Source organism: Gossypium arboreum, chromosome 8, assembly GCF_025698485.1.
Source record: "Gossypium arboreum isolate Shixiya-1 chromosome 8, ASM2569848v2, whole genome shotgun sequence".
NCBI lineage: Eukaryota > Viridiplantae > Streptophyta > Magnoliopsida > Malvales > Malvaceae > Gossypium > Gossypium arboreum.
The window spans coordinates 24,898,669-24,970,757 of record NC_069077.1 but is presented as its reverse complement, the minus strand read 5'-3'; the positions used below and the strand labels follow the sequence as shown (position 1 = coordinate 24,970,757).

The following is a 72,089-nucleotide window of genomic DNA, read 5'->3' as shown; positions in this document are numbered from 1 at the left end:
AAGCACAAGAATGATCTCATGGAATCCTAGGATCACTTTGTCTACTTCACATTTTTATTGAGAAAAATGAGTTGGAAATTGAGATAATAAGGGCATAATATTGTTTTGGGAATTTCATAACTTGGCAAGGGGTGAATTATGGAAGGTAGCACGAGAAGTAAAGAGCAGTTTCCCAGTTTTCTTCATCTTGAATTCAATAGAAACTGCAGTTATATTCCTTCCACTTTTCACTACAGCTCCATCAACAATCAGCTCTGCCTGCATATTGAATAGTGGTTTACGTACATCCCAAGGAAGACTGTAATCAAGCATGCAAAAGAACAAGACTAGATCATACAAAGCTAGTTATTTTCTGAGACGTATTAATTACACTAAAAGTCTCCTCCTCCAAGTATCAATCAGGTAGCCATCAATTCCGATGTTAGACGGAGTATATTCAAAACGCATTAAGCACGTCTATACCTATCTCATAGACTGCTTGGCTCTAACATGTCTCTTTTTAAACATTGTCAAATCCAAGGTTTAAATGTAGTAGATATACACGTGTATAAAATTGGATCAATATGTTTCATGTTATCTAAACTGGTATCTAACGTCCAAACTAGAATTAGAGTTTTGGAAGTTACAAACCAATTTAGAGTCTAACCTATATCAAAGGTAGAATTTACCTAAGGCATAATGTTTAAATGAGAGGACAAGGGAGGATCATGCAAAGCAATTTGACAAAAGCAACCTATATCAATTCCACTTTTGACTCCAAATTTAATTGAAATCCAATAGATACCAGAGGTTCAAAAAAAAATCAACGTTCTCTTAAAGACATTCTAGAACGACTTTGGTCATCACTAGAGAATTAGGAGGAGAATATTAACAATGTTATGAAAATTGAGCAAGGTCACGGTTGCAAGTTGCAATCTCCCTATGATTCCATGCATATAATCCTATCTTTTCCAGCCAAATCTTTCTCAACATAACTAAAAAGGGAAAAAGAAACAGGTTCAAAACTGAGACAAAATCTGAAATTTGAATCAATACTATACTATAATTTGGGATTTAACCAAAAATGAGATATCAAAAATCCAAAAGAGCTCACATCTTTCGGAGCAGCAGAGAGATAAGATATCCCCAAATCAACAAGGAAAATTTCCTTATCCACACCGACCACCGTCCTACTCGTCGCAATCGCCACCCTTTCCGCTATCGCCGCAACGGCCCCTCCATGTAACCCACCAAAATAATTCTGCAACCCAAAACAAACTGAGAGGAATAGTTGTTATAATAATTCAGATAAAAACGATAACAAGTTCAAAACAAAGAATTACGGCGACAGCGGGTGTGACGGTGGCCAAGCAGGTGACGTGGCCACGTCGGACAGTGTGGGTCTTGAGGGTGTTGCATAATAGATTGGAGTAGAAGTCTCTGGAACTGTAGTTTTCTACATTGGGATCGTGCATTCCTACCCTTTTAAAGAAACCCATAACTCGAGGCTCGTAGGGGTTAGCTCCGTCATCGGATTTGGTGGAGGTAGCAGCCCCACCAGGTGAAGATGATGACGTTTGGAGCTTCCGGGGAACAGGAACTGTAGCTTTGGAAGAGGGGTTTGCCATATCTCTCTATCTCGACTTCAGTGTAGAATGACTGTAACCTCACTATTTTTTTCTTATTCTTTTTTTCAGTAAAAAGCCTCAAATTTTTTACCATTTTACTAAGAAAGTCCCATTTCCAACTTTATTTGGAAATGGTGCCTTTATTTATTATTTATCAGACTGGACAAAAATATTAAAAAGCGTCTTTAAAAAAAGTGTTTTTGTCGTATCAACAAAAAATATATTGACATAGACGCATTTATTAATATGGTAAAAGCGTTTCTCTAAGGACGTTTTTTAGCGTATTTTTTACCCTCAACGATCATTTAAATTTTTTATTGTTGAGGGTCTAACGATAAAAAAAAAACACTATAAACCCCCTCGTATTTTTTTCACACAAATATTTCTTTGAAAATTGTCAAAAAAGCTATCAAATTTCTCTCTAAGTTTCTCAAAGCTCTCTTTAATTAACTATTTCCTTTAATTTTTTTTAAATTAGTATTTTTTTATCATTTCTAAGATATTTGATCGTGTTAGCAATGACCGGGAAATTAATCCGTCTTGATCATAAACATATCTCTGTCGAACAAATAAAAATGGTAAGGGTTAATTTCAATTTTTGAATATTATTTAATATTTTTTTTTCATTTATGCAATATTAATTAATTTTTATTTTATAATTTTTTATAACAATCTGTAGATCAGGTGTTACAATGTTACATTCGTAATATGTCTGGTACTTGAAGGAAGCGAGTTTTTGGCACATGGCCAATATAGACTAGGGGTACAAGTTGGACTTGAAACTCATTAGCGCGTTCACAGAGAGGTGGAGACCCAAGATGCACATATTCCATCTTCCATGCAGGGAGTGTACCATCACTTTGGAGGACGTGTAGTTACAATTACGATTGCCGGTGGATGGGTCGTATTCACCGAGTCCACTCAATTTGCTAACTAGGGAGCCATATGCTATAATCTTTTGGGTACGATTCCGGATAATATTTACAGAAGTCAGGTCGAGATGGGCTGGTTATGAGACACATTCCCGAAGCTGGGGGATGATTCGACTGAAGTAGAAAGAATACGATATGCTTGGGCATACATCCTTGAGATCATTGGAGGTTATCTGAAGCTGGACTTGTCACGAAACCTTGTACATCTGAGGTGGCTGCTGAAACTCATTGATTTTAGAGCAGTTGGTGAACTTAGTTGGGGGTCTGCCGTGTTGGAAACATTGTACTGGAAGATGTGCGGGGCGACAAAACCAAATAAAGCCAAAATTAGAGGTTGCCTATCACTACAACAATCATAGGCTCAGTTTCGCTTTTCATTTTTATGCCCTCGAGTGAACCACCCATGTACATTCTCACTCATAATGAGGTAAAATTTATATTAGATTTTACAATGATTACATAAATTTAAAATATAATTTTATGCTAAAAATTTATTTAATTAGGTAGAACCATTCAGCGAGTTATATTGGAATACCTACCACTCTTGAAGATATACGGCTTCTATTAGACCAACGGTCGGAAGCACATGTAAGTATTAAATGAAATATATATACTTAACATAGTCGTTTTGTATTTAATATTTAGTATTTAGTATTTAGTATTTAGTATTATGTATATAACTAATATTTTTATCACGTTCATATAGTTTCAATGGACACCATACGAGGATCTGGCAATTCGGGCAGTAATTCTAGATGAATTCTTTCAAAATCCAAATATTTGGCATGTTAAGGTCTCATTGATCAACTATGCTACTATCAAAATGCACCAGACGGATAGAGTGTTGCGACAATTTGGATTCCAACAACCGATTCCCATGACACCTGAGACACTCGATGATGAGCACAAAATCAACTTACTGCAAACGAATACGCATTGGTCACCATTCTTCTCGGAATATATCGAAATATGGGAAAATCAGTATGATCATATACCTACTCGCGAACCGATCATCGTTCCAGAGTTAACATGTGCGTCGGATTACATGCTATGGTTTAGGATCTATGGCAAGCAATATTTACTCTCGAAAGAGCAGAGGCATCGGTAAATCCGTGTCGAAAGGGAACGATAAGACCTTTTAAATTCAAGGAGAATGGATGACGGGGTGGACCCATCAACAGTGTCTACACAATCACCGGGCCCAACACCTCAAGCGACGACGCCCACACCACAGCCCCTTCAGATTATGCCAAGTGCGTATCCTGGCCCTTATATATATCCTAACTCTTATATGTTTCCTTTTTCCAATCCTATGCTAGGTTGGAATGCATGGCCCAGTGTATCTCCTTTCCCGATGACTCTGACTCAATAGACGATATATAGGCCATCGTTGCAGGAGGGATCGCACGAGGCACCGTCGGGGAACTCATCTTATTTCCAATCTCCATCGCCTTATGGGATTCAAACACCTCCGCCGTGGGTAATGCAAACACCTCCGCATTCTTTGTTCTATCAAGGTGGGTCATCCTCGCAACATCTACAACCAGAACAACCACAACCCCCACCGGAGCAACCACAACCCCCGCCAGAAGCTGAATCAAGAAGGAATCCGGCGTGTAACCATCAACCACCCCCATGTGGCACTAATTTCGACCGGCACATGCATTGATTTTTTAATATATTTGTACAAACTATTTTTATATTATTTTATTTAATAAAATAAAAGTTGTTTTGAATATTTTAATAGTTAATTATTTTATATTTTGTCCTATTTAATAAAATAGAAGCTCTTTTGAATAAAAGAATAGAAATAATGCAACATAGTTTCATTTAAGCAATTATCAACTATTTTGATTTGGACATGTTCGAATTGTATGACCTGGGTTCCTACACTATCTGCACAACTTCTGTTGATTCGTTCTTTCCCGGATATTCATATTATCATGTATTCTACTCGAGCAAGGTCGACCTTTTGGTTTGCGACATAATTCTCTATTCGGTAACAACTTAAACGGAGCAAGCGATACAGACGGCCACTTACGTTCATATCGGACAGGTGGGAATATGTGTCTCCACACGTTACATATATTCTATTTTGTACACTTCGTCGACATAGCTCATAGGATCCAAACGGAGATTCTGACAAGCTACAATTGCATGAGCGCATGGATAACAAAGTGCGTCAAATGTCCCATAGTCACAAGTCCTATTTCTCAGGTGTACACTATAACACCCCTTACCCGTAATCTGACACCGGGACAGGGTACGAGGCATTACCGAGCTTAACATACACAATCATACAAAATCGGGCCATAAAATTTTGTTCAAACTAAAAACATCAAACATATACTTGTTGTCCCTATTACGGGCCTACGAGGCCCAAAACACACTTTGGGAGTGGTTCGGGACTAAACTGAGAACTTTGCAATCTTTTGGAAAACTTAAAAAATTTTCATCATGAAACAGGGCCACACGCCCATGTGGGTAGGTCGTGTGCTTTCACACGCCTGTGTGGCTTGGGACACGCCCTTGTCCCTTGCTTGTGGAGCTCTCTGTTTATAGCGTCATCAACAAATTAGAGGCACACGGCCAAGGCACACGCCCGTGTCCTTAGGCCGTGTGACGAATTAAATTTTTAAAATTAAGTGCAGACTTCACACGGCCAGGGCACACGCTCATGTCCCAAGGAGACACACGGCCATGTCTTAGCCTGTGTGACCAATTCAAAGCTAAAATACAATATGCATGGGACACACGACCGGACTACACGTCTATGGGACTCACAGCCTAGACACACGCCCATGTGTCTACCCGTGTGGACAAATACAAGGCTATTTTTCAAGTCATTTTGCCACCCTCACTTACTCACATTTACACAACATCACATGGCACAGTTTTAGGCTTATAAATGCAATCATATTAAACATATTCAACCCATAACATGTCATGTCTGTATCTTTACTTATCATGCTTAAACATCACACTTAGTTCATTAATAACTTGTTAACTTCACATCCACAAAGCATTAGCATAGGAATAAACTCATGATCAACCTTAGCCAACTCTCATGGCTACAAACCACATCCAAGACAATAGCACATGCATACACATATAATTAAATTTACAACACAATGATCACCATAAGCCACATCTCATGGATATTTACAAGTTGAACTAAAAATCATTATAGGCCAACACATTTGGTCACATTAGCAAAGACTTAAATATCAAAAGACATAGTTCCTATACATGCCATAAACTTAAGTACATGGATACTTATACCCCCAAATGGTAGCTTGATAGTGTGACAGCATTTTCAGTGATCTCCAACCCGAGCTAGCTAAACAAACCTATAAGAGGTGAGAAAAGAAAGGGAGTAAGCTTTAAAGCTTAGTAAGTTTATATGCAAATAATGATTAACTATTAACATTTAATCACTTTAACCATCTATAAGAACATTATGGTTACAATTTATATTGAATCTTGAGATTTTCTCTTAATCATTCTTGATGCTTGCTCTATTAATTTGTAGGCATTATCTACGTATCTTAACATTAGCCTAACATCCATAATTCCCCATTATAACATGTCACATTATTTAAGAAGTTATTTCAACTTTCTTAACAACACATACATCATTACAAGTAGGCATGGTTTCCACACATAGCTTAACAATCTATAGCTCATATCTCTGTATGTTTTCAAAATGACTTTAATCAACAATTATGCTTGCCTTTCCTTTTTCTCATGTCCAATGTATTACAATTTATATAAATGGACCGTGTTGTACCACAACTCAATTAGGCTCTCAAGCCTACACATATTCATTATTAAATCATTCATGCATCATTTATCATAATTGTAGATCATTAATCTCACAATTATCAATATCACATAAACATAACTCTTTCATGTGCATTCTTACCAAGTACTCATCATACATTAAGTTCATAACTCATGAGTTCGTCGTACATACCTGAACCGACTTGCATCATACTTACATTTCATCTCTTCATTGACATACCCGTTGAACCACTCAGAATACTAAAGGATACTCGAAAATCTTGCACATAAGTGCCACATACGTAGCCAAAGCTACCACATATCATGTAATGCTCGCACATCGAGCTACTTACGGGTCTACTCACACAAGCTGTCAGTCAAGGCATAACTACACGGGTTGCTCACACAAGCTGTCAGGTATCCGCAACACATGCTGGACTATCCAGCCACCGGTAGGATGCACAAGACCAACACCCAGATCCACATAATATATATTGCATATATATCACAAATATCCTTAGTGACATGTCACTCATATCCTATTCTATTCCTAAAGTTCAAACGGGATTTCTAGCTTATCTGAACTTTGTCGATTTCAACCATAATATCAATCGATCATTCATACATTATCAAGGCATTTAAAATATTTAAAATACAACATAATAATGCATTATTTACATACAAACTTACCTCAACACTAAAATGGCACAAAGGGACCTAACCGTCGGTTTCTCATTTTTCACCCGTTCTAGGTCCGATCCTCGTTTTCCTTGATCTAAAATATCACATTAGCCTATTTATTAGTCACATTATTCAATGTCATCCTAAAATCATATTATGGAAAAATTACGTTTTTGCCCCTAAACTTTGTCATATTTACACTCTTGCCTCTAGGCTCGTAAAATGATTTTTATTCAATTTATTTACTACCCATGTATAGAAGAACCATTTTCATAACTATAGCAACCCACATTTCTCAGTTAATCACACTTTTAAAACACTTTTATACTTTTTACAAAATGGTCCTTTTAGACATTTTCACCGAAAATCGCTTAGTAAAAGTCGTTTATTTAACACCCAACATTCATTTTCTACCATTAGACATCAAAAAAATGCATATCACTTATGGGAAAATTTTTAAACATGAACCCTAACTCAAAATAATCGTAGAAATAGGTAAATCGAGTTACGGGGACTTCAAAAATGTAAAAAACATTAAAAACGAGGCTAGGACGCACTTACTATGGAGCTTGGAAGCTTGGCCAAACCCTAGCCATGGCTTCTCTTCTAATTTTCGGCTGGAAGAAGAAGATGGGCATGGATTTGGGCTTATTTTCCCTTTTTAATTCTTTTAATTACTAAATAACTAAAATGCCCTTAATGTCTTCCTTTCAAATTTCACCTAACCATGTCCATTTTTGTCCAACAACTTATCGAAAGGTCTAATTACCATATAATGACTTCTAATTTAAAATATAATGACAATTGGACACCTTTAACATGTAGAACTCAACTTTTTCACTTTTTATGATTTAGTCCTTTTGATTAAATTAAGTGTCCAAACTTCGAAATTTTTGAACAAAATTTTCACGAAATCATTTCGTGAAATTATAGACCATAAAAATATATTAAAAATAAATTTTACTTCGTTAGATTTGTGATCCTGAAACCACTATTTTGATTAGGCCCAAAATCGGGATGTTACATACACGATATTTCCCGTCGATAATCCCTTGGTTTGGTTTGTAGAACTCTTTCATATGAAGCCATAGGTTGTCGTAATCGTGACGCATTATGTGCATGATGTTGGGTCGCGCTTTCGCCTTATTAATTTCTTGCAATACCTTTCGGCACCATACATGGCCTCCTTACATTTGGCCTTTATAACTTGCTTCTGGCTTTGGAAATAATGCTGCCAAACAAAAATATGTCTCCCGCACAACCGAGGTTATCGAAAAATGACGTATTCATTTTAGAACAGAATTTATACATTCAAACAAGTTAGAAGTTATATGACCATATCGTAGGTCGCCGTCGTATGCTTGTGTCCACTGATCGAAAGGTATGTTACAGAGGTAGTTTGTGCCTTGATCGTTAACTGACTGCAAAATCACCAAAATCTCATGAAAACGATCATTATTGATCTCATACCCTGTCAATATAAGTTGATAGCGAAAATTACATACCACTCTTCAATTCAGAATAAATTTAATATTGCAAACAAAATTATATTAGTGGAGATTAAATACCTATGTTGATCACTTGTCGTCATTCAATAGTAGATCGATATTGCCCATAGTAGTTGGATGTAATGTGATAACTCGAATTAGGGCCTAATCGGAATAGTGGTTTCAGGACCATGAAATCTGAGATAGAAATAAATATTTTATGATTATTTTGAGGTCTATGATATGATTTCATGATTGTGTGAAAATTTTGTGAAGAAATTCTATGTATAAAGTGCTTAATTTGAAGTTAGGGACTAAATTGAATAAGTTACAAAACTTGCATTCTAGAAGTTTCTAGTATGAAATTGCTTTGAAATATTAATTAGGAGGTCTTAAATAGCAATTTGACCAATTTATAAGTTTATGGACAAAAATTGGACATGGATGGAATTTTTGAAAGTTTAGTAAGGAAGGGCATTTTGGTCATTTGGATATTAAATGAAATAAAATGGGAAAAATAACACAAAAATGATCATCTTCTCCATAAGTTGCTGCTGAATTTTTCTCTCCACCATAGCTAGGGTTTCAACACTTTTAAGCCTTGATTGTAAGTGATTTCTATGCCGTTTTTAATGTTCTTTACATTTTTGAAATCTTCGTAGCTCGGTTTACCTATTTCTACCAATATTTTGAGCTAGGGTTTATATTTAAAATTTTACCCATGGATGATATGTATGAATTTTGATGTTTTATGGTAGAATATGAAGTTTTAGATTGTGTTAAACAACTTTTGCTAAGTGATTTTTCGTAAAAACTAGTAAAATGACATAATCGGTAAAAATACCTAATATTCATAAGTACATGTTAGAGTGTGAATTTGATGTTGCTATAGAATGGAAAAATGATCAGCATGTCATAAAACATAAGAAAATAGGATGAGGTTTAATTTACGAGCCTTGGGGAAAAAGTGTAAATATGTGAAAGTTTAGGGGCAAAATGGTAATTTTGCCAAAGTTCTTACTAGGGGCTGTTTTGATGAATGTGTGTATTAAATAAATTAATTTGGTATTATAGATCAAAAGAAAAGAGGTTCGAGTCGAGATCGGGGGAAAAATAAAGTTTACGATGAATAGGCTCGACTATTCTCATTCTGTATCGAGGTAAGTTCATATGTAAATATTGTAATATAACCGTTATTTTAAATCATTTAATGCTATTTGTACAATATTATGATTGTTATCATACAATTCTATGCTTTGTGGTCATTGTTGGACAATGCAAAAAATTTTTGAATTATGTGAAAAATGTGAAAGACTACCGAAGTATCGTCATTACTATTCCAAAGAGAATGGTAAAGAAGTACGAACGAGGAAAGTCCCGTTGAACCTTAGGAATAGATTAGGATATTTGGGCATCCGAGCTCGTTGAGTCGAGTCTGAGTTCACTTATGGATGCGAATGTCTGAGCTCGTTGAGTTGAGTCCGAGTTCGTGAGATGTAACTAGGCATCCGAGCTCGTTGAGTTGAGTCCGAGTTCACTTATGGATGGGAACGTCCGAGCTCGTTGAGTTGAGTCCAAGTTCCCTTATGGGCGGGTTACATGGTAGCTTGGCTACATATGTGGCACTTATGTGCAAACTTTCCATGTATCCGAGTTATATTCTGATGTGTTCAACGGTTAAAATTCTAGTGAAATGGAAGAATACTCAAGATGCAAGTAACGTATTGGTAAGTGTTTTGGAATGGGCACTTTGGACAGGTATGTACTTAACCCTCGGTTTGAGACTTGATACGACAACAATAATATGGTAAGATGATGAATAGAAATGTGATATATGTTTTGGTGATATTATGCTAATGTTGGTTGGTATAATTGTTTTGTTAAGTTATTTGTTATTTGCATGTGGACTTACTAAGCATCTATGCTTACTCCCTCCTTTTCATTCTTTATAGTTTTGACAAGTCAATTTGGAGATCGGGACGGCCGGAGGCACACTCACAGTATCACTGGACAATCGCGGTATAATGACTTGTAATTTTTGGAAATATGGCATGTATAGCATTCCAATCATTTTGTGTGTATAGTCTTACGATATGGCCCATGGATGGAATGGAAATTTTTGAGAATGATTAGCTCTTGGAATGACTAATCAAGTTTATATATGATAACATGTATGCTTTATGTCTTAACTAAGCCATGAAAATCCTTGGAAAGGTAAAATTTGCCACAAAACAAAATCTGACAGTAGCAGTGACGTGAATTTGAAAAATTACTAAAAATATTAAAAATAAAATTAAATGATAAATAAGTTATTTAATCGAAGCTTGATGAGTATATTTTCATATGGAATAAATTAAATAGGTAAATGAGTTATATTTTATGAGATATTTAAGTTTTAGTGGAACAGGGTCAGAGCGATCTCTGAATCCCCTGTTCTGACTTTAAAAATTCACCATAAATTGTAAAAAAATAATTATGAGTTTTACCTTCCATGTATGAAATCCTTATTGAGTCTAGTTTTATGAAAAACAAATTTCATAGTCATTGAAACTCTGTATAGGGAGATATGTAATTAATAATACACAGGGGTCAGAGTAGCCAAACCCTAAAATAAGGGAGACTTTAACTAATAAACTGTACTAATTGGCTAGAACAAAAATTCTAGGAAAATATTAGTAAGTAGATATATGAGTCTAGTTTTAGGGAAAATTTACGGAATTGGATTTTGAGTTTCATAACTTGAGATATGGATTTTTTAAAGACTGTGACGCAGTTAGCGAGCTTGTCTTGAAATTCTAAAATAAATTGTTTGAGTTGTTTAATTAATGAATTAACTCCGTTAACACCCCGTGCTCGACTCCGGAGAAGGTCTCGGGTACTGGGGCGTTACATGTAACGTGCCTTAGACAATACCGATGGTGTACAAGATCCCATAGGCTTTCCTGTCGCTCAATTGCGGCTAGTATTCTAGTGCCTCAATCTGATATAATGCAGATATCAAGTTGGGGGCAAACATGTCTCCTCAACCTAGAAAGAAAGAAATCTCAGTCGTCACCTGACCCCCCGATGTTATTTCAAATGAAATTGGAGGGATTCTCCCACCACCATCCTGTGCCACAGCTAGCAATAGCCGATGGGTATATTTACCATACATAAAGGTATCGTCAATTTGTACCAATGGCTTACAGTACACAAATGTGTCCCGGCATTGCTTAAAGCTCCAGAATAGACGCTTGAACACTTGGCATCTACGGAGTAAGTAGTCGTTATAGTACGTAGGGCTTGTTTCAAGGTCTGTTACTCAACCTAGGACGTACCTCTCTAGAACCTGACACCACTGCCTCACCTTATTATATGAAGCGTCCTACCCACTATGCATATTTTCTAACGCCTTTTGCTTAGCTATCCAGGCCTTGCGGTAAGAGGCCATGTACCTCAATTGGCTACGAATATTGGCAATTAAGACCGACACAGAAGTCCTGGGATCGGCCTTCACCATCGATAGTATTAAGCCAGTTATCATATCTGAATCCATCTTGGGATGATCTTGTGAAACATCTGTCAACGAAGTACGTTAAATAATGCAACATTAAGTAATAACAATATTATTCAAAAACCCTAAACACCCAGTGATACTGTACCAACAACACACGTATGTGGACCTTTATGCTTCTTTATCTCCCACAACCCTATATTTTTCCTAACCGAAGCCATGATTTTCCATGAACATGTACCGTCTTGCACTGCACACTTGGCCTTGAACTTCTCAGATTTGGATTTAACCATGTGGTAGTTAACCCCGTTCATGATGCTATATTGTTTTAATGCACCAAGAAAACTATCCTTACTGGAAAACTCCTTACCAACTTTCAAGTCACTTGAATCCAACGACGAACTTGTACGGTCACACATTTTGTGTGGTAGATCTAGAAACTCCAACGCATCATCTGCCGATAGATCGATATTATGCATGTGGGCTGGAGGTGAGTACACCGTGAATCGCAGAAATTCTTCTTCTTTATCTGAACCTCATTCACCATCTTCAGGTTCGATTGGAACAGGCTTCGGTTCAAAAAATAATACAACATCTGCACCTTCGAGGCTGGGCTCTCAAGGTGGATCTACATCGGACTCATCATCCAACCCACAATCATTTGTAACGTATGAGGTCCCTTCGCCGATGGACGTCGTAGGGACTACATCATCCCTTCTTGTGGACGTTTCGTAATGTCCACAATCAGATGTGTATTGCCAACCACTAGAAGTTGATGTCATTCCCCAGTACGTATTTCCAACATCGAACATCGACCCACCGTGGTGCATGTTCCATCCACTGATCGAGTGTCATGCAGGAGTTATGTATTCCATACTGCCACCAAACACGGGCACTTCCGTATTTTGCCTCCCACTAACAGAGTGTCGGGCAAGAGTCGTGTATTCCTCTCGAACAGCAGTAGATGTTGAAGTCACAAATGCTTCATTTGGCGATGAAAATTGTACATATAACTTAAGATAGGGTGATCCACTAGCGAGATGAGTCTGCACCATTGCCTCCAAGCTATGACCACCTTTGATATCAAATGAGTCATATGTCACAGGATCAACCGAAGCACAAAATCGATACTTAATAGATGAAACTCTTATTGGTGTCGTTCCGAAGATTTTGCGCCTAATTTTTTTACGAAGTTCTGTCAAATCTATGTTCTGGTTAAAAACCAGTTGCGATGTGTTCTCCTATAAAAAAACAACGTCATTCTTGGTGTCACGGACATCACCATCATAATAAATAGCAGTGATAATACATCCACTCATCTTCAATTTCTATGCTTAGCCTCTCTAATTTTTCTTGCTGTAACTTATGCAACATGAGAATGAAATTTGGCTCATTTATAGCATAAGGCCAAGCAGGAACTACTGTAGAAAAAGAGCATCCACGTGGGAGCTTTTTTCAATAATTTTGCTGACAGTACATCCTGCTTGAAACTTTTTTTACACTATTTTTTCAGAACTGTCTTCTCAAAATTATTTTTTCAAGAACTACTGTAGAAAAAGAGCATCCACATGGGAGTTTTTTTCAGTAATTTTACTGACAGCGCATCCTGCTTGAAGCGATTTTTACACTATTTTTTCAAAACCGTCTTCTCAAAATTATTTTTTTAGGAACTACTGTAAAAAAAAAAGCATCCACGTGGGAGCTTTTTTCAATACTTTTGCTGACAGTGCATACTGCTTGAAGCGTTTTTGACATTATTTTTTCAGAACCGTCTTCTCAAAATTATTTTTTCAGAAACTACTATAGAAAATAAAAACAAAATCCTTCTTATCAATATAATTTTTTCAAGACTCAACCCTTTTATAAAAACCCTAAACCCAAAAACCTAAACACAAAATTATTTTTAAAAATTTTAAACCCTAATTTAATTAATTTTCTTAAAATCCTAAACCCCAGCTTTAATTAATTTACTTCAAACCTTAAAACTAATTTAATTAATTTTTAAAAAATTCTAAACCCTAATTTATTTTTTAAAATCCCTAAATCCTAAACAAATAAATTCCTAAATTATTTTAACAAAACCTTAACCCTAAACCCATAAACCCTAGGCACTAAAAATAGCCCTCACCCTAGAAAAACACGGGCTAAAACGCATCCCTGAGAAAGCGCATTTGCCATGTCAGCAAAGCGCATACACGTCAGCGCGTTTTTTGCTAACATATCAAAAGCGCTCCCTTAGGGACGCATTTTGCTGGAATTTCTCCTTAAAACGCTCCTACGTGGACGTGTTTTAGCATTTTCGGCCCATTCCAATAAATAATAAATAAAGTGGCCCATTTCCGTAAATACAGTAGGAAATGGGCCTTTCTTGGTAAAATGGTCTTTGTTTTTCAAAAAAAAAAATTAAATCCCTACTTTTTATTTTTCAAACAAATTGACTACTTTAATTATTAAAATAAATCAAAAAAGTCTTTTGATTGTTAACTTTAAGAGTTACTATCCTTAATTTTTTTTCAGTTAAAGTCGCTATGTGTCACCACTACTGTATGACATGTGACAAAAAATTATTAAAATAAATTTTAATAAAAATTATTAAATTTTAATAAATAATATTTAAAAGTTATTAAAATAATAAAATTTAAATTTTTTATAAAAATCATAAAAAATTAGAAAATATGGAAAAAATTATTTAAAATTTTATAAAGTAGTAAGAAAATTATAAAAAATGTAACGAAATCTAAAATTCATAAAAATTATAAAATTATCGTGTCCCTTTATCGTGTCTCTCCAATACAATCAAGCCGATCGTAATTAATCCAATGTTTCCTTAGTTGTGCTTACCTTTCTCCTCCTACTTACATTCAATCTTTTCTTGTTGCCTTTGATTATCAAACCAATTTCAAACCAAACTTTAGAAATATTAGAAAAAGTGAATGTCCTTATAGCTATTGTTGCATTTTGTCATGCTATAGCATGCATCATTTGATTCCTTGTGCTGCTTCCTTGTCAATATTTGTAATGATGTGTAGTGTACGTGTGTATCCAAAAATTATCTGATTTCATATGTTTGTAATGATCTTTAGTGTGTGTATGTATGTATGTATGTAAAACTCCCCTTAGAAGCAACTCTCACAACAATCTCGGTGTAAAAAACTTCATCAACTTCTATCAAGTCATTCACTAACATAGTTCTTTCCTCTACTTGATTTTATAATCTTTTATAATATTTTTACAATTTTATAAAAAAATTATATTTTTTTCTATATTACTATATGTTTTATAATTTTTTACTATTTTTATAAAAATTACAAATTTTTATAAATTCTTTACAATTTTTATATTTTTTATAATTTTTCTATTTTTAATAATTTTTATATTTTTCTATATATATTTTTATAAAATTTTAATATTTTTCTATAACTTTTATTGATTTTTATTTTTTATTTTTTTGTCACATGTCACGCCGTGTTAAGCACATGATAGCTTTAATTGGAAAAAAAATTGGTGGCCATTAATTTTAATGGTCAAAGGGCGTTTTTTATGCAATTTGACAATTCAATTACCTAATTGAGTGAAAAAAAAAAGGTTGGTTTTCTTGAAAAAGTTTAAGGGCTTTTTTATACCCTTAAACCTTTTATTTAAGGGCAAGTAGAATACAATTAAAATATAAATATAGGGACAAGTAATCACAAGTATTAAATTATTGTAAACAAACTATTTGAGTAATTACAATGCAAAATCAAATTATTATATCACAAGCAGACTAAAAATTGATACAATCTAAACTAAAGCCAATAAATTGACTGAATTAAAACTCACTTATGAAAAACCGCACATGATTGGACTTAGAGGCCTACCTATATAATTACGTATGATAGGTTTCAAACCTGGATACTCGAGACCCAAGGCTTCCACTTTTGCCAATTGAAATCTAATTCTTTACTCTAAATTCTTTTATGAAATATGCTGGTAAAAGTATCGTGGTGGCTATTTATTAGAAATCTACTTGCAATTTTGTTTTATTTACTTAAAATAGATCAATTAATTTATTTACATTAGATCAAATAGATAAATTAGTATTTTTGTTAAAGTTTCATCTATTTTTATAATTAGCGATGACAGATTGACAAAGCAAGTATATAACAACACTTGATGTGTCACAGTACATTATACTAATGTGACATTTTATCACATCATCAAATATTTAAAAATAAAAATCTTAAAAATAAATAAGTTTTTTTAATAATCTCTATATATACATAAGCATAAGTTTGGAAAAAAACCTTTTAAATCAGCAATAATATTTTTAGTGATCATTTAATTACTAAATTGACATTAAATAAATAAATTTTTTATAAATAATGGAGTTTTATTCATTTGAACTATTTCATTAAGAATAATAGATAAAATATCATATAATTAAAAGATAAAATCATATCATAATTTTTTGTATAATAGAGTTTTTTTAACTACAAGTTGAGTATTTTAACAATATAGATTATTTTAAATCAATTAGCATTTAATTAGTGTTATAGTTATATACTAATTAAATGTAAGATTTATTATTATAAGTAACATTCAACAAATGGAAAATTTTAGCATTGATAAGTTTGAAATGACTCAAAAATAATAGAATATTAAAGTAATTGTGACATCCCTAACCCGTCTCCGTCGCCAGATTAAGATTATGGAGCATTACTATACGATATAAAACCTTTAGCATCAAATACAGTGAACAATATGCAATTTACATCTCAACATTTGATAACATAATTTAACTATGGCAAAAATTACATTTTGAGCCTTAAACTAAGCCTTCGGGGCCCTAAAAATAATTTAGAAACAAACAGGGATTGATTTGAAAAAAAAAACAAAGAATTTAGGAAAAAACATGAAAAATTTGTGAATCAAGGGTCACATGGTCGTGTGACACAACCCAGACAGTGTGAGTATTCAAAGTAAGGACACACGGTCGTGTCTTAGCCCATGTGTTCACCCGTGTGTATAGTCGAAATAGGGCTACACGGTCGTGTCGCAAGCCGTGCTCGAAACTATTTTGGGAGACACGACCGTGTGTTAGACCATGTCTCAGACCGTGTGTTACCTGCACCTATAATGTTTAAGACACACGACCGTGTAGGTTGGCCGTGTGTGGCACACAGCCGTGCGACAGCCCGTGTCTTAGGCCGTGTGCTCCATAATTATCCTTTAAAACAAGTGATCTCAAAGCCAAACCTTGCCCAACAAGCTACTCTATTTGCACATATATTCAATGGAACTAAACGCACATCAAACTTGTAACACCCCTTACCCGTATTCCAAGCCGAAACAGGGTTTGAGGCATTACCGGACTTACGTCATAACATTTAAACACATTCGAATCATACATTTTGCATATAATTTAAAACCTTTATCATTTACAATCATATTGTCCCTTACTAGGCTCATCACAGCCTTAAAACATGCTCGAAAGAGGTTCGGGACTAAACCGATGACATTTGAAACCTTTTGGAAACTTAGAAAATTTTCATCTCTGCAGGGGTCACACGTCCGTGTACCCCGGCCGTGTGCCTTATACGGGCACCAGACACACCCATGTGATCCAGTCGTGCTAAAACAGAGTATACATACTGACTTTCACCCACGGCCAACAGACACGCCCGTGTGCTATGGCCGTGTGATACTTAGCTAGCTACTGACTTAAGCCCACGGCCATATGACACGCGGTCTTAGGAGGTTACTGCTTTGCATACATGGCCACAAGGCATGCCCGTGTGCCCTGGCCATGTGGCACAATGCAGGCTTGGTTTAAGCCAAAATTGCCACCCCTTTTTGGGTCATTCCTACAAGCAACATAAAACAACATTTCTGCTAGAGTTTTCAGCCAATTCCATGCTTAAAACATGCTTTACTATAACTAAATCATCATTATTCAATAACTTAATCAAATCCATACCAAAACTAAGCACAAACATATCATTTGCTAGCCAACTCTCATGGCATAACATATATACATATCAAAACTTAAATACATAAACATTCTAGCTTGTACATGCCATATACCAAGCCCCAAAGTGTAAAAATACCAAAAATCAATAGCAGGATAGTGTGATGCGATCTCCGTTGACTTCCAACCCAGCAAACTTTCGAAACACTACAAAACATAAAAAAATAACACAAAGTAAGCTTTACAGCTTAGTAAGTTTGTAATTCAAAGAAATAAAGCTTATAACTTCAAGTTATAAGCATAAACCATTTAAGTCAATCCAACATGTCTTGGCCTTAGCCTAAAACAACATTAGCTTTTAAATTTTTATTATCACATGAACTAGAAAATTATCATAAAGCATTATGACCTGAGTTTACATTACTTATGTGTATTCACATATCAAGCACATAGCTAAATATCTTTAAATCATCCAAAAACTTATTCTTTTCCATGCTTTCAATAGCAATTCAAATCTAAGAATTTGCCATTCTTTACCCTTTTCTCATAACCATTAAGCCACAATTTAAATGAGTGAAAATGGAGTATATCTCAACTCATTTTGACCCAAAAGCCTAACATGTAATCATCAACCAAATTTATTATTCAATCACTATTCGTTTCACAATGATCATGAACTCACCATTTTTATAGATTCAATAATCAATTGAATCTCCGTACATACATGTACCATATTGTACCAATTTCCGTACATACCTGTACCATATTGTACCAATTTCCGTAGATACCTGTATCATCTCGTACCAATCACATACTCAATCACATCTTTTATTTACCCGTTGAATATTCAATGTATCACACATTAGATGCCATATCCGATACCTTTCACACTAAGTGTCGTTCTGGATGTTTCGCATACTAAGTGCCATCCTCGTTACTTCGCACACTAAGTGCCATTCTGGATGTATCGCACACTAAGTGCCATCCCCGATACTTCGCACGTTAAGTGCCACATATAATTATTCGATGTATTGCTTAACATAGTAATAGTCATGAATATATCATTTGTACAATTTCAACACATTAATTATTCAAATATAATAATACTTAATGCATACGAACTTACCTCAATCGTCAAAACGTTGAAATGGATCGACTAGCCCGAAACTTTATTTTTCCCTCGATATAGACTCGTACGAGGCTTAACTTGATCTAATCAATCAAATTCAGCTATTTCAATTCATATTCTATTCATTTTAACTCAATTTCATATTTTGGTAAAATTACTATTTTACCCCTGAAATTTCACATTTTTACAATTTAGTCATTATCACATAAAATCACAATTTCATGAAATTAAACACAAACCCAAGCTAGCCGAATTTTCCATATATTACTATCAGCCCATATTTTCAATTTATTACACATAGTAACCACTAAATTTCCACATTTCACAATTTAATCTAAAATTGACATTTTTACCAAAATTCACTTTACAACACTTGTACATTTAAGAACAATGATTTATTTTCCAGCATCAACTAACAAAATACTCATGCATTCAACAGTGGAAACATTCAAGTACTTTAGCAGTTTTGAAATCGGAGATACGGGCTAGCTAGAACACAAAGCAACGATTCCAAAAACGTAAAAATTATTAAAAACGGGAATAAAAAACCATACCATGCAATCCAATTTCCATGGCCGAATGTAAAAGCTTCCATGGCTACCATTCTTTCTCAATTTTCGGTTGCCAAAATGATAGTGGAAGATGATACGTAATTTGCTTTATTCATTTTAACATTAATATCTAATTTACTATTTTAACCTTTTAATTTAAAACAAATTTCAAGAATACCAACTCCCATAAATGTCCACTAATACTTAAATGGTATAATTACAACATAAGTGCCTCCAATTTAATAAATCATAGCTATTAGACACCTTAACTAATAGCACACAAGTTTTACACTTTACGCGATTTAGTCCTTTTTGCTTAATTAGCTATCGAAACGATAAAATTTTTCAACAAAACTTTAGTACCATCTTATTGCCACTCCGTAAATATTTATAAAAATATTTATGACTCGGTTTATAGAAACGAGGTCCCCGATAGCTCATTTTCTAAACCCACTTAACCTTATGGTCATACCACTTGAACTTAATAAACCGTTTATAAAATATAAAAAATCACAATATCAAAAAAAAATTAAAACCACAATTAACTCGTAAATATTAAATATAATATTTACAAACCTGCTCGTCAGATTTGGTGGCCCCGAAACGACTGTTTCGATTAACTTTAAAAACGGGCTGTTACAAAACTTTCATAAATATACCAATTCAATCAACCTAAATATTCTAACTAATATTGTGATAGCCCTAAATTGACCCTAGTCGGGAAGTGGTTTCGGGACCACAAAACCGAGTCATAAAAATAATTAACCGTTATTTTCTATGCTTATTGTGCGTGAACATGCATGTGTGAAAGTTCCAATCTTTAATTTATTCATTTGAATGTGAATTTATTTAATAGGACTTATATGAGACATTTTTAAAATGTGATAGGTTAATGTGTAAGGGTCTATTAATGCATGTTATAAAAGTATGGACTTGCATGTCAAATTGTCCATTTTAGTTAGTGGCCGGCCATATTGTTAATTATTATATAACATATATATATATATATTATATTATATTAGCATTATTTCTATTATATGGTTTTATAATATAGAATAAGGTTATTAAAGATAGAAAATGGGTGAAGAAAAAAAAAAGAAGAAGAATTCATCTTTACTTCCTTCTAGCCGAAAATAAGAGAGCAAAAGAGGAAATAGCTTAAGTCTTTCGGTCACCTTTGAGCTGGAAATTGAGGTAAGAAATTCAAGTTAGTTTTCTTTTTAAATCTTAGCATAGTTTAAGCTAGATCCTAAGTTCCTTACTTAGCCCATGCCAAAATTTTGAAGTTGGTGGTGATATGAACATTCGACTATGGAAGATGTTAAAGAGAATGGTTGTAATGTTATATATATTTTGATAGTATATTAGATGGTTTGAGATTTGAGCTAGTTACATGTGCTATTATGAAGATTTATGGATGTTTTAGAATCGGCCTAAGTGTTTTAGTCATTAATATATATATATTGCCGAATGTATGCTTAAGGAATTGGTTAAGTACATTGTTGTTAAATGCTTGTTGTTTTTGTATAATTGTTGCCTAGCTACTAAATGAACTTAGGGTATTATAGATAAGTTTAAGAGTGGCATAATTGAAATGAAGTTTGCTTGTGCGAATGTGATTTTAGTGCATGAATTAGAGTTTAATTTCATTCGGTAACTCATACCAAATTGGGAGATAGTATTAAACATTAGTATTATTTGTTAAATAATTGAAGTGAGCTTTGAATGGTTGTTTTGCTTATAATGGCGAATGTGAACTTAAGCTTTGAATTACAATTGAAGCTTGTTAGTCGATTGATGATGTCCTTTGATAGCCCTTTTGATATTCGCCATTGTTAAGGAATTTTGAATTGGTTATAAATTTCTATGTTTTAATTAGCAAATTGAATTATTGAAGGTTGAGTTAATTATATATGATGATATGCTCTAAACTCAAATGGTAAGTTCTTAAGTGTTTGGACTTGGAAATTTAAGAGCAAATTGTAATAATCTGCTTAGGACAAATGAAGATGGCGTGATTTTTGAAAATCACCATAAATTGTTGGAGTGGAATTAGAGACTGAATAAAATATGTAATCAAAGCTCAATGAGTCTAGTTTCTTATAAAATAAACAGTGCAAGCAAAGGAATTTCCTATAGAGATATTTAAAGTTGTGTGTGACATGGTGTCGAATGAATCCAAAATCCTGCTCGCTTTTTAGAAAATCATTATAAATAGTACAAAAATTTTTGTTAAATATGACTCCTATTTTCAGTCAAATTTGAAAAATAGTCTTTCAGTTAAACTCTGTTTACTTGTTTCAATCAAACATTGATTAGTTTAGATTATTTTACTATTATTTGACTTATGAATTTAGCCTATAAATAGGCTCTTTTACAACTTTAGAAAATACACCCATTAGAGATTAGAACTCATAACACATTTAGAGAATTTTGTGTTTACGTTTTGTGGGTTCTTTGTTTTTCGGGTTTTCGGGGTTTAGTTTTTATCTCCATCTTTTGTACTCTTCGTTCTTTTGTCATTATAGTAAAATTACCTTTGCCCGTGATTTTTTATCCTCTTTGGAGGGGTTTTTCCACGTTAAATTTGTGTGTTCAATTTCTCAATTTATTCTGCTATTTTCTTGTTCGTTGCTTAATCGGGTCAAAATTCTAACAAGTGGTATCAGAGCTAGTTCAATTTTCATAGATCAGCTCGTTCAGAGATGGCAACAACAAGGTTTGAAATTGAGAAGTTCGATGGTGAGACAAATTTCAATCTGTGGCAAGTTCGGATGATGGCAATTTTAGTTCAATCAGGCTTGAAAAAAGTTGTTATCGGGAAAAAGCCTGAGAATCTAAATAAAACAGAATGGGAAGAGCTTGATGAAAAAGCTTTATCTGCAATCCAGTTGTGCCTCACAAATACGGTATTGCAAGAGGTATTGATGGAGAAGACCTCATCTGCCTTGTGGAAAAGATTAGAAACTCTTTATGCGACTAAGTCTCTAGCTAACCGTTTAGTGTTGAAACAACGTCTATTTACGTTTCGCATGAACGAAGGTGAGCTTCTTAGAGATCACATCAGTCAATTCATTACTCTTTTAAATGATTTAAAGAATGTTGAGGTTCATATTGACGATGAAGATCAGGCTATGCTATTATTGTGCTCTTTACCCCCTTCATACAAGTCTTTCAGGGAGACCCTGATTTATGGCAGAGACAAACTCTCGTTCGAAGATGTGAAGGGTCATTTAAGAGACAAACTCGACAATGAGTTTCATTTGGATAGCAAGACAGATAGGCAAGCTTCCGTTTTGGTAGCATCAAAGAAACGAGATAAAAGGTGTCGCTATTGGAAAAAGTTAGGTCACGTCAAAGCAGATTGTTATAAACTGCGAAATAAAAAAGCTGCTGAGAGTAACGAGGAAGATGTAGCTGGTGCTAATTTGGCCGATGAAAATGGGGATAATTTCTTATTAATGTCAATAAGTGATAACACCAAGCTCACATCCGAGTGGATCCTAGATTCAGGATGTTCTTTCCACATGTGTCCCAATAGAGAATGGTTCTCCACATACAGTTCGATTGAAGGTGGAGTTATGCACGTGAGAAACGATTCATCTAGTAAGGTAATTGGTATTGATACTGTTAAAATTAAGATGCACGATGGGACGATTAGGACACTCTCAGATGTCAGATATGTACCTGATTTACGAAAGAATCTCATCTTCTTAAGTATTTTAGACTTGAAAGGATGCAAAATCAACATCGAGTCGAGCGGTATTAAAGTATCTCGTGGAGCTCTCGTTTTGTTAAAAGGTAAAAGAACCGACAGTCTTTATATTCTGGAAGGTTATACAGTGACCAGTGAAATCGGACGTCCCTCATCCGTTATGGAGTTTAAGTCAACTTGTTTGGAGCGGAGGCAACTTGGTCATAGGAGGGAAAAAGGTATGACTGTTTCGTTGAAGAGAGGTTCTTTTTTAGATGCAGGTTTTGAAAAGTTAGGGCACTGTGTTCGTGAAAATCAAACCGGGGTTAGTTTTGATTTGGCAGTGTACAAGTCGAAGGCTAGAAGTCTTCCAGTTTCTAAGCACAAATTCGACTCAGTTAATTCCCTGCATAGTTCAAGATAGGCTCGTGGAGGGCTTTGGCAAAGATGGCGTTGTGGAAATATGAGTCAAGGTGGAGATTTGTTAAATATGACTCCTATTTTCAGTCAAATTTGAAAAATAGTCTTTCAGTTAAACTCTGTTTACTTGTTTCAATCAAACATTGATTAGTTTAGATTATTTTACTATTATTTGACTTATGAATTTAGCCTATAAATAGGCTCTTTTACAACTTTAGAAAATACACCCATTAGAGATTAGAACTCATAACACATTTAGAGAATTTTGTGTTTACGTTTTGTGGGTTCTTTGTTTTTCGGGTTTTCAGGGTTTAGTTTTTATCTCCATCTTTTGTACTCTTCGTTCTTTTTCCAGTATAGTAAAATTATCTTTGCCCGTGGTTTTTTATCCTCTTTGGAGGGGTTTTTCGACGTTAAATTTGTGTGTTCAATTTCTCAATTTATTCTGCTATTTTCTTGTTCATTGCTTAATCGGGTCGAAATTCTAACAATTTTTATAAGATAAAATTTATATTCTTAGACTCCTTAATGAGTCTAGTTTCAAATGAAATAAACAAGAACATATTTTAAAATCTGTACAATGAGAAATTTGATTCGTAGTGAAGAGTGGTCAGTATAGTCAAACAGTGAAATAAAGGAAACTTTAAGAAAATTCTGGTTTTGATTGGCCAAACCAAAAATCCTGAAAATTTTATGGATAAAAGGTAAATGAGTCTATTTTCAAGGAAAATTTACAAAAACTAATTTAGAGTTTCGTAGCTCCAGTTATAAATAATTTAATGACTGTTGCTCAGGAAGTTAGCTTATAGTGAAATTGTGATTATATTGTAAACATTGATAAAAAAATTTTACTAATGAATTGCTTATTGATTTCTTATAAGCTTACTATAATCTGTATGTGTGAAATTCGAATATATATGTATTATATTCAGAAAATAATATTTGAATAGTCGATTAATGATTAGTTTAAAATTTGTTGAATTAAAGCTCAAGAGCATAGGAGGGCAACTTCGAATAAGGGAAAAGAGAAAGTAACCGAGTAACCATTTTGCAACCGTGCAAATATATCCGAGGTAAGTTTTAAGTAGTTTCCTTTAGCATATAATTGACGATACCACTATAAGAGTATAGTAGGTAAATTGTGATCTTTGGCTTGCACTTGAATTAAGATGTATAATAGATAATGCATGTATATAACTTATAGTTTGATGGCCACTTTGAATTTAAGATTAAATGATGAATAGAATGAGCGATATGAGATATAACCATTGAGCTGAAATGTGAATGATGATGTGCGTATCGAGTTTATACTCGAATGTAATATCGACTATTAAGTGATAAGATGGTGACATGTGTTATGATCAAATGAGTATGAGATTGGAAATATCCGGACATGAGATCCGCGGGCTATATGCTAGAAATATATCCGGACATGAGATCCGCAGCTATATGCTAGAAATATATCCGGACTTGAGGTCCGCAGCTACGTCTTTGGGAAAATATCCGGGTTAAAGACCCATGAGCTTGCGCTAGTAATGTATTCGAGCTCTAAGATTTGACTGAACCGATGCCAGTAAGTTAAATAAGATTTCGACTTTGAATATCAGTGGTAAACGTCGTTGTATAAGTATTATATGTTTTACATGTTAAGGTTCATGTTATGTGCTTATATTTGAATTGATTTTTTTTAAGTGATTTAATAGCATCAAAGCACGAAATATATATATATATATATATATATATATGTGTGTGTGTGTGTGTGCGAATGAATTCGGTATTTGAGGATAAGACAATAATATAATTGGTTAATGTAAGTCTTCATATGAAAGAATGTGATTAAAGGTATTAGTATAATCTATGTAAATAGTGAAATATGTACAAGAAGTCTTGTGTATACATACATACATATTCGGCCAAGGGGTTTGTAACTAATGTACTGATGTATATTTGGTCAAGTGAATTACAATTAGAATACAAGTTTTGTGATACTCAATGTTCAATTTTAATGATGAGCATTAATAGTATGAATTGCTTAAAACTTACTAAGCCTCGAAAGCTTACTCTGTTTCTTATTTCTTTGTTTTATAGATTGTTGATTTTGGCTATCGACTCGGGGATCATCAGCAGTTCTTCATACTATCGATCTTTTTGGTACAGTTATATTTTGGACTCGATATGGCATGTATAGGTTGGACTGTTGACACAAAAAACAAAAAAATATGTTTTGAAATTGTAATTATCTTGGCCGTATGAAAATGGCACTTATGACTTATAAATCTGTATGTATTCAGTTCGATTTATACTTGTGTTGGTAGATTATGTGATTGAAATTAAATGTTTAGCTTGGTAATACCTCATAGCCTATACCGGCAATCGGACATGGGCTAAGGGTGTTACAAATATGCCATTCAAAGATACCCCATTTCATACCAAAACAAAATCAATTAAGAACAAATCTATAATTGTCACATATCAATCATAAAACATAAGTAAAATAGTTACCTAATGTCAACAATTATCAACCCATTTCAACATTCGAAACAAGCATACCAAAATGACCACTTTCATATAGCTTTTAACATGTACAAGCCAACTGTACCATATATACATATAACAATTTACAAAAGTAACGAAAACACAACAAAAGTATAAATGACATTAAACCATATACATGCCATTTATAACCATATCCAAAACAACTCAAAATCTACCAAAATGCTTGCTGGATAGTGTGATAGAACTTTGACAAAGTTTCAATCATCGAGCTTCCGACGATCTACAAAATAAAGGAAAACATCTTCATAAGCATTTAATGCTTAGTAAGTTCGTAAAAGGTAAATTTCAACTTACCGAACATCAATTAACAATCCACACAACATTGCATCATTTTACATTAAACTTTCCTAAGCACCATAATTCACATGGTTAGTAAATATCATGAAAACATAACATACGTGCATCATCTCATATACTAGGACATAAATTCCATACCTTTCTTTTTCATCACATAATAACTTTACATTCATCACATTTCATAAGTTCATATACATCTTACCTTTTCAATTGAACATTAGCAATAATAGGTTTTTATACAGGCCTTTCCTTCATCCTTTACTTACCTATAGTGTGCCTTTTCATGTAATCATAACATTTTCTTTTTAATAATGCTCACACGAGTTGTGAAATGGGCCTGCTCACACAAGCTGTGGCTCAGAATGTTAGCTACACAATACTGCTCACACGAGCTATGGACAATCCGCAACAAATGCAGAACCTCAGCCATCGGTAGGACATTCAAGACCAGCACCCGAAACCGTATAACTCTAATGACATGTCATTTGTATCCTAAGAATTCTTAAGGTTCAAACGGGATTATTTAACTGTCAATTATTCAAAACATCATGATACTTTCGAGTCAAATCACATTTAATATAATATAACAGATAATCAAGTCAAACTATCATTAATAAGATTATAATTCAAACGAACTTACCTCAATAACTAAGGTCGCAAAAGTAGAGTTGAAAACTAATCTAAAGCTTTTGCTTTTCCCCAGTTTAAGTTCGGTTATTGCGTATCTTAATCTAAATAAATAATTTCATTCAATTAAATATTTCAGTAACTTCAGTTATTCAATTCAAGTCTATAATCCATATTAATAGAAAATTATAAAATTACCCCTACTATTTTAACTTTTTCACAATTTAGTTCTTAAGCCTATAGCTTGAAAATTCACCATTTTCTACTCAAAAATATGCTAGCAAATTTTTCCCTATACTCATATCAATCCATATTTTTCCTCATTTTACAAAATATATATAAATTTTACCATTTAAACAAATTAATCCCTAAACTTTAAATCCTTTAAAAATCACCTAACAAAACATGTTCATTTAACAATCAAAATTAATAATCTATCAACTAACATCAAAACATATTCAAACTCAACCATAGCAAGTCCCTCAACCTTTATTAATTTTTTCAAGTTAATCCTGGGCTACATAATTTAAGTTAAAACGAGCTCAAAAACGTAAAAATCATTGAAAAATAATAGAAAAACCACTTACATATTGCACTAGCCGAACCTTCAGGTTCAAAAATGGTGCTTTCCTTCACAAATTGGGTGGTGAAACAAAGAAAGAAGAAGATGGCCACCAACAAATTTTGTTTTTGTTAATTAAATTGTTAATTACCATATTGCCCTTAAGTTATATCTTACATAACAACTAAATCATGTCCATCTTTGTCCACCATAAATTCATGTGATATAATTACTACCTAAGTCCACTATCATACATTTCCAATGCTATTTTATCATTTAACAAATAAAATTCCACATTTGTATCTTTTTGCAACTTAATCCTTATCATCTAATTAACTAGCTAAACCTCAATTTTTTTTAATGAAAAATTATCACGACCTTAATGTAACCTTATAGACATTAAATAAATATGAAAATATTTACTCACTTGTCAGAATTGTGGCTCCAAAACTACATTTTCTGACACTACTGAAATCGGGTTGTTATAGTAATGGTTTTTAAAATATAAAATTTCAAGTTATAGTCAAATGACAATGGCACTGAAAAGAGATGAAAGAACATTTTAATCAATGATAAGGTAAAAAAATAATATTCATTCATCATCATCACATATTGATTTAGTTTATTATGTATATTATACTAAATCTATTTTAGAGTCACCCTTATTCACTTTCCTCTATCATCATCTAATATAAAATTTTCACTTTATATTTATATTCTTCAATCTCTCGAATTTTTAGTTCTTTATATCATTTTATTTTTTATTATAAAACCCTATATACTCCTTTTATTTTACCTTTGTACTATAACTAAACTAAAGTACTAATTAGATCTTTTAGTGTTTAAGTAAAAATTAATCTAGCACTCGCCTCCCTTGGGTACGGTTCTAGGAGTACTCACCTACTCCGTTGTAACTATATTACAACTGGACCCATTCGGATACCACCTCATTAATATATATTTTATTGCAGTATTCACACCCTGGACGTTAGTATGTCCAGAGGCAGTCATTAATGCAGATACAGAAGATCCCTTTTCATTTCCTATGTCTTCTCCCCTACTATTGGGGTTCTCAAAATTGGGGGTACACTCATACTTCCACGCAGAGTCATTACTATTGACATTCTCAAGTGCCAAAATTATTTCCCACGTCGTTTTGGTCCAAATGCTTCCCCCATGACATCAAACTATAACCGACTATATTTGTCTAAGCCTATATAGAAATATTAAAGCTATATCGCACTCTCAACCCCATTTCCGATTAATTTCCGTAGTATTCTCTTGAATCTCTCCCAAGTCTTCCCTAGAGTCTGTGTACTCTCCTGCTTAAATTCGAATAACTTTTTATAAGTGGATAGCACTTCATTCATAGGAACATTCCGCTTCAAAAATAAAAGCTCTATTTTAAGCGACGATACTCTTTTTTCAACTACAAATTGAAAATATGATTTTAGCACAATTTATGCGAGCTCCTATGTGAGCTAAGGTTTTCAAAGAATGTTTTAAGAAAGGTTTTTCAAGCTGTATGTCAACAAAGCTCCCCTGTGAGCTAAGGATAAGCTGTGTATCAGCGAAGCTCTCCACGTGAGCTTAAATAATGAAGTTGTGTATCAACGAAGCTCTCCATGCGAGCTTAAGTACTAATTTGCTTGAGAATAAGCTAATTAAGTATACCAAGAAAGCCTAATTTGTCATATCAAATTATGGCAAATCAATGACATCAAACATCTAAATGTTGAACCTTATTGCTACCATCTCTGAACGGGTTGAATGTAAAAAACGAACCAATCTCTGATACCGATTTGTTAGAGATAAACCTGTGTAAGCAACAAATAAGAAAAAAAACGAAGAAATTGAAAAGATCAAACACCCAAATTTTACGTGGAAAAACCCATTCGAAAAGAATAAAAAACCACAGGTAAAGATAATTTCACTAAATCGACAAAAACAAAGAGGACAAAGATGGAGATAAAAGTAAACCTTGAAACCCCATAATAAAAACCCTCAAAACTTAAACAGAAAATTCCCTGAAAGCTTGTAGAAACTAATACTTAAATGTGTTATGGGTTAATCTTTCTAGGGTAGAAAATGACCTATTTATAGGCTAAATTCGTAGGTAAAATAATCTTAAAATAACCTGCACTAATCAGAGTTCGATTGGGACAAATAATCATAATTTGACTGGAAAAGGAAAAATAAGAAAATTGCATGACACGTTGCCACGTCCCCTATCGTGACGCCGCAACGTCGTTTGTGCTTCTACCCTGTTTCGTCGTTGCGTTGTCGTGATGTTACATAGCTCCTTGTCACGATATCGCTCTCTATTTATGTCTTAATTTGACCGAAATGTGAAGCATACTCCGCAATTTTTAAAATTTAATATTTAAGATATAGATTTACATTAAATTTCAAGATAAAGTTATGTTTTTACTTTTATTCAAACTCATAATAAGCATTTCGGTAATAAAATATAAATATGTATATTCATATGCAATGCATGTGATCTAAAAATTAATTATTAGAAAAACCACGTTGGATATGAATTAGATAATCATTTATCATATGTTGGGTTTAATTTACACGTTAACTTAATAATATCAAATAAATAAATGACATGTATTATGGTATAATTAATTATAGATTTTGTTTAAAGTTTATTTATTGCTTAAAAATAAAAAGAAAAGAAAAATATCAAATAGTTTAATTAACTTGTAAAAATCATATTTAAAATCTCACATCAATATATTGATCGGTTGTAGCTTAAGTTAACGTGTAAATCAAGCAATATTAAAAGTTTGTGGTACGTTAAGACATGGCAAAAATAGTACAAATACCCAAGTCAACATTTTATTTTTTGTATAGGCACATTGAATGAAATTTGAGGGGCAACCGTGACATTAACCCTACTAAGAGCAGCCCACTAAAATCAGAACCACTTTAAATAGCTCTGTAAATCTTCAAGCAATGGGCTTCAGTGGGCTCTTATGATAATAACAAGACGATAAATTCCTTCATAAACCACCAACGATGCTTTAAATCCATTCCATCACTGTCACCTCAGCTGATCCTTGTTCTTGACCTGCCATTACTCAAAGGTAATCCAATCACCAAATAATCCTTCTCTTTTTTTCTCTCTTAATCCTCCAAACAAGTTATTTCATAAAGCTCTGTTGTTTCTTCTTCTTCTTCTTCTTCTTCTTCTTCTTTCATTTTGATGCATTTTTTTTATTATCTATTTTGTGTACAGATTTCTTAGTGATTCAATCCGTCGATCAAATTAGGGGGAAAAATGGGAGGGGGAGAGCATGGGCATGGAGTTCAGGATTTCAGGGCGAAGGTGTGGAGCATGTCGGGGGGTCCGTACTGCCGGCCCAAGCACTGGCGTCGCAACACTGCCATTGCCATGTTCGGCGTTTTCCTCATTTGCATCCCCATTGCCATGAAATCAGCCGAGCTCGAGGTTCATAAATCCCCCTCTTTTCTCTTTTTTTTTTAATTTTTTTATTACCGTTTCTGATTTCTGTTTAGAAATAGAACCTATATTAGCCCTAACTAATTGAATTGTTGACTCTAGGGGGTTTTTACCATTTTGAAAATTGAAAGGATTCAATTCTTTATGAAGTATTCATGCTAAGATGTTGGTTATGGATTTGGTCAAATCATGTAGCTATTTTTCCTGCGCTTCTCATTTTTGTTGAAATTTGGATACATTTCTGGGCATGGGTATGGTGGGGTATGACTTTCCTGTATAGAGAAACATAGAAAAAAATCCAGCATAGGATATGTTATACATAGAAGAGGTAATGGTGGCTCAGAACGGTTCACCCTGCTTGGTGGGGAGCCGTACGGTGGCCGGAGATAGGTAGAAGGAGCTAGAAGAATGGTGGAGGTCCAGTTAGGTGGGAAATTCAGGTGTTTTATGGGTACTTAGGCTCTATCGTTGAGGTCCCTGTTTATATATACAAGTCTTCGCTTGTCCCGAGGTGCCACATCTCATTTTCTCGTTGAGGCATTGGCAGACAAGTGGTCTAGGTAGGATGAACAGTGAGTGGGGCTTGCTTGATGTGGACAGATTGCAGGGATATGTTGGGCGAGGTGTCTGCTCGTCGATCAAAGGGTTTACCCTGCGAGGCCACTAAGAAGTTCTAATGATAGGCGTTTAGGTGAGGTATCTACGAGGTGTTTGGTGACGAGGTGTAACAGGCTACATACCCATATCCGATGTGCGTTCTCAAATCTGAGTAACATAGGCTAGTAGAAATGTTGCTTGAAGCCTGAAAATTTAGATACAAACAAAGATAGAAGTGGATACGAAGGTCAATTATGATAATCCCTTTCGAATAGGCTACCAGCTATCTGCTTGATCATTCAAACATTTAGTTGACTGTTTTTGTTTAAATTTTATTAATCAAACATAGTTCTAGTGTTCATTAAACTTTCTCTCAGTTTCATTTCAACGTCTAAATGGTGCAGAAAAGTCGAGTTTTTCTTGTAGTTGCTTGATCAGCATATATTCCTAATTGAACACTGATAGATCTAACACTTCCCACTTTCCTTAATGAAATCAATATGTGAAGAAGGTAAGTTAAAAAAGTCACCCTCATCATGCATAAAGTCTATCTTATTGATGGTTTCCAAGCCCATCACTAATGTAAATTCCAGCTTCTCATTTTCTCATCTGGTAACTGACATTTAGCTTCCTCAATGGCATTTTTACTCTTTATACTTGTATGTTAGGATTTCAATCGTCTATGTGCCTTCCAAGCTCAATTTGTCACTCACAGATTGTCATACTGTGTCTTCATCAAATTATCGAAGTAAATGTCCGTATTTGTATTGCTTTATGCACGTCTTTATCTCCTTAAGTGGTTCTGGGTCTCAGCTGATCAAACTGATAATGCCAGACACAAATTGCTCAACTTTTAATTTGAGAACTTTGGTGACTAAAATCTACTAATTTTCAGATGATATTGATTCAAAACTTATAAACCATCCTTTTTGTTGCAGCAACGACCTCATCAGCCTGTCCGTCCGATTCCTTCACAGCTTTGGTGCAAGAACTTCGGAAACAAAGATTATTGAAGTCTGCCTGGGGCTGTTGATGGAGTACCGATGGCATATCAGAGCAGCCTATGATCTGTATTTGAGACCCTTTCACCGATTTAGCTTTCTTCGTGATCAATAAGTTGTGCTTGTTTTGCCTTCACTGTGTTATTGACAAATTTTGAAGTTGATTTGTTTTTCAAACTGAATCAACTTAATATCTGTTTATTCCATCGGTTAAGTGGATTAAATCGTTTTTTTTCCTCTTTTTCTTTCTAAGTGTTAGAAATGAGAATGAGTAGAATATTTTTATATATGGGTTAATACACCATTTAAGGCTTGATTTTTATTTTATTCAATTTAGTATTTGAGGGTTTTTTTTTTTTTTTTTTTGGTCTCATTTGGTATGGCGCACAAATTCTAGTAAATAATAAGTACTTGGAAAAAAAAAGTATTGAATATTGAAATTAAAGTCAGTATTTAAATAGGACAAAAAAAGTAGTTATTAAATTGAAAAATATACTTAAGTGCTAAAAGTAGATCCCAAATTGTATGTTAACCTTTTATGAATATATTTAAAAAACTTGAAAGTGAAATGCATTAGAATTTAGAAGTCAGGTTTTACCAAAGATTCAAACTTAATTTCACTTTTCCAAAGGTAAAAATAAATTTATCTAAATAAGAATTGTACGGTTCCTTAGCTGTAAATTTTGAGAAATTTCCTGAGACGAAAGAAAGGTTATATTTAATTTTTGTATTCTAATAATCTTTTCAAAATGTAAAATTTCAATCTTATTTCAAATGGTAACACCTAAATTGATTATGTTAAAATTTTGCTATTAGTTCCGTCCCATGTATAAGTTGTTGGTTTGATGCATATTCTTCGATCTAATTATTTTTAGTCTTTATATTTTATAAATTTTGAAATTTTAATTCTAAGTCAAATGATAACCACTAATCCATTAACTAAAAGGATGTATTTTTTCAATATTACGTAGAAATGATAAGTTGACATAGCATTATTGTAACGACCTGACTTTTTTGTTGTCAAAAAAATTTGAATCTTAAGGTCAAATTTATTTAAACTGGGACAACTTATTATTAAATCAAGAATGTCCTTGAGCAAATTATGGATTTGGCAATTAGAAATATAAAGTGGTTTTTGTGAATTATTAAAGAAAATAGTGCAGAAGCTTTCCCTATTTAATGCCACTTAACAGGTTAAAATGAAGGCTTTTTTTTTTTTTTATAAAAATAACCCAAAAAATAATTAATTACTTAAATGATTTATTTTTTATAAAATATAAAAATAACCCAAAATTTACAGTAAAAATTGGTGGAGCCAAAGTGTTTGGCGCCACCAACATGTCATATCAACAATCTGCATTAAAAAATTAATTTTTCAGTATAGCCATGTGAATGGGGGCCACTTATATAAACACTAGAAAAATACTGCGATTTTTGAAAGTACGGGAGGTTTAAGTAATTTTACTTGTTTCAATAGACAAATAGGCAGATAGGCTACTTTCTTGGAATCTGGTGGTGCCAATTTATTTGGCTCCACCAGAAAAAGGTAAAATTACTTAAACCTCCCATACTTTCAAAAATCACAGTATTTTTCTAATGTTTATACAAGTGGCGCTATTCTACATGACTATACCAAAAAATTAATTTTTTAATGTAGATTACTGACGTGACATATTGATGGTACCAAACACTTTGCTCTTCCAACTTTTGCGGTAGATTTTAAGTTATTTTCATATTTTATAAAAAAAATAGGTCATTTAAGTAATTAATTATTATTTTTTGGTTATTTTTATAAAAAAAATCTAAAATAAACCACCTAAATTCAATCAACTTCTAATTACTTTAGGTTTTCTCTTGTGAATGACGATTTCTAATGGTTCTCCTAACGAAGACGACAAGGGTGGGGCTTGTCAGAATGAGAAAGTAGATTCGAATGTGACGAAGGCAGTGGAACTGGATCCTGATCCACCGCTTTCATAGAAGGAGAGGCTAATAGGGAAAAGTTCTTGGGAATTAGGAAGGAAGAATAGTGGATCGGGTATTGATGAAGATGGTGACTTTGCCTTTGTGGAGGGAGACGTTATGAGATCTTTTGTTAATGGCATTCATTCTATTAAGTTTTCAGAGAGAATTAACCAGTTGTTGATCAAAGATATGTCTTTTACTGTGGTGATCAAGCTTTTAGGAAGGAGCATAAGGTATGCTGCACTCCAAAACAAAATTTATGCTCTGTGGAAATCTTGATGGATATTGCTAATGGCTATTTTTTGGCCAAATTCCAGAATAAAAAAGGTTACGAATGGGTACTCTCTCAAGGACCTTGGATCATCTTTGGCCAATATTTAACTGTTCAGCCATAGTCCATTGACTTTGATCTAACACAACCCTTTCCTAGTGTGGTCATGTCCTGGATTAGAATTCCCAGGCTACCGGGTTATATGTACAAAAAGAAGATATTATGAGAGATTGGGGGCATGGTTGGTAAGGTTGGCAAGCTAGACTTCAACACAGATAGCAGAGCAAGGGGAAGATTTGCGCGTATGGTGGTTAATGTCAGTCTGGACAAACTTTTAGTCTCACAAGTTCTGATAAACGGGCCCCTCCAAAGAATAGAGTATGAATATTTACCTACTGTTTGCTTTTCATGTGGTTGTTATGGACACATGAAGGAGTTATGCTCGTCGAAGGTGATTATTCCAGGGGCAGATTTTGAAGGGAAATCGTCCGGTAAGGGAGATCAAACGATTATTTCAGCTCCGGTGGGGAAGGAATCAACGGATGCTAATGACGCCTATGGTCCGTGGATGCTTGTCGAGAGGAGGAGTAGGTGTAATTCAAGGGATGCTAGAAAGATTAGTGCCGAAAATCTTAGAAATTTGGCAGGTAAATCAAGATTTAATGTGTTGGATTCCCTAAATGAAACAGAAAATTTTCAGGGGGAGACTCGTGAAGGGGATTTGAACAATAGCACTAATCAAGCTGGGAATTTTATCTCTCTGAATCTTGTCGGTGCAAATAAGGCTCCATTTCGTTGATTGAAAAGTCTGGACAGGATAGTTCTATGGGCCATAGGAAATCAGTGGGCCACAAATTGATTGTTGGGGCTAAGGAGCCTAATGGAAAAGGGAAGAGTGGACATGGCTTTGTTTCCGCTGGAGTGTTCCAAGTCCAACGGGTCAAGGGAGCCATCCTTTGCAAGCCAATGGTCTGGGCTTTATTAATTTAGCTAATAGACCTGATTTCGCCAAATGTCGAATTAGGTTAAAGGGTTTTCAAGGTCCAGCATTTTCAGACCATATTAAGGACGTCCAGATGCCTTTAATTTTGGAGGATTTTCCTACTGTTCAAAACAGCGAAACCGTGAATGGGAAAAATTGGTGATCGATCTAGGGTAAGTTCTTCTTGCGCCATGAATAATTATGCCTTATTCTTTCACTTTAATCCTATTTATAAAAGGAATTCGGAGGTGCTATTTTCTTTAGAGAAAAGTATTTTAGATTCGAATAAACATTCTACAGTTGTTTTCAAGGAGAATGTTCAACCAAATTCTTTGGGAGACATGGGTGAGGGTCAAGTTACAGAGGTGGGTGGTGGCTTTGCGGATACTGGTGTGAGAATTATTGGCGGAAAATTTAATGGAAGACGGAGAGGCAAGAAGCTCAACCGGACCATTCGTGATAGAGGAAATATTTTTAAAAATTCTAGTACTCAGGTTCCTCTTCACGAGTCGATGAGAAATTTGGTTGAGTCTCTGCAGGATGCTCCAGATGATGGCCGTAAGGAGTCAGGGAAGTAACTTGTCTTTAAATTTGCCCCTTGTTTGTAAGTTAGTTTTTTTTTTGTGTTGATTTAATATTTAACGGATTTGAATCTTTCCCTTCTTTCATGGAATTGTCAAGGGTGTGCGAACACAAAGTTTTAAACCAGATATTTTTAGCTTGTTGAAGCCAAGGGTATGTGGGAGAAAAACTGATGAAGTCATTGACAAGTTGGGTTTTCAGTACTCTCACCGAGTTGAAGCAGTAGAATTTTCAGGAGGCATTTGGATTAGTTGGAAAAATACTGTTAATCTTGAGGTTATACGTAATCATCCTCAATTCATTTTGGTCCGTATTTGCAGTAGTGTTTCTTCTCAGTATGTCTTTATAGCTTTTGTCTATGGTAGTCCTAATTGGAGGAAACGAAGATTGCTTTGGGAGCAACTGAAGACTACTATCCCTTCTGCTTCGATCCCGTAGTTAACTATTGGTGATTTTAATGCTATTTTGTCCTCTGATGAGAAAAAAGGAGGGAGGTCTAGTGGGACAACGTGCTCTTAATTTGGAGATTTTGTCGATTTAATGGGCTTCATGACTTTGGTTTCAGTGGTCCTTTGTTTACTTGGCAAAGAGCGAGGACTTTTGAGCGTCTTGATCGTGCTTTAGGGAATGAAGCGTGGGTTCAAGCCTTTTTGGATTGTTGATTACTCACCTTACTAGGTTTAAATCGGATCACCAACCACTTATTCTTAATTTTAATCCAGCTCACTCCTTACCCAAGGGGCGTCCTTTCAAATTTCTTGCGGGTTGGGCAGAACATCCATCCTTATTCAATTTTGTCAATGAGAATTGGAAGTATAACGGTTAAATATTTGAATCCTTTTCTAATTTAACTGCTAGCCTCAAGGTCTGGAATAAATCTATATACGGTCATATTGGTGATCGTAAAAAAAAGTTTCACTCCTTATTGAATGTTCAGAAGGCATTGAAACTTTGGATTCAGAATTTTTGGTCCATAAAGAGATGAAGATTAGAGAGACAATAGAATCGGTTCTTTTGCATGAAGAATTGTTATGGAAACAGAAATTCAGTTGCGACTAACTTGGGGCACCTAAATACTAGATTTTTCTATCGTCGTACAATCTAAAAGAGGAAGGCTAATCGCATTACTTCTTTGCGTAGTCAGGATAGGGATTGGATTTATGATCCTGATGTTATTCAGCAAAAGAGGGTTAATTTCTTTCAGAAATTATATAGGGAACATCCGACTTAGGGGGTCTCTACCTCATAACTCTTTTCCTCCAATTGAATAGTGTGATAAGGATTTTTTGGAGAGTGCTATTTCGAATTAGGAAATTAAGAAAGTTCTGTTCGGCATGACCCCTCTAAAAGCTCAAGTAGTGATGGTTTCCATGCCAGTTTCTTTTAGAATCAATGGGATAACATAGGAGAAGCGATCTGTAACTAGGTTAAAAGTATTTTCAATGGTTGTTCTATTGATCAAGGACTTAACAGTACTCTTCTTATTCTCGTCCCTAAGTTGCTAATCCTGAGGAATTCTCACAATTTCATCCTATTAGTCTCTACTCCGTCCTTTATAAGCTGGTAATCAAGGTAATTGCAAGTAGATTTAGGGTGGTATTCCCTAAAATCATTTTCTTGTGAGCAGGCTGGTTTTATTGCGGGAAGAAACATCTGATAATATCCTTATAACCTAGGAGGTCATACACTCTATGAAGGCTAAGAATAAAAGATGAATGGCTGTCAAAATCACCCTTGAAAAGGCCTATGACAGATTACAATGGGATTTCATTGATAGTTTGTTGCAAGCAGCAAGTATTCCATGTTTTCTTAGGAGAGGAATCATGTCAGCTATCTCAAACTCCACCATGAAGATTTTGTAAAATGGGGTGCCAACTCCTAAGTTTAAGCCTCTTAAAGGCGTTCAATAGGGATGCACATTATCTCCATACTTTTTTGTGCTTTGTATGGAATGGTTAGGACATAGGATTCAGTCAGCTATTTCTAGTGGTAAGTGAAAACCTATCAGATTATCATGTTCTTTGCAGATGACTTAGTTATCTCTCTAAGGTAGACTTGAAGCATGCTGAGGTCCTTAAGGAAATTCTTGATAAATTTTGCAATATTTCAGGTCATCAGGTTAATGTTCAGAAAACCATTATGTTTTTCTTTGGAGGAGTAGAAGATAATCTTAAAGATAATTTGAGTAGCTTACTTGGATATCAGAAGGTGCACAATTTGGGTATCTATTTGGGAGTGCCATTATTTCATGGCAGAGTTACTTGCTCTACTTTGAGGTTCATTGTGGATAAGGTACGTAGCGAATTGAATAATTGGGGTGCTAAGCAACTTTCGATGGCTGATAGAATCACCTTTGTCCAATCTGTCCTTTCTATCCCAAATTATTTTATGCAATCTATGAGTATTCCCTAAGGTGTTTGTGACGAAATCGAAGGTTTGGCTAGGCAATTCATTTGGGGTTCTACCAATGGGATAAGAAATATATCCTTGGTTGATTGGGGTTCTATTTGTCAACCTCTCTCTCGTGGAGGTCTCGGTTTCTGTCATTTAGAATATCAAAATTTTGCCTTCTTACTGAAGTTAGGATTTAATCTTGTTTCTAAAAATGATGCCTTATTGGTTTGAGTTCTGCGAGCAAAATACAGGATGGAGGATAAAATTCCTGAAAGCATAATACGAGGGAATTGCTCAACTGTTTCGAGAGCCCTTGCTAAGGTCTGGCCTCTTTTGCGCGAAAACTTATGTTAGTATATGGGAATAGGAAATTCCATCCGTTGTTGGAAGGATCCTTGGATTCCTAATGTTGGTCCTTTGATGAATTATATTCTTTCTCAAAGCAATCTTGTGTCAGAATGTTTTCTGTGTGACATGATTTCCAATGATGGGGCATAGAATTTGGACTTGTTTAGAGTCTAGTTGTCAGAAGATATTATTAAAAGAATTGTTAGCATCCTTCCTCCATATCCTTCTACAGGTAATGACAAAATTAATTGGATTGGCACATCTACTGGATCATTTTCTATGAAAAGTGCTTGTAGGTCTCTTCATGAAAGTTTTTGGTATTCTAAAGATAAATGGTGGAAGGTTACTTGGAAGTTTCTGGGACCTCAACAAGTTCAGTTATTCTTGTGGCTTGTTTTCAAGCAACGCCTTCTAACGAATATGGAATGGATCAAACGGGATATTGGACAAAATGGTTTGTGTTCGCTTTGTGGACATGGCGAAGAGGATTTAATTCATGTCCTTAAGAATTATTCGGCAGCTAGAGAGGTTTGGTTTCGTGTTATTCTCTTGGAACTTCAAAGCAGTTTTTTCTCTGGTGATTTGCTCGAGTGGATAGGGATAAATCTTTGCTCTTCTATATAGATGCCCAATGTGGGAAGTCTTTGGTCAAGTCTCTTTGGTTTAATTGTTTGGCGTTTATGGAAGAACATGAACCTTTTTATTTCCAAGGAATATCTTAGAGCTTTACTGAAACTATTAAGTCTTTTGTGTGTTGGGCAAAATAATATTTTCCTGCTCGTAAGTGGGTCCTGCCTAATCAAATTTAAGCAGATCATGATTCTTCGATGACAGGTAATTGGATCCATTTGTTCACTGATGGAGCTGTTATGTTGGATGCATGTTTTGCGGCTTCAGGAGGGATGGCGTGTAAGCAAGAAGAGGAGTGGATCGTTGGGTTCAATTGTTATTTGGGATTATGCACAGTCTTCGATGCTGAACTATGGGGTGTTCTAGATGGCATAACACTCGTCCATGAAAGGGGATATCAAAAAGTTGTGATTCATACGAAAAATTTGGAAGTAGTCAAAGTTATTCAAGATGCCAATTTGACAGATTCATGCTTAGCTTTATTACGTAGAATCCACGTGAGTCTACAAGCTATACAACATTGGAAGATAAAACATGTTCAAAGAGAGAGCAATCAAGTCGCTGGCCGTCTTGCAAAGTTAGCTACAATAAGGAGTACTAATATGAAGATCTTTGAATACATTCCTGAAGAGCTAGTACCTGTTTTTGAGATTGATGGAATAGAAAATTCTCGACTATGCTAATTTCTTTTAGATAGTTGTTTAATTCACCCAAAAAAAAAAAAAAACAGTGCAGAGACTAAATTGAGAAAGCTAACAAATGATAAAGTAAATGAGAGGGACTTATGTAGCAATTGATCATGGTCGTGCATGGTAATTAAACCGTGGCCAAATTAAGCTTAATAAATACACTTGATCCAAGCCATCCAATTCCATTAAGCTTTGTCACGCAAGTTATTAGCGATTAGATCGGCATTAAATGAAATTAAAAAATAATGATAATAAAACTAATTGCACGTATAAAATTGATGGTGGGAGAGATAAAAAAGCAAATTCTCTTTTTTTTTTCCTCTTTATTAGTCGAACCATTAAGGAGGAGAAAGGAAAATTTTCTTAGCTTTTCTTCCTTCTTGTCGTGGCCAATTCATGAGGTAAGGGTGGTTTTTCATTTGATTTTTGATGGATTCTTAATCATTTGAGCTTAATCTAACTAACCTATGAATTAGATTTTCTTATTATTATTTTTATTAAATTGCTATTAATAAGTTTAAGTGAGGTTGAAGCTTAACTGTGATTGAAATTATGGATGATATGTTTAGATTATGTATGGATCATGTTAGAATGTAGTAGAAAGTGTTGGATTAGGTTAGAAATTTAGTTAGATTTTATAATTGATTTTGTGATACTAGGATCCAAATTAAATAGAATGAAAGCTGATGGAAACTTTTGTTATAATTGAAAGTATGCTGTTCCTAGAGTGTGAATATGAAGTCGTATTCTGATTTGATATGGAATATCAAAAGATACAAGATTTTTTGATATTATGGTTTTCAAGGACTAAAATGAATAAATTACATTTCATGTTTAATTGATGTATTTCTATACGTTATATGTGGAACTAATTTCGACTTCATAATCGAACTTATCGTACATAGTTAATGGCAAAGTCGGAACGTTGAGAGTTAAGGCGTAGGTGAACAAAATCGGTTTGTGCTATTATAATTCGCTTTCAATTACTTATTTTATTGGTTAGCTAGTGAAATAGTCAAATGCGAAATAAATGTCAATGTAATCGATTCTAAACTTGAAACCCTAGATGTGTGATACGATATTATACTTATATAAGACTATGCATGAATGATGATAATATGATGAAAATTGATAATATATGTCTCATATGATTTATATGAATTGATTATGAAAATGTGGTGATAAAATTTCGATGCCATGATAATATGTTATACATAATTTAATTATAGTATTTAATACACTAATGGTATTACGATGATAGATATTGACATTTGCATTGATAGTAAATAATGATGATTGTGCTATTAAATGATGTTAGACGTAGTTTGGGTATAGTTGGTATGTCATAGTGTCATTATAGGTGATATTATTTAGTTCCAATTTTCAGAAGGTCGTGGGCAGTCCCAAATTTTAGAGGATCGTGGACATATATTGATATACAGATTGAGTAGTTCCAATTTCCTAAGGGTTGTGGAGTTGTTTTGATATATATAAAGATTTGAGTATCCGTTATAATGTCTATTATTGATTAATAAGGGCCAAATTGAATAAGAAATATATGTGATATTGCTTTGGTATATTTTGTATTGAAAATGCAATGACACGAATATATAATATGTTGAAATGAATACCGATTATCGAAATATAATAATTGTGGACTTGTGAATTCAATGAAAGATTGAAATACATTTGTATATGGTTGCATACATTGATGGTAGACTAAATGAAGCTACAGTTATCAATGCTACATATGTATATACTTGTTATTTATTTAAATCTCTTGTATTGAGTTTGAATTATATTAGCATCACTAGGTATGTAATATTCAGTGTATTACTTTGTTTATTTTCATGCACAGGTTTAGAGTAGGTTCTTTAGTAGATCGAAGGTAGTTTAACTCAACTCGGTCAAATTTAATATCTATGTCTATAAATTTATTTAATGACATATTCCTAGATCGAGTCTTGTGTTTTAAGTATCAGTTTTAGATGATTTGGTATGTTTTGTTTTCTAATGTGCCTTTTAATTATTTTGAAGTTAAGTTTGGCTAGTTATTTCTGTATTAATATGCATAGTTTTGCTTATTTGATAGCTTGTTTAATTATGCATAGAGTTGATGCATGAAATGCTGTAAATACGTATGTGATTAATTTGGTGAATGATGGATTGATGTTTTTGTTGGCATAGGTTAAACTTGATTTGGAAGTCATTTGATAGACATCTGTTGTACAATCTAGGTAAATTGATCATTTGGTCTCGAGACATCAAGATGTAAACATGATAATTTCATGCAATAATGTTCTTAGGTCCCAATACATGTTGAGCGCGTCTCGAAATATATAATGACATGCTTCGAAAAGTAAACATTGAACTTATATTAGTTTTGCATTGTTTTAGGTCTTCAGACAATTACTTTTGTCTCGAAACATCCGAACATCGAAAATAAATTAAGAAAACAAAGGTGTCTCAAGACCAATTTTGAGACACAAAAGGCCCAATCTCAAGACATGAACCCCAATTTCTCAAGACATAACTACATCAAGGCAAAAATAGTAAGTAGTCTCGAGATAAGATCTCATTGCCTTGAGACATATTGTTGAATTTTGATATTAGATTTTGGATTTGAAACCCAACTTCGTATTTGAACCCATGTAACCCCAAGGCATGTTAATTAAGAGTCTTTGACATTAATAATGTATGTATATGGATATAAATAATGTTTGAATATTTGATATGAACGATATTTATAAGTTAAATTTATGGAAATGTAACGTAACGCGACATCATTCTTCTGAATCTGTGATTCGGTTGATGTGGGGGTGTTACAATTATATATGTGATAATATGCTTGTTGCAAAAGATTTTGAAAATAGAAGAATTTAACGATACAATTTTATGATTGTTGAAATTTTAAAATTTGAAAAGTACAAGAATTAAAAATACCAATAATATAGATCAACTAGTGTTGGGTATAGTGGTAAGGCCAATGTTTTTAAAACAAGGCTAGTGGTCGAACTGGTAAGGTCATTGGTTTATCGATTCGATCAATTCGATTAAAAACTCATTAAAAAGTTTTAAAAAAATAAAAATATATATTTAAAATTTAATAAAAACTTAGTTCAATCAGTTTATACCGGTTCATAATCATTTTCTAAATCAGTACGTAGTTGATTTTCTGTCCAATTCAAACATCATTGGATAAAGATGACATAAATTCAATCTAGAAGAAGTCTTAAGAGAAGACATAAATTCAAACCTTAAGATGACATTATTAAGAGAAGTAGCTTGAATCTAGAAGAAGTAGAATGTAAAATGGATATAAATAATAAAAGAAATCAATAATATAGGAGAAATAGCAGAATTAGGCCTAGAGAAAAACAGATGTGAGATAAGCAAATCAGTTAAAGCTCCAGGCCAAGTTTTGTTGGTTAGGCTCATTGGCCCATTATCTTTCAACCATTTACAAAACTTGTCCATTTCTACTTGGAATATGCCATTAAGCATTATCCTTTACTGGTCGAGTTTTTCTCACCCTTTGATTTTCATGAAAGCTTTACGTTCATAACACGAGTATGAATGACAACTGAAGCATCACTTAGATGGGCTACTACCCCGTTGCCATGCATTCTCTTACCTAAGCAACTCCCAGATCTAAAGCAGCTCTCTATCTCAACCAAAACCTTCTCAGCAAATTGTTTAATCCCTGGCAATTCCTCCCTTGTTCCGCCATTAAAGATCTATACTTTAAATCCCCTAAGCTTTTGTTTCACCTTTTTTAACTCTTTTTTTCTCTCTCGAAATCCCATCAAAACTCAAGGTTAAAAATTCTCAGTTAATCCCCATCTCTTCTCTGGCTCTAAATTTCCACTTCTTATCATAATAATGCATTTTTTTGAATTTTAATTTTAATTTTAGTTTGCAGTTTTACTTGAAGCTTTTGTAATTTTTATGGCAGAAGAAGGAAAAACAGATAAACTTCAATGGCTATCAGAAAACCTGGTTTGATTGCTTTATTTGATGTTGATGGCACTCTTACAGCTCCAAGAAAGGTATTCAATCTCTTTTTTAATCCTATAAATTTTAGTGATATGATTTTGGGTTTTTGAATTTAAGTGGGATTTTGACCTTTATTTTCTTCATTTCTTCTTTTTTTGTTGAATGTATCATTCATTTAAAATGGTATATAGGTGGCTACACCCAAGATGTTGGAGTTCATGAAGGAACTGAAAAAGGTAAATCTTTTTTGGAACATAAAAATGACTTCTTCTTTTCTTATTTTTTTTTGGGAGTTTATCCAGTTTTATTTTCAATTGTAGGTTGTTACTGTTGGAGTGGTGGGTGGATCTGATCTCAGTAAGATATCTGAGCAACTTGGGAAATCAGGTTAGCTTCAGCTCTTGACATTATACTTCTAATTATGAAATGTTGTTCTTTTCATTGTTTCTCTATAACTATTAATGAAGAATTTGTGGCCAATTATATCTCTTTCTATAATTATAGATTAAAATTTTTATGAAATATTAATGCCTGTGTTTATTAACCATAGCTTACATTTTTCAATGCAGTTGTCAATGACTATGATTATGTATTTTCTGAAAATGGGCTTGTTGCTCATAAAGATGGAAAACTCATTGGCACCCAGGTATACTCATAGCCTGCATTTTCTAGGTGTTTAAATGCTAATTTTAAGACACTTTCTCCAGATACTTGCAAGGATAGTATTTGCTTGAGCTAATGATATGTTCTTTAATCTTTTTTTTCCTCGGTTTGTTTAAGCTTATTTGCTTTTCTTTAACGGGTCTCTTTTTTCCGTTTTTCAGAGCTTGAAGTCATTTCTGGGAGAAAAAAAGGTCAAGGTAAGATTTTTTCTCCTTAAATGTGATCCTATTCTATTAAAAATCTAGAAGGTATTGCATAACAAAAAGGGTTCATATGTGGTGTTGTTATGACTCCATTGGCATTCATTAGCAATTTCTGATTTGCGCTAGAGATGTCTACCAACATGTCTGGTTATCGATGATTTCGAGAATCTCTACAATCTTTATACTCTTCTATTTCAAAAAATAAATGTGGGATGGCTAGAGTATCCAACTTGCACAGAGTTAAGTGGTGATTGAATGATATGTAGAAATACTGCATTGCATGTTCTCAACTCTTTTTGTTCATAGACTGCAAATGATTGTGCAGGAATTTATAAACTTCACACTGCATTATATTGCTGACTTGGATATCCCGATAAAAAGGTAAGATCATTGGAAGAGTTCATTTTTTAAAGTCTAGTTCAACCCTGTGCATATTCCTTTATCATTCGAGCTGAATAAGACCAATCCTTTATCAACATTCTGTTTAGGGGTACATTCATAGAATTCCGAAGTGGGATGCTCAATGTATCTCCAATTGGGCGAAACTGCAGCCAAGAAGAAAGGGATGAATTTGAAAAGTATGACAAGGTAAATATATACCTTATAGAATTTGTACTTTTATAGTGTAGAGTTTATAGATGTATGCTTTACATACATATAAAACACTTGGGGTTCCAGGTTCACAACATACGCCCAAAAATGGTTTCGGTGCTTCGAGAAAAGTTCGCTCACCTTCACTTGACATTCTCAATTGGAGGACAAATAAGCTTTGATGTGAGTGACACATATAATTTGCGGTTTAACCGTTTTAAGTACAAGGAGTATAGAGATTCATTGAATTAATCATTGCTTCATGTTGGTTGTAATAGGTTTTTCCTCAGGGTTGGGACAAAACATACTGCTTGAGATACCTTGAAGAATTTCAAGAGATTCATTTCTTTGGTGACAAAACTTACAAGGTTGGATTCTTATTTGATTCAAATCTTATGGCCAAACTACATTATAGATTTTTTGTCACTACCCTTTGCTTTTTGGCTTTCTTTCAATTTATACCTTATGTTTGTTTAATTTTCCGCACTTTCATGTGGCTAGTGATCTTGGCTGGGTGTTCTGTGATCAGGGAGGGAATGATCATGAAATTTATGAATCAGAGAGAACAGAGGGACACACAGGTCAGTTGTGCATTTCAAGTTAACATTATTCCCAATCACAATATCTAATTTCCATTGACAGAAAATTTTGTGCCTATGAAAGCTTCAGGCTTACTATAACTGTTATCGTTATTGCAGTTACCAGCCCTGAGGATACAGTAAAGCAGTGCAAAGCTCTTTTCATGAGCAATTGAAACTTCCCTCTTGGTATACCATTTCAATTTGTATCTCTTAGTTTATGGAAGAATAAGTGCTAAAGCCAATGCTTGGCCCTAGCACATATATATATATATATATATATATATATATATTGTAATTTTATACGAGTCATTGTTAAAATTTGCCTATTAAGAGAATCTGTATGTACCAGGAATTATTACTTTATCGCCACTCTTTTACTATAATAAAATATTTTTGGGTTACAGCCATTTATTTACAGAAACCAGAAACATTTTTTAGGAGATGAAATTATTTTGGGAAAAATAAAAATGAATGTATATTTACATGTGTTTTCTCTATACAAATGTATTTTATGAAAAACACATTTTTAAATGCAATCAAAGGAATCAATCACTTTGAAAAGTTGTAGTCAGTCTAAAAAGTTTTGTAATTTCCTTGCCTTCTCCCCTTTTTACACCTTACAACAATGGGGGCAAGTGATCTTCTATACGTTTTTTTCCCCCTTTTTACTCTTGAGAATCTTTCACATTGCCAAGGGTGACATTGTTATCATCCGAAGAATCTGATTGCTGAGCTTTGGATTTACTCATGACTCCAAATCCATAGTTAAGAGGAATTCCATCATCTTGGTACAGCTTTGGATAAGAACGCACACATATATCGGGTTTGATGTTCGAATGCAAAGTTTAATATCGCTGGAATTGAAAAGAGGGCAGTTGAGAATACCTCTGTTAGCTCCCTAAGATGGCGGGATCTAAATTCGTTGATTGTTGCCGCAATCTCCGATGAGGGAATTTTAGCCTGCATAAAGAAATGGCAAAAAGTAAGAAGGCTTAGATAACATGTTGCGGATGCATAGGTTGCATATCCAGATCCATCTATTGTTAAGGAACAATCATCCATCATACCTGTGAAAGAACAGCGGCTGCCAACTGCAGACTTGGTTCCACGGTCTCCGGTACAACCTGTGGTTAGCCCACGAAGCAAGAAGAGAATTAGAGGGAAGCAAACAGGACGATGGGAGGAAATTTTGGTATGAAGGTATCAGAATATTACAGCCGTTGCACCAGCCTTTTCTAAATTAAGGCCATGATCAACATCGTGAGCACGGACGAAAGTCTTCACATTAGGGAAATGCTTGCTCAGAGCCCAAACAGTTCTATAATTGCCACCAGGAGAATCCAAGGTTATTGCTGCAGCACATGCTCTTTCAGCACCAACATTATGAAGCACCTAGCACCCGGTATAAAAAATGTTCAACATTGATCTACAAGTTTTGCTTAGTTCAAACTAGTTTTGCTTTACCTCTGGACTACCAGAATCTCCGAAATAAACAGGAAGGTCCAGTGCACGCCCCATAGCCACCCGATCACTGAAAGAGAAAAGCTTTTATTGAGGAGCTTGAGATATCTGGCTACATATTATTTCTACCACAGGTATAGATGTTGAAAGTACAACAAAATTTATGATCATTGCAGAATGCCTTAGCCTTATCTACGTGTATGTTTTTTAGCTTCTTCAACAAAAATGTTAATTGCTTTGCATTGAAGAAAAAACGTGCCATGAAATAGGTCTACCCCTAAGCTTAAGATGGAGATAGATGTTTGCAAAATCATAACAATTACAATTGACAATCATAAAAATATGCAAATAATTCCTTCAAAAAAAGAATTTGAGGATACCTCCTTACGTCAAGAGCAACAAATGGAATTAGGCGTTCTGAAAGAAGCTGAGCTATGATCTGAGCATGGTCAAAAGAAAAAGAGAATAATTGCCATTGTTATATACATGTTCAAATTACAATTTTGAGAGCAGGTTCATCAGATTAACATTTTTAGACTAATTTCGCAATTAAAGGGTTTAAATATTAAATACCTGCCCAACACGTCCAAAGCCACAAATGATAATATGATCATGCAAATCATCAGTCTGGAAATAAAACCAAGTCATAAAAGCAGATTTGTAACCATCAGCGACCTCATAACTCAGGTCTTTAATGTATTGAAAATAGCTGTACTACATACAGATACTTTATATTCCCTCAAACTTTAATAATGTACATACATTAATTGAACTTTAATATTCAGTACTTTTATTGCAAAACCAATGAAGCTTTCTTCCTACAGGGGATTGATAATCACTCGGATGCCTTGGACTTTCCGAATCTAATTATTACTACCTCATGCAACAAAACATGGATTTCAAAGAACCATAGCAAGGTTGCTTTAGTTATCCAGAAACTGCTGAGAGGGAAAACGTAATCACAACTCAATGGAGCTGTAAGTTGGAAACATTACCTCACTCTCAACAGGCAATAAACTTCGAACATCAACAAGCTCGAAACGAGAAGCAATTAACTGGCCTCCAGCAGCAAGCCATGGTGTGAGGGCCATTGAGATCCCCACAACAAGGAACAACAATGAGGATAGCTGAGAAGACATTATACCCTGCCAACAACACCATTTATACTTGAATAAGCAATATACTTGAATAAGCAACAAACATTTCGTTATTAACAGTTAGAAGTTGGATTAGCAATCATATTTAAAAGAACAATGATCCCAGGCGATTAGGTAAAAAAAAGTGGTCATTTACCTAAAAAGAGTGACACGACTATAATTAATGTCACAAGTATGTTATCAAAATTATTTTTTCTCAAATCACCCTAAGCCGGAAGAAAATCAAAAGTAGAATCTAAAGAGCAAGAGATTAACTAAAAGTTTGGCAAATGCAGGATTAACGTTACATGTGAATGAAATAACCTCATGACTAAACTATGCTAGTTAATAGGGACAGAAACCTGATTAACAGCTTCACCAAAAGCCACAAATGCAAATTCTCCACCTGGTGCAAGAAGAAGACCAACCCTTATGGCAGATATGATTGAAATACCACAAAGTTTACCAACAAGTGCCACCAATATAGTCTTGCCACCAATTAAGAGTCCCAATGCCCCCGCAATGGCAGGAAAATTTGAAAGAAGAAGTTTTGGGTCAATGGACATGCCAACCTGAAAACTCAGTCAGCAAACGTCATCAGTTGCACATACTTGATAATCAATCTATGGCAGTACCAATAACCTAAAAGCAATACAAGCCTAAGCAAGAGCCAAGATTCTCCAAACTCAGTGGTGTATATAAATGATACGAAGACTTTATCCAACTACATCCCCCAACCTTTTCCCCCCTCCGGACTGTGGGATAAAATAATGCTCTACTGTTGTTGCTTTTTTATAAAATCCTCTACTGTTGAAATAATGAAATTGGGTGATATGACAATTTTATAATATTACACTAGTGGCATAAAAATCTATTTCATCCTACCAAACATGACCTTATGGCCCCATAAAATGATCACCAGGCATGTTTTACAACTGAAGCAAGAATGCTATTCAACGAAACAAACATCTACTCATATGCAGATTGTCGAGATGCCAAAAATACCAACCGTCATGAAAAAGAGACCCAATAAGAGCCCTCGATATGGAGCAATATCTGATTCAACCTGCAAAGCGAATTCAGTCTCTGCAAGAAGCAACCCAGCTAGAAATGCTCCCAATGCCATGGAAAGTCCAGCCTGTTCAACAAGAAGAGAAAGAAAAGGGGAGGCTCTAAGGTAGTATAACTTCTACAGCAGGGGAAAAAAACAAGTCAAGAACAAGAATGTAAAGTTTTCATACCCTTGCAGTTAGGACACTTGTCCCTAAAATAACAAGGAGGGTATTGGCAGAGAATATTTCTGCATTTTTATTTTCTGCTATTTGCTTATAAATTGGCCGAAGCAGCTGCAGGAAATAAGAAAAGGTTATAAGAATCAGCAGATGCTGTGTGTCTGAAGCACTAGAGTGGTTTTCCAGAATTGGGCGCAGGTATGGACAATATTAAGTAGAAGTTCAGAAGACTGGACTAAATGCTACTGAATCAAGTCTGGGAAAAAAAAAAAAAAATGCTACTGAGTCGGTAGTATCAATCTATTAAATACATTATTATGTGCATTAAATAAATGATCAATCATCTCCACTTGAATAATATCACATACACCAACGTGGTTATATTTGAACACTCTTAATATATATAGTCTTTGAAGTTTTTCATCAGTCAACATTACAGGACAAATTAAGATAAAAACGGTAGTAACAGAATAGAAAATTATTGGGCAAACCTGAGGTCATAATTTATGAATGTCTTAGATATAAAACTTACCAATCTTCCACCAGCAATAATTGCAGTGATGGCAACTGCAGCCTTAACAGCAGCTAGTCCAAGAGCTTCTGCAATGGCTCCAAAACCAACCTGGAAACCAGAAAAAATACATCACCCAAATTGCCAATATCAGTTGGTGAAGCAATAACAGCAAAGATAACAGTAATAAGGCAGTCATATAAACCAGACTGAGGGGAAATTTTCGCTTTTTCTTAACTTGCCTTGACCATCAAAATTCTTCAAGTTTCTTCCCTTAAATTTACACTAGCAAATATTTATTCAGACTACTTTCTTGGGAGTTCATTAGAAGCATTTTATGGAAGCAAAATCAACTAACACAAAAGGCATGATGTTGGGGAAAGCACATGCTCCCTTTAAGCAAATTAATGGAGTAAGTTTCCAAGAGCGTAAATAGCTACTAAGATATCTCAAGGAGATGAAGGAACAAGCAGTCTTTTATTAATAAAAGTTTAGGAAAACCATTCATCAAAGCCTGAGCGTTTTTATGCAAGCATTAGAACAAAAAAAAAACCGGATGTAAGTAAATGACATACCATCATAGCAAGACAAATTCTGAACCTTCAATGTCAAATGCAGAACAAATAGGAAAAGCAAAGACGGATCATTAGAATTTAGAAACCTTACCCCTCCTTTTGATGAATTTGGCGAGATAAGAGGTATGAGTATAAGCAAAACAACAACAGCCAAGTCCTGAAAAGAATAGATAACAAGCAATAAAATGGCTTGCAACCATGACATCTAAATTAACTAAATGTCCAAGCAGAACTCGAAAGACTAACGAGGAATCCAAGCATATCATATGTAGGAATTGTATTTTCCATAATTGCTAGTTTAGTCTAATCATTCATAAAGTATCTTAAGCAATACTGAAGCTAGATGGCTCAAGTACATAGCCAATTACCATATCATGTTGAGTAGATATCTAGTTTTGTCTTTTGCACATTTGAAGGGTAAAGATGACAGTTCAAAACATGAAGAACAGGAAAGATGATTAAAAAAACAAAAGGACAAAAACAGAAGATGCAGGGATAAATGTATAAGTTATCAAGATGTTCATTTTGGATAAAAACACTGAACTATCTTCCCTGACCGCTAAACTCAATTTATAACAAATTGCATCCTGGAGCCAGTCACTTTTTTCGAGATCATAGGATAACCTGGAAGAGTAAGACAGAAAATGTTGCGCGTCCATGGCGTGAAGTACTCTCACCTCGCTCCTGTAATACCTGCAAATGAAGACAACATCAATTATATGTCCATCAAATCGAACCTTTAGGTTTCATTTTCTCTGGTAGGTAGCTATTGTGACAGAACAATATATATACACACAAATAAAAAGGAAAATGATAAAGTCTGATGCAATCAGATTATAGTCATATGATAAATATATCAAAACTATTAGGTGGATTTGTAAAGACATGGGAAGATCCTAAGTTATATTCTAATTTTCAAAGATTTCACGATGCTGCAGAAGAGTATAACAGGAAACATAATCAACAAGAACATTAAAATATTTTGCTCTAGGAAGCTTGTCTAATTACCTTTTTTTGCCTTTCTTCATATAGCACAAGAATAATGATAATATCATGTTACAATAAATGAAATCTGAAGCAAAATCAGTCTGTGTTAATTACCTGCAGGACAACAGCAGTTGAAGACAATGCCAGGCCATTGCCAATCACTATCGCAGCTGGACTGGGATGCCCAGCAACAAAATGAGCAACTAGACCAACTGCAACTGCTGTCACCAAGACCTGTATCACATAAAATTAAGTAAAAAGAACTTAGTAAAATACAAGTGAAAGTGATAGAAAGTTTATTTTCTCAATCACCTGGGCAGTGCCTAGTCCAAAAACATATTTCTTCATGGAACTTAGCCTTTCAACAGATAGCTGCAAAAAGCAAAATGAGGGTACAAGTTTATTATCTTCTCATAATGATGGAGTTCAAATGTAAAGCTGGAACCGTGGATATGATAATATACTCCACCTCAAGGCCAATATTGAATAGCAAGAAAACAACTCCAAATTCAGCAATTGCTTTGGTTCCATGTACATGACGGATTATCGATAGACCATAAGGTCCAATCAAGATGCCAGCAGCCAAATATCCAAGAACGGGGCTGCCTAAAATTTGGGGCAGATAGGATAGAAACATCAACTAATACACTATTCCAGGAAGAGAAAAGGAAAAATAGAGCAATGAATGATAATGATAAGGAGAAGAAAAGCTCCAAACAGAAATTAGTGTAGTTAGGACTATAGGAAACATCATAAAAAGAAAACAAAAAAATAATCAAGCATGAACTCCAAATGCTATCCCAAAAATTCATGAATGAAAAGAATACTCATGTGTTTTTCTAAGAACGTCACCTCCATGCAACATGCTCAAATTTGAAATAAATAATACAGTACTTTAGTCACCTCCAGGAAGTTTCTGAAAGACAGGCACAAAAATTACACTTGCAAGCAGTAACCACAAAACATCAAGGAGGGAGGCCTCCTCCTCGTTCATCTGTGAAATTTAAACACTGAAATGAGATGATGACAAGCTGCATTTGTCGGATCAGAGGCTTAAAAATAAAAAATAGATAATTAATAAAGAATCACATACCTCTTGATGAGGAAACGTAGCAACTAGTTTCTTGAGTCTTTTGGGAATTTTCTGTATTTGTCGGATCAGAGGCTTTGCATTTGCGGAAACTTCTTCTATACTAGTGGCAATGACATCTGGCTGCTGCAGCAGCTGAGAATTCCTCTCTGCCCGATTAGCATAGAAGGCAGCCCTGTAATTGAAGGTGGGAATCATTTCTCCAAGCAGGAAATCTTATAAGTAGCAATAAACTGATAAAACACGGACTCGATTGAATAGACCCTCTCAGAAGATTTGACTCAGTGTTGCTCTATAATCAAGCAGTGTTTTTCTAGATCTAAACTTTTAATTAAACAAGAAATGGCATAGCATTGCAAAGGAAACACATCTTGTTTCTACAGCTTCTATAAAAAACTAAAGATAATTTAATACGACTATTTGAGTCATAAAGCAAGAAATCAACAATGTTCAGTAAAGACATATACAGGAATTTCCGGAAGAGTGATATATTTAAATTAGTTAATGAAACAAGGTAGTAAAATTCAAAACATACCCGGCTCCAAAGAGAAGTATTCCTACAACCAGCTTAGGGATTTGTTTCCTTGCAGACTCCACAAGATCCTGGGCAGCTGATGCTGGTGTGAATTCTGTCCCATCAACGCTGAAGGAAAAGAATGACGCAGAGAAGAAACGGGAAGATTTATTCAACAATGACTTTGGGGTACTGGTAGGTGAACTCTCCCTTGTCAGATCCTTTGGAGTTTCAGGCTTCTTTGGTTGAACATTTTTTGACTTCTCTGCTTCAATTTCAGCTTCTTTAAGAGACTCTAAACCCAGCATTCCATTCTCACGATCACTCTCCTCATCAACTAGTTCGTGATCTTCGGAACTTTTTCTCGCTTTCTCTGATAAGATGTCTTCCTTAGGTTCAAGTTCAACAACTACCGTATCATCCTTTTCTCTTTCAACAGTAACAGCATCAGAGGCCCCTTGAGTGATCTCCCCCTCCTCGACAACAGCCTCCTCACCCAAAACCTTCCCATGGACAGCTTCACCAGTTGAAGTAGAAAGAGATTTTTCGGCTTTTTGTAGGGCCATCTCAGCATCATGCATACACTGTGTAGCCTCCAACTCAAAAGCAACAGCTTGCTCTGCTAAAAGCATGATATGGGCCACATCTTCCTCAGCTTTAAAGGCATCCATCTCTGCTTTCTCTGCAACCTCATTCAATCGATGTGCTTCATTGTGCAACTCATATTTTTTACTCCGCAAGTGCGATAACTCTGCTTCACAATTCTCGAGCGTCTCCTTGCATTTTATAACCTCATCTTGTGCAGCCAATAGTGGTCCATTATCTTCCCTAACATCAATTTCCACATCACTTTCCCCAGATCTTTCTGGGAAATCATTTCCCTCTTTCTGAGACTCTATGGCCACCTGATGCCTTGCCTTGGCTAAAGATAGTTCCATTGTTGCTTCTAGAACAGCCTCTTTAGCAACACGCTCTTCATTCAAAATATCTGGAATCATATCAAGCCTTCTATTAACATCAATCCGAGCATGAGCTGCTTTGTCCTTCAAGGCTATCGCAGCTTCTGATATTCTCTGAGCCTTTTCCTCAAACATTCTACTATTAAGACGTGCCACTTCCAATTTCCTCATTGCCTTCTGCAACAATTCCCTCAACTCATCCACAGTTGGTGTTTCCACTTCATTACTTTCATTTCTTTCTTCTTCTCCCAAACCATTTGAGACAGTACCACTCGAGTTCTCGTCATTATTCTCCACAAACTCCACATACTCACCATTCCCAACGGCATATGCCAAAGAATTATTACCTTGACGACGCGACCTAACTCCTCTTACTTTCAAGACATCACGTAAACCATAAAACGATGTACTTGAGTACGCACAGCACAAATGACTATCAAATTTCCCTCTGAAAACCAAATTTGAACTTAAACAGCCACTATACACCAGACTTTTCCTCGTTTTATTCAAGGATCGAGTTTTCAATCCAATCTTGGAATCAAAAACATTGTAACCGAAATTTTTACATCTAAACCTATGGCATAAGGGATCCAGTATCCTATAACTAGTACCTTCACTAGCGCGAAAGCTAGTAGAACGCTTAAAACTACAAGCAAAATCCATCTTTATTCTTGACAAGCGTTTCAAGAACTCTCATTGACTTTCTAATCAAACACCTGGCAAGATTAAATTATTAATGAATACGCACTAGCAGTCCTAGAACAGCAAATCCAAATATAATTTATACTCATGCAAGAACGCCTACGTCTACGTATATGTAAACAAAGAAGTTAAGCACGTATTCTGCAAAAGAAACAACAAATAAAAGCGAAGAGAGAGTAAACTTACTGATCAAAGAAGAGAAGAAATGCTTGAGAAAGGCGCAGTTTCTTCAGAGAAAGTAAAAACTAAAGCAGAAATGACACTAGTGATGAAAAATCAGCGTCCTTATATTCTTTCAATTGTAAAGTTGAAAGATTTTGTATATTCGTTCTCTTTCGGTTCTTTCCCTCAAACTTTGCGAGATTAGAAATGGTAGAAATTAAAGAATTCCTCACTATTTTTCATTTCTTCTTCTTTTTCCCCTCTGTTTGGGAACTGAGAAAAAAAAGAAGGGAAAACTTGCAGGGGGAAATTAGGTGATTGGTGGATAACTTGTTTTGTTTTTCCGCGAAGTACTTGAATTTACTAAAACGGCCTTTTATTTGTGTGGAGAATGAGATTTTATAGGGTTTTACTGACTAATATACCCTCGGAAAGACTACAGTATCGTAAGCGCTAAGCAGTTGTGTTTGGGGCGCGTGGGAGCTAACTGATTCTGTTTCTTTTTAGTTTCTTAAACTGATTCTGTTTCATGTGGCGGGTAAAACGATATAAAATTTTTAAACTTCAATTTGGATAAAAAGAATTATTATTTATAAAATGTGCCGAATCTTGAATTTTTAAACTTAAGATCCAAGTCCCCCAAGTTCTTATTACTATTATTTTTTTTTTGTCAAATTTTGCTATTAGCTACTATACTATGCATAAGTTACATATTTAGTTCTTATAATTTAATTTCATCAATCTTTTTTTAAATTTTTAAATTTTAACGCTTACCCAAATAGTAACAGTAAAATTTGTTAGGTTAAATTTTGGTATCGATATAGTACTGTCGTAAGTTGTAGATTTAATGTTTATTCTCCGATTTGATTATTTTTAGTCTCTATACTTTTTAATTTTGAAATTATGATAATGACTCAAATGATAGTCATTAAATACATTAACTAAAGGCATAATGACTTATTTGATATTCCACCTTTACAAAAATTATTTTGAAGTGGTATACATTAACAAAAAAAATTATTTGATATATTTTTTATTTTTAAATTTTAAATTTTTTAAAATTAATTAATTGTTAATGTGGTATATACCTAGATGTCACATCAACAAAGTTAACAAACGTTAATTTTTCAATTCATTTTGAAGTAACATGACTAACATAACAAACAATACAAGTTCAATGGATAAAGAGGCGAAAAATAAAATAGAAGGCTAAAATGACTTTTTGTGTAAAATTAAAGGACCAAATAAGTCATTGTGCCTTAACTAAACTAACATAACTTTTTTTGTCTTATTATGTAGAAATAACAAATTGACATACATTAGACATGGAATAATATGTTTACTTCATAAATTTTAAAAATAGCAAAATTTAACAGTTATCGTTTAGGTAACGACTTAAATTTTAAATTTAGAAAGTAAATAGACTAAGAATGACCAAATTAGAGTATACGGACTAAATTCCCAACTTATATACAATATAAGAATCAAATTCACAACCATAAACCATGCTTTAAATTTTAATTAATATATCGATTAAAATTATAAAAATAGAAAAATAATATTTTTAAATGTAGGGATTATTTAGGCTTAATTCTAAATTTAAGCTTCTGAACAATGCTTGTTTTCCCACTTTGGTACCTATACTTTTTTTTTGTCCAAATTGATACTTGTATTATCATTCTATAACCCGGTTCAACCCTTTTTTGTAACAGTGCTAAAAACTGGTTGCCACGTGGCGCCAATCAAAATGTGTCACATGGTACTTAGGTTTATTTAAAATAAAAATGTTGACTCGCCATTTGTAACACCCTTCACGCGACCCGATCACTGGGTGTGAGCTACAGGATTCCACATCCATTGTCGGAGCAACTACTGTCAAATATACCACAAATAAATCATTTAAACATTCAATCATATCATAGATACATTCACATTACAATACACAATTAAATTTGAGCCTAAATCGAGCTTATGAAAGCTCTTTTATTGACTCGAACATGAAATGGGACCAAATTGTAAAGTTTTAAATTTTCAGGACTGACATCATGACATCATTTCCTCCGCTTCATGATGTCGCCAAACGATTTTTCACGTCACAACGTTAGACCACTCGATGTCGAGACGTCAGTTACTGTCAACCGATGTTGCGACGAAGAAGATTGCTTGTCAGGACGTGGACTCGGTTTTTGGTAAAATATAGGCCATTTGGTACCTATTTCATAACTCCCAAACAAATTCATCAAACCAACATCATTTACCATTTCATCTACACTAACACATTCCTATCACATGCCAAAACAATTTATTTAACCATTTCAATCCAATTAATTTAATATAACGTCCATTTAGCATCAAAGCCGACTTTTGTATGTTGTATATTGTATATTCTAGATACTTCTGTGAAAGATCGTATAAATTGTAATCTGAAACTAAAAGGGACAGTATGATGAATATGTTGATATATGAATGTTAGAAAAGACTTACATGTATAGTTGGTATGAACTTGACAAGTATACGGTATATAATGGGAAATTTGGAGTTGAAAGTATAACTATAAGAGAATGTCTAAGATGTATGTTAAGTTTAGGCAAATGCATGAAAGGTCTATTTGTGAGTCAGTGTCTATTCACTGTGGTGAAGTCTAGAAAGGGTCCGTCGAGACTTTAATCACGATCTTTGAAAGGAAAGCCAGTGCTCATAGCACCATTTTGTGTAAGACCATAGCTGGGCTATGGCATCATATGGAAAGACTATATCGTGTAAGACCATAGCTTGTTAGCTCTAGCATCATATGGGAAGAACCAAAAAAAGTTTATTACCTAATGGGGTTCTTTGTGTGACCCGAAATGATGAGGGGCAAACCTTACCAAATATGAGCCTAGACGAATCACTGTTGTAAACACACTAGAGAAATGGAAGCCTTTGTGGCGATTTAAGAGATGGAAGCCTTTATAGCAAATCTTGTAAAGAACGCCTTTGTGGCACACTTTAAAGAATGACTCTTATGGAAACCTTCTAAAGAAAATGCCTTTTTGGCGGACCTTGAAAGAAAGAAATGACTTCTTTAACATATCCTGAAGAGATGGAATTCTTGTCAAATAAGGAAGGAACAATATGAAAGATAGATTCTAGACTTAAAGCCTTCGCGGTAAAGAATAAATAATATGCTTTTGCGGTAGGTTACGAAGGAATATCCTCTATGGTGGATCCTATTGGGAAAGTTCTCACGATGCACACAGGATGGGCTACTCCTATTGCATATTCTAGGAAGACTCCTAATAACAAACCATGAAGAACGCTCATTGTGGCGGACTCTATACTGAGTGATAGGTGTATTTCTTATTATTCCTAATGCAAACAGTGAGATTAGTAAGTACGAAATGTATCTGTGTGTACTACGGTAAGGTACTCGATATGATTAAGATTCGTACATAGATGAAAATTTTAAGAGATATAGCTTGGTAAATGAGAATGTATTTTGAAAATGAAAATAAACATGATACGCTCGAAAGGAAACATCAAACACCCGTGTATGAGTCTCTTTCTGAAGTTTGAGGAAGTTATTGTTTGGTAAACGGAGAATGTAGGTAAGGTCTCAAGGGCACTGAAGAGAAGGAAATGGTCTCAAGGTAAGGTATGGTAATGATCGTGAATAAAGAAATGGAAATAGAGGTAATTTTTGTTAGAGACTCGAGGAAGAACAAGAGTAGCAAGATGGTTTTGAAACATTAAATATGGCATGCAAATATGATTTAGGTAAATAGTATTTGCCTCATTAGGTTCCGTTGAACTTATCTTTGTATGTTATGTTTTAGGTGGGTTTTAAGGGTCTTCGCCTGGAGGGACGACTCCTATGCTACGCTAAAGAAGTGGCGTATTGGGCTATTATGCATGCAAAGCAAGGTTATTGGCCTGTTCGAGTCTAAGTTGTCTTATAGAAGTTTTTTACACAAAATGGTTATGATAGACCATGACATTAATTCAATCAAAGTTGTAAATAAACTCTCTAGGTATACCAATTGAATTCTAGTATTTTTCATACTTATGTATTTCTTAAAGGAATTAATAATTAAACAGTAGTAATCAAATGTAAAATTTGTGGAATTGAGTGAGCTACATATGTACTTGAACAGTAACACCCTAGATTCTGATTTGGTTCATCGGATTGGGTTTGGAGCATTACAAGCCCAAAAAGCCCTCATGGATATAAAGGTGGCGACAACCCTAGTAGGAATATTAGGATGTGCCTTCCACCTTAGTTCTATTCTAAGTAAGATGTTGTTTTTCTATTTGAAATAAATCATTACAATTCAGCAAGGGTTCTACCTTTTCTTTTTATAAATAGATGGCATCGATAGAGCTATTAACACAACTTTGAAAGATTGTTATTCTACCAAAAAATAGAGAGAATTTATTTTCAACTATTACATACATTTTTCCAAAATAACAATTCTACTGGTTTCTATTGAGAATAGAAAATTTTCATTTTCACCCAAAAAGGAGAGAAAACTTTTTCTAGTTCTATGTTTCGATTCAATTAGTTCGAGCCCACACTCGAAGTAGTTCGTTGTACGAGAATAGTAAAGAAGATCATTTGGTTGAAAGTCGAGAACAACCAATGTCCACTAAGTCGAAAACACAAGTACAAATTCGGTTAAAGTTTTTACTATAAATATCACAAACCGGGTCAATTTTCAAAATTTTAATTTTTTGCTGTGCAAGAAAACCGTTTTCAAACCGGGATTTTTTCAACAGTATTTTTGTGTACTACGTATACCTCATTGTTTAAGCCTCTTTTTCTTTCCACCCTAACTGGGGATCGAGACATTTCCCAAGCCCCATTCATCTATGTCTTTGGTGAATTCTCTAACTATCCCGGTGGTCTATGTTTTTCAAACCTATCAAGCTCATTCATTTTGGTGACTTATCACCCCAATCATAACGCTAACTCTACTTAAATCCCTTGGAATTCCTTCCGGTAATAGATTTTCCAATTGTGGCCCCATGTTTGACGTCTAGGCGGTCTTCCCGAGTTTACCGTCTCAGCAAACTACCCTGTGTTTATTGTCCTAGAAGACTACCTCGTGTTTACTGTCCCAGCGGACTAGTCCGTGTTTACTGTTCTGACGGATTACCCTATGTTTACTATCCCAGCAGACTACATCGGTTGTCATAGCCTAACTATGGTTTTACACATTAGACCTCTGTTGAGGTATCGCCCCATAAAACCTACTGACCGTCATTGCAGTGTTGCTCTATGGAACCTAATAACCTTCATCACAATGTCATCTAGAAGAACCTGTTTTACATTTTGTCTTGATGCGTGAATACCGAAGTGTCCCCTCGGGGCAAGGCCCAAAACTTCGTACATCGTGGTTTCCTCCCAGCAATCCCAGATGGTGAAATCTTAACGAAATTCTAATTTCTCGATTTCTTTGCTCATTCATCCATTTTGTCTTTTTTAACATTGATGCTCAAACACTGCAATGTCCCCTTTGCAAAGCCCAAAGCTTCTTATATCATAGTTTGCACACAGTAATACCGTATGACGCTATCTAACAAAAATTCTCGTTCCCAATTCCTAAGTTCATCTATCGCATCAATAATTTCCCTTCCACACCCTGCATACAATAAGTAAGTATATCATAACATTTATCGTTATACATTCACCACGCTAGATAACCCATCAACAACTATTCATTATCAACATTCAGTAAACAACTGGCAAGGTACAAAAACTCACATCGTTTCCTTATCCTTGTTAACTTAGTTGTTCAAACATTAGAGCCTCATTTGTTTAAGCAACCAAATGTGACAACCATTTATTGGTTAAAAATAAAGGTGTTCAACCCTTAAAACCCAGAATCCATGATTATGCAAAAACTCTTAAGAGTTCTTACCTTACCTCATTCTTCAATTCAAACATGCAAAATGATGAGGAAGCTTACCAGTTCCTCAATTTCTCTACTACCAGACTTCAATTCACGCGTCTTCAATTCACGCGTCTGCTGTGACATGAAGAGCTTCCTTCAGTTGCATCCCCTTTTTTCTTTAGAACGACTGATAGGCGTTGAATCCACCAAAAATAATTCCTACAAAATAGCTCTAATTAATAGTAGAGCGGTAGTAGGGTTGAGTCCATAGGGATTGGATGCGATAATCAACTTTTGAGTCTGACTTATGAATAGGATGTCGTGTTAAGGGTCGTGGCTAGAGTCGTGCCCACGACTCAAAACGTACCAGCTGAAAAAGAAGCAAATAAATAAATAAAGTAGGGGATTGTAAAATTGATTAGAAATTAAACAATTAAAACTGCTAAGATAAATAATTAAATAAATCAGAAATTAAATTGGGATTTGCAGTCAAATGTAATGAGCCTTAGCCTTAGACTCGGTCAATTCCGTGTTGAGAATCGATCCTCAAAAATTAATCTTCTCCTCCGATCAATAAGCTGGTTATAGTAGTTAAGAACATCCTAACCACCAATTCTTCCTCTAGTAGCTGATTCCAGTACGACCTGCAAACTAACCCTTACCGATTATCTAACTAAGATACACGTGTTAGCGATTCAAGATTCCGATAGCCTTGCATTCTGAAGAACCCAACTCGAATCAACGACCTCAACTGCGTGGGTCGTTTAAACCCGATCACCTCTTCCTCGATTTGTTCTCAGAAATCCTAATACAGCACTACCGACTCAAATTTCCAACTGTAAGCAAACACGACTCCAACCCAACGTGCACTTTGACTTGAAATCGAATTCAACTTTAAGGGATGATTGGTCTATCCCGATACTTAGGAAAAAGGTGAATACCGATTGGAAGGATTTTAGGAGCGAGTACGAATCTCGACCAAAAAGAACACCGGCCTAAAGCTAAGATGGAATTTAGTGGAGCATGAATTTATTCATGCTTGAGAGTGATGATGATGGATTTATGTGAAAGGTGATGGAAATTGGAAAAGAAAAGCAATTGGAAGGTAATTAACCCAATTTGACAAAAGAAACAAAACCAAATGAAAATTGACAGAATGCTAAACTCTAATTTGAAAAGGGAAAATGAGAGTATTTTCTAAGAACTAAAAGCCCCTATTTATATAGATAGGGTTTACTAAAAATAGCTTAATCCTAAAATAATAAAATAAAAATAAAAATAAATAATAAAACTAAATAAAATAAAATAATATCTTCTATTTTTATATTTTTACAAAGTCAAACTTTGATGTTAAGTCCTTGGCCTCCCCATCTTTATGATTTGGCCCCAACTCAATGATTTATTTTTTAATTTGGCCCCTTTTTGCTCGTTTTTGACCTATTGCATCCCTGACAAGATTAAATCATAAAAACACCAATTAAGCAGGGATTAATTCAGAAATAAGTCAAATTAAACACAAGAAATATGCAAATTAACATGTTTATCAAATCCCCCCTACTTAGCTCATGCTTGCCCTTAAGCATGTTTGTTCTTTCAAACATTAAATTTGTTCTACAATTTATTAAAAATCGAGCCTCTTTTTCGCATACATAATCAATGTAAACAACTTAGGCAAAAAATAAATAAATGCTCAAGATATAAAGTTTGATCAACAAATGACGTAAAATTGAAATATGCGAACTAAACAATTTCATTAAATTGAGTTTGAATCCAATAACTTGCAAGCCATTTTTAATTAATTACGCATTAGAAAAATAAAATTATTGACGTGGTCAAACTTTTTACGCGAACTAGGATGACAACCCAAGCACCCTAGCCCGGTTACTCAGTTCAAATAGTCTTAAAATTTTATTTATTTATTATATATTATTTCTCCCTCTTTTTTTTTTTTTGAAAGCTCAGTTAGCGGAATGTTTATAAGTTATCGACTCGTCACTCGAACCTTTTTACGCGAGATAAGATGACAACCCAAGCACCTTACCCCGGTTACTCAATCCGGTCACATTTTCGAAACTTCACTCATAACTTGAACTTTTATTAATTTACTTATTTATTCATGCACAAGCAAATATATTTTCCAAACAATCAATTTATACGAAAAATCTAGCTACATATAGCAACTTTAAGACACAAATATCGATTAATCTATATACTTGAACATTATGATTCAAAATTTTCCCAATTTTTCCAAATTAACTAAATATGAGATTAAAGGCTCAATGTTTAAATAAACTATCGAATGAATTTAACATAAGATTGAACATATGCAAAAGAGAGACATGCAGCAAAAATCATGCATATTTACCATTCATCCCCCCTACTTAATCAATGCTTTTCCTCAAGCATATATTATATGAAAGAAAATTTAGCAGCCCAAATTAAATAAAAAATAAAAAGTAAAGGATACTCCCCATATATGTTAAGGACGTTGTTGGTGTTGGGAGTAACGATTCTGTAGGATGTCGAGGATTGTGGAGACTTGGGTTTCCATTGTTCCAAGACGAGCTTCGATTCGGCTTAAACGGTCCTTTACGATTGGAGGTTGTTCCTCTTGTTTTCGAGTAGCGAAATGTAGGCGTTGGCGAAAAACCATATTCCCATGAGCAGTCCGTGTACCTGGAGGAACAAAATAACATGCAGTAGGGGTGCCGGCAAGCAAACCCATATGATATGCACATGTCAAGGACGAGAAATCAATTTCAGAAAAAAGTGTAGAGTTTAAGTTCGTGATATACGACCCAAGTATTAGAGGACGATTACAACGCAAAATAGCATGAAAATTCTTTGCAAACCAATATCCTAAATTAACTTTATAACCGGAATGCATACACCACAAGAAAAATAATTCAGTTCTCGTTAAAACAGCGGATGAATCGTTTCGTCCCGAAAAACTAAATGCCAAAAATCGGTGAATATATTTTAAAGCAGGTTCATGCACCAATAAGTCTTTTGTGGTTTTCGGATTATAAAGTTGATTAGAATTGGTTAAAACAAGATAGACATCTTGAGCATTAAAGTCGCTCGGAATGTCTAATAGAGCAGTATAATAGGAATCGAATTGAATATTATCAAGGTCAACAAAACCCATGGCAACATTAAAATCAGATATTGACATTCGAAAGTCCTTTTCAAGTAAACGAAAGCAGACAATGCTTTGTGTTTCAACTGTCTGTAATGCATTAACATTGAAGCTAAATGTGGTGTAAAACTCATAGATAAACTCATAATATGCATGACAAGAAATATTTGCAAATGAGCTCCAACCAATAGCATCAAAATAATTAACTACAGTATCATGAATATCTAACAAATCAAGAGTGGTGGAATCGATTTGCTTACAGACCGGGCTTGGACGTTGTCGAATTTCGTCATAACGTATGCGATGCTCTGGGGTTAAAAAATTTAAAAACCTTTGTAATCGTCCTTCGGTGGGAATTATGTTGCCACGACATTGTGTTTTAACCATATAAAGTTGATGGCGGTGGTCGGCGATGGGGGTGTGACAGCGGTGGCGACGTGGCTTGCTTGGGTTAGGGTTTCTTTTTGGAGTTTGAAAAAGATGAAGATGAAGGAATAATGGGTTTTGGGTGTTTAAAATTTTATTTTTGTTTATTTTTTTATTTGGGTTATTTTAGGTTGGGTGAGGTAATTGGGTTAGGTGTTGGTTATTGGGCCAATCTTAGGTATTGGGTTTATGTGGGTATTGGGTATAGGTAGTTTGATTGGTTTGGGTTGATGATTTAATTGGGTTAGATTGATGGATGTGGGTGTTGGTAGGTGATTTGGTAATTGGGTTTAAAGGAAATGGGTAATTGGGCTTGGTTTTTGGGTATTTTGGTATGTGGGTAAATGGGTTTGGGTAGGAATTTTAGTGAATGTTGGTTTTCTTTTTTCACTATCACCAAATTAGCAAGTCGTGCCCACGCCACCTTCATTACTCATCTTTTTGAAAATTAATAACCCCCATAGTGTTCCTGAAAACATCAAATTGACTAAGTTAAATAAGAATTAATTTATTTATTTACATCCTAATTTACTTAAACTAAAAATTAAATAAAAGAGAATTAATGAAAATAAATTTGGGTTGCCTCCCAAAAAACATTTTTTTAACGTCGTTAGCTCGACGACCTGGAAATTTATTTAGCCGGCTCTTCGAGGACTAATTCCTCAACCAAGTGAACTTGAAATTTTTCATAAAAATGCTTTAAGCGCTACTCGTTGACTTTGAAAATTTTTTCGGATTCCTCACTTTTGACCTCGACTGCACCGTGTGAAAATACGTGAGTAACAATAAAAGGCCCTAACCACTTAGTCCGAAGCTTACCTGCAAAAATTCTCAATGTAGGGTCATAAAGTAATACTTTCTGGCCTACCATAAATTGTTTGCGGTTTATCTTTTGGTCATGGTACGCTTTGACCTTATCTTTGTAAATTTGGGCACTCTTATACGCTTCTCGTCGAATTTCCTCAAGTTCCTGGATATTTAATTTACGATGCTTACCTGCAGCTTCCAATTCCATGTTGCATAGTTTGACCTCCCAGAACGCCTTATGTTCTAGCTCAACAGGGAGATGGCATGGTTTACCGAAAATTAGTCGATAAGGAGACATACCTATAGGTCGTTTATAAGCTGTTCGGTATGCCCACAATGCATCGTTAAGTCGTAAACTCCAGTCTTTCCTATCTAGTTTAACGGTCTTCTCCAAAATTAACTTGATTTCCCGATTCGACACCTCCGCCTGACCATTCGATTGTGGGTGATAAGCTGTAGCGACTCAATGCACTACTCCGTACTTTTTCAAGAGCGTATCAATTACTTTATTGCAAAAATGCGTCCCTCAATCGCTGATCAAAGCTCGCGGAGTGCCAAACCTGGAAAAAATACAACTTTTCAAAAAATCGATTACTGTTTTGGCATCAGCACGACGAGTAGCTTTTGCATCTACCCATTTTGAGACATAGTCAATAGCAAGTATAATACAAACATTACCGAACAATGAGACAAAAGGGCCCATAAAATCAATGCCCCATATATCGAAAATTTCATAGACATGTACAGGGTTTACAAGCATTTCATTTTTTCGGCTCAAATTCCCTACCTTTTGACATTTTCGCAAGTCTTACAAAATAGATATGCGTCACGAAAAATATTTGACCAATATATTCCACATTCGAGGACTTTATGCGTAGTTCGTTTAGGGCCAAAATGTCCACCACATGCATAAGAATGACAAAAGGATAGAATTAATTTTACCTCAGTTTCAGGAATGCATTGACGAATTACCTGGTCAGAACAGTACTTCCAAAGATAGGGGTCATCCCAAATATAGTATCGAGACTCACGTTTTATCTTGTCTTTTTCAGATCGTGAAAGGTTAGGAGAGACCATACCTGTAGCAAGATAATTCACCATGTCTGCATACCAAGGAAAAATCGTCTGAGCAGCAAGCAAATTTTCGTCTAGAAAATCATCTTTAAGTGGTGTTACGTCCTTTGATGGAGGAATTCGACTCCGATGGTCAGCCACCAAATTTTCACGTCCCTTTTTATCTTTTATTTCGAGATCGAATTCTTGCAGAAGTAGTACCCACCTTATAAGTCTCAGTTTTACTTCCTTCTTTTCGATCAGATATTTAAGGGCTGCATGATCAGAAAAAACCACAATCTTAGTTCCTAACAAATATGAACGAAATTTTTCTAAGGCAAAGACTATAGCTAGAAACGCTTTTTCAGTGGTTGAATAATTGATTTGGGCAGCGTCTAAAGTTTTAGAGGCATAGGAGATGACGTGTGGTTCCTTCTCGATCCTTTGTCTAAGGACTGCTCCCACGCTATGGTCACTAGCATCACACATTATCTCAAAAGATAACTCCAATTTGGTGGTTGAACAATTGGTGTCGAAACGAGCTTATGTTTGAGCGTGTCAAATGCTTCTCTGCACGATTGGTCAAACTCGAACTCTTTGTCTTTCTGTAATAGGTGACAGAGAGGTTGCGCAATCTTCGAAAAATCCCTAATGAACCGTCTGTAGAAACCTGCATGACCAAGGAAAGATCGAATCTCCCTCACAGTTGTGGGGTATGGTAGTGAGTTAATGATGTCGATTTTTACTTTATCGACAGAAATTCCCTCAGTAGAAATAATCTGACCTAGAACTAATCCCTTGTCTACCATAAAATGGCATTTCTTATAATTTAGAACAAGATTAAATTCTAAGCATCTTTTCAGAATTTTTGCAATATTAGTCAAGCATACCTCGAAGGACTCACCATATACAGTGAAGTCGTCCATAAACACCTCGATTATTTTCTCAACATAGTCTGAAAATATGCTTACCATGCACCTCTGAAAAGTAGCTGGTGCGTTACAGAATCCGAACGGCATCCGTCTGCAAGCGAATGTGCCAAATAGGTACGTAAATGTCGTCTTCTCCTGATCCTCCGGTGCCACTAGAATCTGAAAAAAACCTGAGTAACCATCAAGACAACAATAGTGAGACTTTCCAGCTAATCGTTCTAACATCTGGTCAATAAAAGGAAGTGGAAAGTGATCTTTCCGAGTTAAAGAATTCAACTTTCTGTAATCGATGCAGACTCTCCACCCTATTTGGACCCGAGTGGGAACCATCTCACCTGTCGAATTCTCAATTACGGTCACTCCAGTCTTTTTTAGGACTACGTGGACTGGGCTAACCCAATTGCTATCAGAAATGGGATAGATCATCCCACCGTCAAGTAGCTTTTTGACCTTTTTTCTCACCACTTCCATCATAGGCGGATTGAGACACCTTTGAGCCTCTCTTTTAGGAACATCATTATCGACAACCTGAATTTTGTGCATGCAAGTCGATGGACTCAATCCCTTGATGTCGGCTATTGTCCACCTAATTACCTTTTTATAATCCCTAAGGACTCGTACCAAGTTTTCTTCTTCTATCTTCGAGAGTTTACTCGAGATTATCACTGGCAGTGTATTTCCTTCACCGAGAAAAGCATACTTCAAGTGACTTGGGGGTGGTTTGAGTTCTAACTCCGAAGCCTGCAAAACAGATGGTACGAGCTTACTCTGTGAAGGATTTAATTCAATAAATTTACCTGGGTTTCTCCATTGTTGTTGTGCCTCCATATGAGCTACCGTTTCGTGAACCGAATCTTCAAAGTTTATCCATTCTTCCAGTTCCTTAATGACGTCTAAGTCCAGACTCCTGCATAGAACGGTTCGTAATTCATCCTCATCATGATATTCTAAGCATAATTCAGTAAAGGGATCAATTATATCAATGTTAGAAATGTTAGAAATCACGCCGGGACAGTTCATGGCCTCATAGACATTAAATTTCACCATCTCTCCATCGAACTCCATAGTGAGTATTCCACTTCGTACATCAATCTTTGTTTGAGCGGTGCTAAAAAATGGTCTCTCGAGGAGTATGTCAGATGAATTTGCCGAATTGTCATCCTCCATGTCGATAATATAGAAGTCTACAGGAAATATTAGTTCGCTTACCTTGACAAGAACGTCCTTTAACACTCCCTCCAGATGTACCACAGATCTATCTGTAAGCTGGATTATCACACCTGTTTCCTTTAAAGGACCCGCATTAAGTAGTTTATAAATTGACAAAGGCATAACATTAATTGATGCGCCTAAGTCACACATTGGTTTTTTAATACCAACACTACTTATTTTACAGGATATGAAAAATATACCTTGGTCCTTATACTTTGGTGGTATTTTCTGTTGCAGAATGGCGGAGACATTCTCTTCGATGCTTACCTTTTCATTTCCCAAAAGTTTCCTTTTACTTGTGCATAATTCTTTCAAGAATTTGGCGTATCGTGGGATCTGCTTGATCGCGTCGATGAGAGGTATGTTGATTTCTACCTTTCGAAAAGTGTCGAGAATCTCCTTCTTGTCTCACTCCTTCTTACATTGGACAAGCCGTCCAGGAAACGGAGGTGGTACTGTAAATGACTTTGTGGTGCTGACTCTACTGGAGCCTCTGTGTCAAGTTTCTCCTTATTTTGACTTGCGTCGTGGGCACGACTAGTGTCGTGGCCGCGACTTGTGTCAAGTACGGGCTCCAAAACCTTCCCACTCCTTAGCGTCATAGCGCTTGCATTGTGTCGTGGATTTGGCTCAGTTTGGGATTGCAGCTTACCCTGGGACTCCAAACGGCTAACTGTGAGCGCAAGTTTGCTCACTTGCTTGTCCAACTCCTACAAATGAATGTCAATTTTTTGTTGGAATTTCTCAGTACTGTTGGCTAACCTTTCCACTATGGCTTCCAAGGATGACTTCGGGGGTGGCATCTGTTGATTCTGCGGTGGCCTCTGTTGAAACGGTTGATTGAACCGCGGATTCGTCCCATAACTAAGATTCGGGTGATCTTTCCACCCCACATTATACGAGTTCAAGTAGGGGTCATTTCGTCCTTGGGGCGGTCCTGGAAAGTTCCCGACAGCATTTGCTTGTTCCGCTGAATCCTCCTGTAAAATCGGACATGAGTCTGTCGGGTGGTCTGGCTTGGGGCAAATTCCGCATAATCGTGCTGGGGCTGTTTTATCTAAAAGCAAAGTTTGAACAACATTAGTCAGCTTATCAATCTTATCTTTCAGAGACAAAGAACTTAATCTATGAACCCGTCTCGTGGGTTCTATAACCGGTCGGAATTGTTGAGAGTTGGCAGCCATGGTTGAAATCAACCCTCTCACTCTCTGAGGCGTCATGTTAATAAGCGCCCCCCACTTGCAGCATCTATCATTTTCATTTCCATCGAGAGTAAACCCTCATAAAAATATTGCAATAGTAACTGTTCAGTCAGCCCATGTTGTGGGCAGCTTGCACACAACTTTTTTATACCGCTCCCAGTAATCGTAGAGCGACTCAGTGTCTTTCTGACGGATTCCTACGATGTCCCTCCGTAGTTTGGCTGCTCGGGCTACAGGGAAGAACCTGTCAAGAAACAAACGAGACATGTCAGACCATGTGTTGACAGATCCCGGAGGTAAATAAAATAGCCACTCTCTAGCAGAGTCGACTAATGAAAATGGAAAAGCACGAAGTTTGATTTGGTCTTCTGTTACTCCCTGGGGCTTCATACTTGTGCACACCATATGGAACTCCTTAAGGTGAGTGTGTGGATTTTCGTATTGTAGTCCACGAAAAGCGGGCAGTAGGTGGATCAAACCTGAATTTAACTCGAACGGCGTCCCTCCTGCTGGATAAGTTATACATAAGGGTTGTTGTTCATCTGGTGCGGCTGCGAGCTGGCGTATCGTCTGTTCGGCCATCTTGTCTGGTTCATCAAAAATTTCTTCGGTGTAAAATATAGCTTCAAATTTGGAATTTAGCCGTTTACCACGTCGTATAGCCTCTCTTCGTAGTTGTCAGGCCAATTTCTCAATTTCTGGCTCAAACTCTAAATTTCTCGGTTCTGATCTGGTCATAAGGTAGACAAACAAAAGTTAGAAAATATCTTCAATCCCCGGCAACGGCGCCAAAATTTGATGGGCATCGAATCTACCAAAAATAATTCCTACAAAATAGCTCTAATTAGTAGTAGAGCGGTAGTAGGTTCGAGTCAATAGGGATTGGATGCAATAATCAACTTTCGAGTCTAACTTATGAATAGAATGTCGTGTCAAGGGTCGTGGCTAGAGTCGCGCCCACGACTCAAAACGTACCAGCTGAAAAAGAAGCAAATAAATAAGTAAAATGGGGGATTTTGAAATTGATTAGAAATTAAATAATTAAAACTACTAAGGTAAATAATTAAATTGGGATTTGCAGTCAAATGTAATGAGCCTTAGCCTTAGACTCGGTCAATTTCGTGTTGAGAATCGATCTTCGAAAATTAATCTTCTCCTCCAATCGATAAGCTGGTTATAGCAGTTAAGAACGTCCTAACCACCAATTCTTCCTCTACTAGCTGGTTTCGGTACGACCTGCAAACCAACCCTTACCGATTATCTAACTGAGATATATGTGTTATCGATTCAAGATTCTGATAGCCTTGCGTTCTAAAGAACCCAACTCAAATCAACAGCCTCAACCGCGTGGGTCGTTTAAACCCGATCACCTCTTCCTCGATTTG

General features: G+C 35.0%; 4 protein-coding genes across 11 annotated transcripts in view; 2 read left to right on the top strand and 2 right to left on the bottom strand.

Annotated features, from left to right (window-relative positions):
* Positions 1 to 1,704, bottom strand: part of LOC108470240 (uncharacterized) — a 2,991-nt gene extending 1,287 nt beyond the window's left edge. Inside the window, exons 1-3 of the mRNA XM_017771526.2 lie at positions 1,323 to 1,704; positions 1,094 to 1,240; positions 1 to 258 (exon numbers count right to left, since the gene is read on the bottom strand). The exon at positions 1 to 258 is cut by the window's left edge and continues 729 nt beyond it. Coding sequence (XP_017627015.1) covers positions 115 to 258; positions 1,094 to 1,240; positions 1,323 to 1,607 — 576 coding nt within the window. The 5' untranslated portion in view covers positions 1,608 to 1,704 and the 3' untranslated portion in view covers positions 1 to 114. The remainder of the gene's footprint in view (positions 259 to 1,093; positions 1,241 to 1,322) is intronic.
* A 29,004-nt stretch (positions 1,705 to 30,708) lies between these two features.
* Positions 30,709 to 33,123, top strand: LOC108468160 (uncharacterized). Of its 2 annotated transcripts, none has more exons than XM_017769031.2 (3): positions 30,709 to 30,861; positions 31,014 to 31,226; positions 32,774 to 33,123. In XM_017769031.2, the coding sequence occupies exons 2-3, from the start codon at positions 31,056 to 31,058 to the stop codon at positions 32,846 to 32,848; spliced, it is 246 nt and encodes an 81-aa protein (XP_017624520.1). In that variant the 5' UTR covers positions 30,709 to 30,861; positions 31,014 to 31,055; the 3' UTR covers positions 32,849 to 33,123. The 2 variants fall into 2 exon arrangements, with proteins under 2 accessions (XP_017624520.1, XP_052887517.1); XM_053031557.1 differs by lacking the exon at positions 30,709 to 30,861 and adding an exon at positions 30,869 to 30,917.
* Positions 33,124 to 36,110: 2,987 nt separating this feature from the next.
* On the top strand, positions 36,111 to 47,159 carry LOC108469967 (phosphomannomutase). Of its 7 annotated transcripts, XM_053017991.1 has the most exons (13): positions 36,160 to 36,227; positions 42,885 to 42,934; positions 44,653 to 44,746; positions 44,885 to 44,929; positions 45,014 to 45,080; positions 45,263 to 45,339; positions 45,518 to 45,553; positions 45,885 to 45,940; positions 46,048 to 46,147; positions 46,238 to 46,333; positions 46,429 to 46,518; positions 46,680 to 46,731; positions 46,849 to 47,159. In XM_053017991.1, the coding sequence occupies exons 3-13, from the start codon at positions 44,678 to 44,680 to the stop codon at positions 46,902 to 46,904; spliced, it is 744 nt and encodes a 247-aa protein (XP_052873951.1). In that variant the 5' UTR covers positions 36,160 to 36,227; positions 42,885 to 42,934; positions 44,653 to 44,677; the 3' UTR covers positions 46,905 to 47,159. The 7 variants fall into 7 exon arrangements, 5 of the variants coding, with proteins under 5 accessions (XP_052873950.1, XP_052873951.1, XP_017626598.1 ...); XM_053017990.1 differs by lacking the exon at positions 42,885 to 42,934 and having other exon boundaries at positions 36,132 to 36,227; XM_017771109.2 differs by lacking the exons at positions 36,160 to 36,227; positions 42,885 to 42,934 and adding an exon at positions 44,064 to 44,514 and having other exon boundaries at positions 44,656 to 44,746.
* On the bottom strand, positions 47,084 to 56,453 carry LOC108469966 (K(+) efflux antiporter 2, chloroplastic-like). The gene is made up of 21 exons (XM_017771104.2): positions 56,085 to 56,453; positions 54,259 to 55,912; positions 53,727 to 53,898; positions 53,537 to 53,627; positions 53,103 to 53,239; positions 52,946 to 53,005; positions 52,748 to 52,867; positions 52,271 to 52,339; positions 51,738 to 51,803; positions 51,093 to 51,182; positions 50,570 to 50,674; positions 50,338 to 50,466; positions 49,691 to 49,900; positions 49,188 to 49,337; positions 48,766 to 48,819; positions 48,573 to 48,631; positions 48,196 to 48,262; positions 47,947 to 48,123; positions 47,799 to 47,855; positions 47,617 to 47,691; positions 47,084 to 47,525 (listed from the first exon to the last, which is right to left on the bottom strand). Exons 2-21 carry the CDS (start codon positions 55,857 to 55,859, stop codon positions 47,397 to 47,399), a joined length of 3,618 nt encoding a protein of 1,205 aa, XP_017626593.1. The 5' UTR covers positions 55,860 to 55,912; positions 56,085 to 56,453; the 3' UTR covers positions 47,084 to 47,396.
* Between the last annotated feature and the right edge of the window lie 15,636 nt (positions 56,454 to 72,089).

Bases quoted from the DNA above. Each gene is read 5' to 3' on its own strand.
- LOC108468160 (XM_017769031.2), top strand. From the start codon at position 31,056: ATGGGAGGGGGAGAGCATGGGCATGGAGTTCAGGATTTCAGGGCGAAG. The intron at 31,227-32,773 runs GTTCATAAATCC...TTTTTGTTGCAG, and splicing joins TGAAATCAGCCGAGCTCGAG to CAACGACCTCATCAGCCTGT.
- LOC108469966 (XM_017771104.2), bottom strand. From the start codon at position 55,859: ATGGATTTTGCTTGTAGTTTTAAGCGTTCTACTAGCTTTCGCGCTAGT. The intron at 53,006-53,102 runs GTGGAGTATATT...TGCTTTTTGCAG, and splicing joins TATTCAATATTGGCCTTGAG to CTATCTGTTGAAAGGCTAAG. The intron at 52,340-52,747 runs GTAATTAACACA...CTTCATTTGCAG, and splicing joins CAACTGCTGTTGTCCTGCAG to GTATTACAGGAGCGAGGTGA.
- LOC108469967 (XM_053017990.1), top strand. From the start codon at position 44,678: ATGGCTATCAGAAAACCTGGTTTGATTGCTTTATTTGATGTTGATGGC. The intron at 45,340-45,517 runs GTATACTCATAG...TCCGTTTTTCAG, and splicing joins GAAAACTCATTGGCACCCAG to AGCTTGAAGTCATTTCTGGG. The intron at 46,732-46,848 runs GTCAGTTGTGCA...TCGTTATTGCAG, and splicing joins GAGAACAGAGGGACACACAG to TTACCAGCCCTGAGGATACA.